This window comes from Musca autumnalis, unplaced genomic scaffold (genome assembly GCF_047663935.1).
Source record: "Musca autumnalis isolate F117 unplaced genomic scaffold, ASM4766393v1 scaffold_5, whole genome shotgun sequence".
Lineage (NCBI taxonomy): Eukaryota > Metazoa > Arthropoda > Insecta > Diptera > Muscidae > Musca > Musca autumnalis.
The window spans coordinates 97938117-98010205 of record NW_027412088.1 but is presented as its reverse complement, the minus strand read 5'-3'; the positions used below and the strand labels follow the sequence as shown (position 1 = coordinate 98010205).

The window sequence follows — 72089 nt, the reverse complement described above, 5'->3', positions numbered from 1 at the left end:
TTTTTATCTTTGCTTTTTAAAGATTAAAAATAAGAAATGTAAACTTGAATGAAAATGCAAAAAGGTCAAACTATGAACTCTTAATGAGGCAACACTACTTACATTCAATACAACAAGTACAAAATTGAGATGTTAATAGTTTCTACCGCTAAATTTATGCATAAAAATTTTGGATCTCAACTTCTAATTGATCCTTCTGTGAAAAATGCAAATATATTTTTTTTCCAGAAATAAAGGGACTTTCTTTCCTCTGAAATTACGCTGATTTCTCTTTCACCACGAACGATATGCGAGAACAGCTGTTTGGCAGGCCACGGATTAACGTGTGGCTGGTTAACTTTAATACTATGTTTACATTTACGAAATCCACTCGATTTCAACTGTCAATTCCTTTGCCTATACGTCAAATGAAAACTAATCTGAAATCGACTGGATTTCATTTGACGTTTGAGCAATGGAATTGACAGTTGAAATCGAGTGGATTTCCTAAATGTAAACATATGGTTTGTTCCCGTACTTTATAAAGTGGTAAAAGTCGTAAACGATTTTCATAAAAATTTTGTGTACGGGAAGTGGTATAAATTGTAAAAACTTTTTAGTTCTGGAACAGATCTAATGTATTCGATTAGTAGTAACATATGCTCTGTTCCAGAACCTGCAAGAAGCTACTATTTTTTACTACGATAAAATGTTTTTCTTTATGTTATCGAAAAAAATAGTAAAAATTAGTAGATTTTTGCAGTACTGGAACAGACCAATAATGACATAGCCATAAGAAACCAATTGGGTTTTAGTTTTCCATGGTTATGGCGTTATGGCTATGTCACGTCTAATTCTACCTTTACTTGACAACTCTGTTCAAATTGGTCCAATAAAAGCTATAGGCCTGTTCGATAACTTCGCAAGTAAAAAATATTTGCAAGTTCTTGCAACTACTTCTCATTTCTCTTTGTACAAACTTTTTGGTTATCGAACAGACCTAATAAAAGAATAAAAAAGAAAAGTGCAACCTAGTTCGAAATTTGCTCGGCCTTCTTTATTATTTAATTTTATGTTCTTTATTCTTTTATTTTATCTTACTTAAGGGCTGTTTACACCATATATCAATGTCACATGAGCTGTCATTTCTTTCGACATTCTCTATGTTTGTCAAAATTGACGTCATCCATACAACTTTCAATTTGTGCGTTCATACCTTCAAGTGTTATTTTCGTATGACATAACCTATAAATATAAAAACAGCTGTTTTTGTCATTGTTTACATTTATTGTTGAGTTGCAAATTTGGGCAAATTTTAATTTTGGTTAAAGTAAAATGAATATCTAGCATGTTTGTTGTGGTAGAATAGGTTTTTGGGGTTATAGACCCATTCATGTTTTTGCCACAAAGCAATCTTTTCCAAGACTGCTTCTTTCGACCAATCGATCTGAAAATAACATTATAACCACCCTTTATTTACTTTTCTAAATATTTAAATATACATAACATTCGATTTTCTTTTTTAAAGATTTTGTTTTTCAAAATTTTTTTTTTGAGAATGCCAGAAAACAGCTGATAAATTTATGTTTACATACGAGAATGCCGTATCAAATAGAGCGCTCCCTAAATGAAAAATTTACATAAGAGTTGCCAAATCATTTTGATAGATGAAAATTTTCATAGTGGTCACACTATGTCTTATGCCAGACTATGAAAATTTTCATTGAAAACTCTTTGTCATTTTCTTTTAAAATTTCATTGACATCCACACACGTATATGAAATCAAATGAAAATGTTGATATTTCCCTTGCTTTACATTGGTTTGAGAGTTACGAATTTAAACACAAAGAATAATTTCAGATTACAGAACCTTGTGTACAGAGTTTCACCCCCTTCACACCTCTTGCCTATAAACTCATTTTCACGTACATGAAAATTTTCATAGTCTGACATAAGACTATGTGTACAACATTCCAGGTAGAAAATTTGACATCTCATACGACATTGATAGGTGGTGTAAAAAACCCTTTACCCCCTGTTCTTGTAACTTATTTTTGTTCGTTCGTCTATATTCGTAATAGTTTAGGCATTCATAGCTCAGCCCCCAGATGACATACACATCTAATTTTTCGTATACCCGTTCCATATATCGTTAGGGATTCCTCATTTAAAAATCTTACTTACTTACTTAGTTGGCCCATTACAGAACATTTGTTCCATAGACCGAACTAAGAAAAGATCTCCATTCCTCTCTGTTTTTCGCTTGACTTTTTGGAATACCGCGCCTTTCCATTTCTTCATCCACTTGTGTGCTCCATCGAAGCTTAGGCCTGCCAATTCTGCGTGCATCACCATGTGGCATGTATTCATACGCCTTTTTAGCGGGTTCATCATCGCTCATTCTCATGATATGGCCTAGCCAACGCAATCGTTGCATCTCGATACGTTTAACTATATGCATGTCTTTGTATAGCTTATATAGCTCGTGGTTCATACGACGTCGATATTCACCGTCAACGCAAATCGGCCCGTAGATCTTTCGAAGAATTTTCCTCTCAAACACACCAAGCACTGCCTTATCTGCTTGCGCAAGTACCCATGCTTCGGAGCCATACATTAGCACGGGTAGTATCAGCGTTTTGTATAGTGTTATTTTTGTTTGACGAGATGTGGCTTTGTTTTTAAATTGCTTACTTAATCCATAGTAGCATCTGTTGGCCAATACAATTCTTCTTCTTATTTCACAACTGATGTTGTTTGTTGTGTTTATGGCAGTGCCGAGGTAGACGAAGTCTTTAACTACCTCAAAATTGTAGGTACCAACTTCTACGGTTGGTCCGAGCTCTATGGACGCTTTGCGCGTCGACACCATCAATTTGGTCTTTTCGCCGTTTACCGCCAGACCCACTTTCGCAGATTCTGCTTCGACCTTCCTAAAGGTATCAGTTACTTCCTTTACTGATCGTCCCATGATGTCTATGTCATCAGCATAGGCAAGTAACATGTGGCTATTGGTGTAAATTGTGCCATTTCTTTTGACATTTGCATCTCGTATTACCTTTTCCAGCAAAATGTTGAATAGGTCACACGAAAGGCTGTCTCCTTGTCTGAAACCTCTTTTGGTACAAAATTCTTCGGAGAGGTTCTTTCCAATTTTAACTGAGGACCTAGTATCAGTTAGAGTCATCTTACAAAGCCGGATGAGCTTTGCGGGAATACCAAATTCAGACATTGCATGGAATACCTTTGATCGGAGGGGACTGTCGAATGCTGCTTTATAATCGACAAAAAGATGAAATGTGTCGATCTTCATCTCTTGGGTCTTCTCTAGGACTTGCCGCAGGGTAAATATCTGGTCAATGGTGGACTTGCCAGGTCTAAAGCCACATTGGTATGGTCCAATTATCTCGTTGACCATAGGCTTTATTCGTTCGCACAGTATCCCTGACACTATCTTATAGGCAATAGGGAGTAGACTTATGCCCCTATAGTTGGAGCATACAGTCTTATCTCCTTTTTTGTGGACGGGACATAGGATGCTCAGGTTCCAATCGTCGGGTACGCGTTCTTCCTGCCAGATGGTGCTAACAAGCTGATGCATACACCTTATCAGCGCGTCGCCTCCGGTTTTAAACAGCTCGGCTGGTAAGCCATCGGCTCCTGCTGCTTTATTATTCTTCAACCGGTTGATTGCTGTTTTTACCTCATCTTGGCCGGGTGGTATACATTCTATACCATCTTCTGGGATTGGATCTGCGGTATCATCGTCTTCGCCACTATTGGACACCAGCAGATTGGAGAAATGTTCCTTCCATATCCTGAGCACGCTACCTGTATCTGTTACCAGATTACCTTGCTGGTCTCTACAGGAGGATGTGCCTGTACCAAAGCCATCTGTTTGATGTTTCACTCTTTGGTAGAATTTTCGGACTTCATTCTGGCTCCTGTACATCTCGATTTTTTCACACTCCCGCTTTTCCATCTCTCTCTCTTTTTCTTGCGGAAAAGACGTTTCTCTTCTCTCCTTTTCTCCCGATATCTCTCTCGTGCGCTACGCGTTGCTACTGATTGTAAAGTAGCTCTATATGCCGCATTTTTCTCTTCGGTAGCAGCACGGCACTCCTGGTCATACCATGAATTCCTTTGTGGAGGTCTCTGGAATCCAAGTATGGATTTTGCAGCTGTTTGCATGGAGTGGGCAATATTTTGCCATTGTGTTGTTATGTTATCGGGACAAGGCGTGCTCGCGTTAAGCAATTGGGCTAGTTGAGTGGAATATGCTGTGGCTATCTGTTGTGTTTGCAGCCTATCGATGTCCAACTTCCGCGTTGTGTCTGTTCGTGCTTTATTTGCAACGTTTAGACGGGTACGTACCTTTGCTGCAACAAGATAGTGGTCCGAATCAATGTTTGCGCCTCGGAACGATCGTACATCCAACACGCTGGATGAATGTCTTCCATCTATCACAACATGATCAATTTGATTACTTGTTCTTTGATCTGGAGACAGCCAGGTGCCCTTATGAATATCGAGATGATTAAATCTGGTACTGCTAACTACCATGTTTTTTGCAGCTGCAAAGTCTATCAGCCTCATACCATTGTCAGATGTTTCACTGTGGAGACTGAATTTCCCGACTGTTGGGCCAAAGATATTCTCCTTTCCAATTTTGGCATTAAAATCGCCTAGAATGATTTTAATGTCATGGGCAGGGCAACGGTCATATGTTTCTTCTAAGCGCTCGTAAAATATATCTTTGGTCTGTTCGTCCTTTTCTTCAGTGGGAGCATGAGCGCAAATAAAGCTGATGTTGAAGAATTTAGCTTTTATTCGAATTGCAGCAAGTCTTTCATTCACTGGGGTGAAGCTGGATACCAGATGTTTTAGTCTCCGACTAACTACGAATCCACAACCAAACTCATGCTTTACGTCATGGCAGCTATAATACAGTGCGTCACCTTTAGGTGTTGTTGTGACGCCTTTCCCAATCCATCGTATTTCCTGTATGGCAGTAATATCGACCTTGTACTTTTCAAGTACGTCTGCCAATGCGAAGACTGCACCTTCTCTATAAAGAGTGCGAACATTCCAGGTGCATATTCGCAGATCATGGTCCTTAAAACGTTTGCGGGTATACGATTAATAAAAATGCTTTTTTATGTTTCAACAATCCAATGTCAAGTTTACACTTGCGCTCCAAAATCAACTGGATTTCACGAAATCCTGAAATACACCCCGGTGTTTACACTTATTTTTTGTTGATTTCAAACATATCACACTGATCAAGGTAGATGCATATGCGCAGCTGATCGGACATGAATTTTCAAAACAAGTTATTGTAAATTGAATTAATTTTCAACAATATACGACAATATAGAACTTTACAACTTTATTTCGAACATTATCGTAAAATTATATATCGTATTAATTAGGTATAGTACTAACAAATGAAAAAATAAAAAATTATTTGATCGTTGAGACATCATAATAATAAATTTTGATAGCTCAGAACCTGCAAAATATTAGTACTTGCAGTAGTTTTCCCGTTTAGTGCTTAAAATGCGTTCCCGTACTCCGAAATCTAGCAAGACTTGCACTTCTCTTTAAACAAAAATAGCGCCGAATAACACCCTCTTCTCATGTTTTCTGCCATACAATTTTGGCCTAGTAGAAACTAGCAGCAAGCATGTTCATATGTTCATTGGTATCTAATATTATAGCTTATACATTGATTTTGACATTTCTGCTTTAGTTTTTGCAATTTCCGTTATTTTCCCGTTCCCGTATTTTTTAAGAAATTTGTATGGGGAAGCAATTTTTGACAATTCGCTCTTTTTTCTAATATTACCATTAAAAAAGTACGGGAACACAATGAAAAATAGCATTGTAACAAAGTAATTTAGTATTTTTTCACTTTGTTTACAAATTTTGATACTAACATTTTTTGTTGCAGCAATTCGCACATCTACCTTGTTTATTGTGATACGTAAAATGTGTTGCAACTTTTGGTACTTTTCTAGACAAAAGCAAGGTTGTATATCATGTGTACTGTGATTTCGATGTTGATTTCGCTGAAATCACGAATTGAGATGATTTCATTTTTGTATGCCAAATCATGAAAAATTTTGCTGGATTTCGCGCGAAATCACGAAAAGCCAGCGAAATCACGAAAAAGTTGCAAATGTAAACTAAGTACAAGACAGAATAATATATTTTTCCAATTTGTCATATTATTATCATTTCTAAGCCTTCCATTCAGAACACGTATATTTTATATGTTTCTATAAACACAGTGCCTACAACTCGGCCACGCTCCTTGCACACGTCCTCGTGGGCATCTTCAATTCCCGTTTCAATTAGACACCAGCTATAATTTAACAACCGTCATCTGCACTGGATTGCTATTATAGCCTACATCCTTTAAATGTCTATAAATATGAAATGAAGTATACATTTAAGTAATAAGTTTAAGAGCAAGAATTCTTTCCAAAATTCTGTTATGCATGTCATTATCAATTCAAGCAACGTTATATTCACTTGCAAATAAAGACTAGTTAATATATTTTTAACTATTATTTATTCCTGACTTCGGAATCGTATATGATTATGTAATTTATGTTTTTATAATATTTTTATACCGTCATTCTTTTTTTACGAAATTATTATGGAAATATATGCCCGAAGGGATAAAGCAAGTATTCGCAAAATTTACTAAAAATTACTAATTACTAAAAATTATATGTAAAACAAACATTATTAACTACTATTTGTTCCGGACATTGCCTGCAAAAATATATACACTTGAATACTAATAAATTTTGAAGGCTATTCTACAAACTCTACATTCTCTAGAAGAAATATATTCGTATAGAATCTGCCGAAAATGAAAATGTGAGCAGCAGTTCTGGTTTAAATATCTTGGTATAGTTGTATCGCTAATGAATGCATTGAACAGAACACTTGTTAAATTTTTTTTTAAAAATTGTGATGACCATTGAGAATAAACTCGTTATAACATGATGTCTCCGTCTTCATCATTTGGTCTGTTCCTTTACTTCTGAAAATGGTAAAACCGGCAAAAGTAGTAAAAGTTGTAAACTGCTCCCATATGAATTTGTATTGTGTCTGAAGTAAAGGAACGCCTTTCGAGTAAAAAGTGGTAAAACTTGAAGATTCTTGAACGTAAAGGAACAGAGCTATTAATATTCACTTGCGCAACTGGACCAGTGAACATTTTTGTCACCTTTATATCTATCAATATCATCTCCCCATCTCGGCATTGGAATAACTTTCCTATTCAGATCTCTGAAATCTATGCCATTCTGTATTCGCAATTCTTCTGTTTAACCAAAAGACTATGGCTCGAATACGAGGATGATGAGTCCTGATAACGTAGGTCAACACTCAAATGTTTTCCACCACTTCCTGTATTCACTTGCTCAGCTGGACTAGTGAAAATCAGTCAAACTTATAATTTCTCACCGAAAAATTGGTATTTTACCTTATCAGAACAACAATATGTCTACTATTCACTTTAATGTTCGGATTGTTTATACTTAATATTTCGGTAAAGACATGCACTTCTAACTGAATAAGGGGAAATATATATAAATGCAATTTTATTAGGAAAGTAGTCATGTTCTATCGAAATTTTATATCATTCAGCTGCGCAACTGTACCAGTGAATGGCAACATTGGAAGAAGTTGTCATTCTCTAGAAGTTGATAATATTCACTTGCGCAGCTGGACCAGTGAACATCTTTAGCCTTTTTTATCTATCAATTTCATCTCCCCATCTCGGCATTGGAATACCTTTCATTTTCAGATCTCTGAAATCTATGCCATTCTGCATTCGCCATCCTTCTTTTAACTAAAAGTGTGTGGCTAGAATGCGAGGATGATGAGTCTTGAATAAGGCCACCATACTTAAACTCATTTACCATTCTGAGAACAACTCTCCTTCCCTCTAAATACATTTTACATAACTTTAAAAACTCTGCTACCTCAAAATAAACATTTTGATTTTCTAATCCCTAAATGTGGGATATCATTACCAAAACTATTATCGTGTAAAAACCAGAAGTTATCAATATATTCGTTTTCTATTCATGCAAATATAAATAGACAACCCTTCTTTTCAAAAATAAGAAACAAAATGCAGCGCATTTCATCAAAATTTAAAATAATTTTCTACACAATAGTTTAACGACATTTCGTTATTTGCAAAAATAGCTTTAATCGTTTGATTGTTCATAAAGCACTCTGGTTTAGACAAAAACATTGTAATCATGGAAGCTCAAGCTTATTTTGACTACAGCTGCAGTCAATTCTACATCTAATTCCAAAGAGACTTTTATACAGCTAATAACAGCTGCAACTGACCTTCCACTTGCTACACATAGCACAACTAACACATCCAATGAACAAAACATGTAGAACATCATGACTTTGAAATGTTATAACACGAGACAATGATGATAAATTTTAAGATTCCCACTAAATTAATTTTTTGTGAAGTACATACCTATTGAATTTACACAGTCTTGGGTTAGATATACCCATCGCAAACATATAACATATATGTACCTTTTTGATCCTTCCATTGTGTTGTAGAACTTCTTCTAGCGTTTATAGAATCCAATTTTCTTTTCTCATTTACCTGTCCTTCGATCATTCATTTAACTTCCTTTGATCTTTCTACATTTGAGTTGATATATAATTTACAATGAGCATGATTTGAATTTATCGCTAAGAAGTTCCAATGCAAAATTGAACTTCCGGGAAGATATTCTGTTCTTTTCACATAGCATTTGTTTTTAGTTATTTTCCAAACGTGTATTCAAATCAGCGTTATATCAAATCTTGCAACCGTCCATTCTTTGAAACAATTCGCCAATTGTTTGATATATACATACATATATATCCTTACTGATCCAAATTAGCCTCAGCCCAAATTTGCTTGTTTCAGGATCACAAATAGAACGAGACTCCAAATCTAAATTTTTGCTTCTTGATATTCAGTATCTGTTCTTTGCGTATATTGGTTTTCGCAGATCCCACCGCTGCTTTATACGATTAATAAAAATGCTTCTTTATGTTTCAACAATCCAAGACAGAATAATATATTTTTCCAATTTGTCATATTATTATCATTTCTAAGCCTTCCATTCAGAACACGTATATTTTATATGTTTCTATAAACACAGTGCCTACACGGGGTTCGTCAACTTTAGAGGGGTTTGTTTTTCTTTTCTTTCGTTTTTTCATAGTAGGCTGTTTTTTCTAGGGGAGGGTTACTAACCCGACCCCAAACCCAAGTCTTTAACGTTCTTATGGGTGAACGCGCGGCACATGTTAGCTCACTACCTTTAACGGGTGTTAAAGGCAGTTCCCCAGGTGACACCACGGGGAGGTCAGTGTCCACTTGAGATGAAAGAGGGACCAAGATAAATCCTGGGCTTTGCCATGTTAAAACCGGTCAGGACCGTTTCTTGGTATCTTCCATCCCCTACGTCAAATCAGCGCTCTACATTTGCGCTAAAGCGAGTAAATCGATCTACAAAATTTGACAATTCGTGTGAGAAGAATAAAAATTTTTACAAAAATTGGGGGATAAACACAAATGATTCTTTGTGTTTAAATTCGTAACTCTCAAACCAATGAAAAGCTACAAAAATATCAAAATTTTCATATGATTTCATATATGTATGTGTGTGGACGTCAATGAAAATTTAAAAGTGAATAACAAAGAAAATATTAATTTTATAAATTCCAATAATTTATAGACATTTCCTTGTTTTGTGACAGTAACGTTACAAACAAAAACAAATTCTTTTGTGGTTGTTGTTGTTCTATTGTTTGTTCTTCCATGGTTTGGCCTTAAAGGCCTGGGTACATAAGCTGCCTCGCCTGCTTACCTTGCTTACTTCTGATAAAAGAATAGAAAAGAAAAGGGCAATCCAGTTCAAAATTTGTTCGGCCTCCTTTATTCTTTTATTTTTATTATGTCAGAAATGAAGCAGGAAAGCAAGGCAATCAGGCGGGGCAGCTTATGTACCCATAAGCAAGGTAAGTCCCAATTTACATTAGGGGAGTTTTCTTGCGGCAATTGTCAGTTTGATGGAGAGAGAGGTGAGGCATATGGTAACCCTTTGCCTCTCAGCCCCCTCTCTCACATACAAACTGACAATTGCCGCAAGTAAACTCGCCTAATGTAAATTGGGACTAAGCAGGCAAGGCAGCTTATGTACCCAGAGCTTTAAAGGCCTGGGTACATAAGCTACCTCGCCTGGATACTTTGCTTTCCTGCTTCATTTCTGACATAATAAAAATAAAAGAATAAAGGAGGCCGAGCAAATTTCGAACCGGATTGCCCTTTTCTTTTTTATTCTTTTATCAGATGCAAACAAGGCAACCAGGCAAGGTAGCATCATGGTTTAATAAGAAAGGTTAGCCAAAGCTTTATGTCAATTTAAATTTTTTCATTCGAGTATTCCTAAAACTTCAAAACAATATACACAAACTGTGTGTGTGTGTGCTGTTTGAATAATATGTCAAACAATTTTAAAAACAATCGAATTCAATGATTATTAAAATTATTTTTGGAACATTTGTATGGAAATAATTCGTCAGGTTATCATTGAAACAAACATTTTATCATATCCACAACTTGATTATGCGGAGAAACATTGGTACTTCATTCATTTTTCGCGATTTTTATAAAATACTCAAAATTGGTGTTGTAAACAAACACACTTGTTGCTTAATTTTGAAGTTTTAGGAATTCAGGAAAAACAAGGGTTCTATAGATTTTTTCATTTAAATCTACCTCTATACTTATACCATGGGTAGCATGGTACAATAAAGTAGAGGTAGGCCAGGTATGAAAATCACTGAGAAATGCCACCCTGCAGCCATGGCTTAAAACGTCAAATGGCATGGTACAATAATAATGGTAGATGTACCTGCATAGCTATCCCGTATTACAAAAACATATGGAACTTAGAGCTTCACTTTTTATATGTTAAAAGTGTCATATAGTGTAAAAACATTTCTTTAGCTAGGCTACAGAATATTCTTGTTGGAAAAGTGTTCCAAAAATTGCAAAAGTTCTTCCCAAACTTATGACAGTGAAAAAATGTCATTCACTTATTTTCTACTTGACAAGTTTGGCTAATCTGACATCGTGATTGCTGGCATCCGATTTGCAGATAACTGTCAGCAGAATTTTTACAAAAATTGTAATTTTTACATTCCCGTACTTTTGGAACCAAGTTAAATTAATATCAATATTTGATAAAACGTCCATTCGTAAGTTTTGCTAAAAAAATCAACAATTTTTTTTGCCACGCGAATATACATTTTTTGTCCTTGTTTTCAATTTAAGATATAGTGTTACAGTAAAAGTTTTTTGTTGGAACAGTTCAGCGATACATCTACCTTTATGATTGCATAATGTCAAAAACAGTACAAGATGTCAACCCTGCTTTTGACAGATTAGGCCATAAAAAGAAAAAAATTGTAACCTCTGTTAGCTGTGGCCTACCTTCACTTTATTCTACCATGCAAGCTAGCTTATGTACGTATTATATGTATGTATTATAAGCTACCTTGCGTGGTTGCCTTGCTTGCTTCTGATAAAAGAATAAAAAAGAAAAGGGCAACACAGTTCGAAATTTGCTCGGCCTCCTTTATTCTTTTATTTTTATTATGTCAGAAATGAAGCAGGGAAGCAAGGCAATAAAGGCCTGCGTACATAAGCTGCCTTGCCTGCTTACCTTGCTTACTTCTGATAAAAGAATAAAAAAGAAAAAGGCAACCCAGTTCGAAATTTCCTCGGCCTTCTTTATTCTTTTATATTTATTATGTCAAAAATGAAGAAGGAAAGCAAGGCAATCAGGCAGAGCAGCTTATGTACGCAGGCCTCGGCACATAAGCCGCTCGGCTTTCTTACTTAATTCATTTCTGGTAAAGGAATAAAGAAATGTCATAACCACATTTCAATTAGGTCGAACTTGGTCTTTGGTCTTTTACCAGAAATGAATTAAGCAAGAAAGCCGAGCGGCTTATGTACCCAGGCCTTAAAGGCCTGCGTACATAAGCTGCTCTGCCTGATTGCCTTGCTTTCCTGCTTCATTTTTGACATAATAAAAATAAAAGAATAAAGAAGGCCGAGGAAATTTCGAACTGGGTTGCCCTTTTCTTTTTTATTCTTTTATCAGAAGTAAGCAAGATAAGCAGGCAAGGCAGCTTATGTACGCAGGCTTTAGGCGGGGCAGCTTATGTACCCAGGCCTTTAAGGCCAAACCATGGTAGAACAAACAATAGAACAACAACAACCACAAAGGAATTTGTTTTTGTTTGTAACGTTACTGTCACCGGTATATGTAAACAAAATAAACAAAACACGGAAATGTCTATAAATTATTGGAATTTATAAAATTAATATTTTTTCACATTTGATTGAATATTTTGAAAAGCATGAATGAAAACTCGTGACATTTTCAATTTGAAAGCATCCATATCATTCTATTAAATGGATAATTTCACGCAAAAAGTAGAATTCTTGCAAAGATGTTTGGCGTCGCTAAAAATTCATTGAAAAAGGAGAAGCTGTTTCAAACTTTTGTTTTTAAAATCAAAGAAGCACATGTTTATTAGGGCTTTTTTTTATCAAATTTAAGAAAATATCACACATATTAAAAAATATTGTACGCTTATATGAGAGGTGTTAATGTAGGAACACAATGAAATACGCCGCTTTTTCACGCTCAGTTTCATGTAAAAGAGTAAAGGCCAAGTACTACCTAATTGAAATGAATTAGGTAGCACTTGGCCTTTAATCTTATACATGAAACTGAGCGTGAAAAAAGCGGCGTATTTCATTCTGTTCACACCTTTAAGGTAGAAACACAATGACTTTTGTTGCTTGCTTCACGCTCAATTTCATGTAAATGAACAAATGCCAGGTACTACCTAATACAAATGCGATCTTGGATTTCTTTATTCTTTTACAGAAATTCATGCTTATCCAAGCCTGAGTTTCTGTAAATGAATAATGAAATGTGGCTAGCAACCATGCATTCAAAAAATTCAAACTGATTAATAATATAACGCACGTCATAATTGACAACATCACCCCATCTGGACATGCAACTCTGTAAAATTCTACGGTGTAATCAAGGCCGTTCTTGCAGTCTATTACAATAAACTGCTTGAATGGTGCTAGAATTTTTAGCATGCATAATGGCGACGATTTCTTTTTGACAGTTGACTCTACTTTTGGCGCACGTGTTTTCTCACGCACCGTCCTCAAAAAATTAATTAAAATGTAATAAAATCTGTGAAATATTTGAAAAAAATGTGCAATTTTTAATAATTTTGTTATTGTGTTGCAGATGAATGCCGAAAAATTGAAGAAATTGCAAGCGCAAGTGCGTATCGGTGGTAAGGGTACTCCTCGTCGCAAGAAGAAGATTGTTCACTCCACCCCCGCTACAGATGACAAGAAATTGCAATCTTCATTGAAGAAATTATCGGTCAACACCATACCCGGCATTGAGGAAGTCAACATCATTAAAAACGATGGTACTGTCATCCACTTCAACAATCCCAAGGCACAGGCTTCATTGCCCACCAACACTTTTGCCATTACCGGCCATGGTGAAAACAAATCTATTTCGGAAATGTTGCCAGGTATTTTAACACAATTGGGTCCCCAAGATATTACACAGTTGAAAAAGATTGCCAGTGAATTGGCCAACAAGAGTGGTGCTGCTGCGGGAGCTGCTGCCGCTGGTGCTGCTGCGGCAGCCAATACTGCTGATGATGATGTACCCGATTTGGTAGAAAACTTTGAAGAAGTCGCCATTGGTGGTGCCGCTGCTGCCAAGCCTGCTGAAACTTCAGAAGCTGCCAAAAAGCCCGAGGAAGTACCAGTAGCTTAAGAAAACAAACAACCACACCACAACACATAATAACAAAAATAACCGGCGCAGAGGTTACCTTTTGTACTAGAAGGGTAGTTTAAAAGGGATGATAAACAATACCATTATTTTTACAATAATTATTAAAGAAACACACATTTTTTTATTAACTTTCATCCGTTTACTTGGAAATCATACAAGAAGGAAGCATACGACACAATTATTAGTGTTTTTGGAAGTTGTATAGAAAAAGAAAGAAAACAAATATTGGATAAACGGGGGATTTGTTCACAGCAGCAGTGTGTGTTGGGATTCTCTTCTTGACTACTCCGTCTGCTGATGTGAAAACTCAACAAAATCAATTTTCGGGCAACGTAGTAAGCAAGTTTTACTATAATTTTATTTTAATCTTAACTATATATGCTTATAAATAGTAAGAAATATTTGTTAAAACAAAACAAGTGTAGTACACAATGATAATAATACAAAATTGTTTACTATTAAAGTACGGACATCTTTTGAAAAGTATGTCTTGGAAAAACAAAACAACAAAACCCCAAACATGTTTTAACAAATTCCCAAAGTAATCATAACAAAGCATCATCATTACACCTCTGAAAAAACATACAACATCCATCCATTAGAATCCCACATAAAAGAAGGAGCACTTTTCAGGGTGAAGTTATTTTCACTTGCATGATTTTCAATTGAAAGATTCCATTAATTTTTTTTACTACAATATGTTGATATTTATAGGCAAAACTATAATACAATACTATGGCACTCCATTTAAAAAACATTGCCAGTTTGAGGAGATGGTTTCTATTATTTTTTATAAACATTAAAAATTGTTTTCGAGTAATATAAGATAACAAGTAGCAGTGAGTGGTGTATGTATAGTCTTAACCTTTGGATAGAAAATAAAAAGCTTGCTTATGTAATGGAAACGCAAGATTCCCCATTGCCCATCATCACCACTAGTAATTCTTAATTGAAACCTATCCAACAGTTCCTCATGACAAAAATTCTAACTTGTTTTGGTCCTTTTTGAATCTTATTCTTCTTCTGCCCTGAACCCGTAATTTGTTCTTTTTTATTAAACAAAAGTCATTTTCCTAAAAATCACCCAACATTTTTTTCTGAAAAAAATCTTTACCAAAACTGTTGAAACAACGTAATGTTCAAAAGTTTTTTAATTTAAACTATAAATTTAGCAAACATTACAAAATAATTAAAAATAAAGATAAACCTATGAAAAACAAAAAACACAAACCTCAAGTGATTAGACTACTTAAAGGTGGTCTCATTTTCTTATCAGAATTAAGGCAAAGTTCATGTGGGAAATAAAAATGGCATAATTTATCATGACCAATATCTAACCAAAAAATTGTTTGCTGGACTAGCACATTTTTTCTATCACTAATCACATGGATACATTTTGGAAAAAAATCTATATTTAGACCGTCGTCAGGCAGCATATTGAGTATTCAATACGCGACCTCCCCTCTTTTGCTTTGCCGGTTAGGCATAATAATTTTGTCTGTTATTCTTTTCGTGTTATCAATGCCGGTTGGGGGCATTGATCGATATGAATGTTTTACTAAGAGAATGCGTTTTTTATGAGTGGCAGTTTTCCGAAAAATAAAAATAACCTTGAACCCATGCACATTGCTTCAATTTAGAAGTGTCCCCCCGCTATCATAACGATGAGTGAGTTTTATTTTCAAAATGACTCATCAGCAATGAAGTGTATCTCTGAAAAAAATTCGGTGTTTGATGTTTATAATCACATCAGTGTGTAGATGTGTATATTTTTGTTGGTTGGTCGGTGTATGGTAGAGATGTTTAGTTCGCCAAAGAACAGGTTCATCTGGACGATTCATTAAAAAGCTTGCATGAACTAGGTCAATTGATATATTTAGGTCATTTGAAACAAGTCAGGGGCCTAATTATGTAATTCGATATCGAGTTTTTTCGAACCGAGTAGTCAATGTTGGGATGACAACATTCGTTATCGAGTAAAATTATCGGGCTGTAGAAAATAAATTTGCGAATAATTTCTCGTAGCTAAATTGTCTGGCATATCTTTCCTTTACCGATAGTGTTCGAAAAAATATGAAATTATTACCACAGATTGTGCTTTTTATGCTGATTCCAAGGCTGTATAACTTTTGTTGGGGAAATGTATACTTCCCGAGATATGGGGCTCTGATGTTCCGAAAATTCCCTTGTTGAAAGGCCTGCTACTTAGAGACAATTTTTAATTTAAAAGAAAATGTTCTTCCCGTTCCCGAGATTGGCTCCTGACCATAAGAGAAAGTCTTAAAATTGCCTATCGTAAACAAACCAAATCATGGTATAAGTAAAGAGGTAGATTTAAATGAAAAAAATCTATAGAACCCTTGTTTTTCCAGAATTCCTAAAACTTCAAAATTAAGCAACAAGTGGGTTTGTTTACAGCACCAATTTTGAGCATTTTATAAAAATCGCGAAAAATGAATGAAGGACCAATGTTTCTCCGCATAATCAAGTTGTGGGTATGTTAAAATGGTTGTTTCAATGATAAACTGGCGAATTATTTCCATACAAATGTTCCAAAAATAATTTTAAAAATCATTGAATTCGATTGTTTTTTAAAATTGTTTGACATATTATTCAAACACCACACACACATACACAGTTTGTGTATATTGTTTTGAAGTTTTAGGAATACTCGAATAAAAAAAATTTAAATTGACATAAAGCTTTGGCTAACCTTTCTTATTAAACCATGAACCAAATGAAAGATTTCTTATTATGGCTATATTACACCATATGTTTTTCACATGAATGACATCAGCTGGTCTGTATATTACTCAAAGTGACAATATGCATGTGAAAAAGCATATGGTGTAATATAGCCATGAGAGAAGTCTCCCTTGTCCCGTATGGGATGTTGTGGAACAATGTAATATAGCCATTATTTGGTATGTTCTTTTACTTTTAAAAATGGTAACAGTGGCAAAAAATGATAAAAGTGGTGAACTGTTCTCATATAAATTGCATGCTTTTTAAAGTAAGGGAACACTTTTGGTCTGTTCCTTTACTTCTGAAAATGGTAAAACCGGCAAAAGTAGTAAAAGTTGTAAAATGCTCCCATATGAATTGTATTGTGTCTGAAGTAAAGGAACGCTTTTCGAGTAAAAAGTGGTACAACTTGAAGATTCTTGAACGTAAAAGAACAGAGCTTTTGCGGGTAAAAAGTAGTAAAAACTGGTAACCTCAGGCAGGTAAAGGAACACGACTATGGTCTTTTTATTTAAAATGTAAATATTGTTGTTTGTTGTCGGTTTATAGAAGTATTATAATACGTTTATATATAACCGGAATTAACAAACCCACTGGTTTTCAAATGCCAATTCCTTTGCGTATACGTCAAATAAATCCTCATTAAGAAGGTTAACCCGGCAAAAGGCTATAATATAAACATGGCCTTAGTCAAGGTAAATTTATGGAAGGTATGTGCATGAATTGCAACAACTAACAAATTTACAAAAACAACATTGTTGGTATTGAAAATTAATTGTCAAAGAAAATATTGAATAATAGGGTCGTTCCAAAAATTTTCTCAGGAAAAACATAAATACATTTTGAAAATCCTTCAAAATAGAACAAATTTGAATGACAATGCAAATATAAAGCATTCAGAACTGTCGTAGGTCATTTTTATTACACGTTTAGGAAGAAAAACAGTATTTTATGGTAGCAAATTTCGAAGCTGGAGATGAGTAGACCCTATTACATTTTGAAAACTAAATTTACAAAAAAAGTAAGAATACAGCTGATTGTCACTTCTACCTTGGTATTAGTAAATAGGTGTTAGCATTTTTTTACACAAAATAAGAAGAGAAATTGGGAAAATTCCTTTCTAGTCGTTTGAGAAATAATGGCTAACTTCCGAAACGTCAGTTGCTTTGTAGTCATCTGCGATGGATTGGGGATGTTCTCCGAGTACCGCATTCAAACTGTAGCTGCTGTAGCGGCCGTATGAATGCTATTCAAACGTGCTTCACATGCTTGTTGATCTAGAGGTTCTCTCTTGTAACGCTGACCTCTTCTTCTGGATTATGAAGATTCTCCTTGATCTGCCTGAAAGGGCGGGGCCTATCCACCATATGGTGATTGGGATGGCTTTCACAGTAACATCCGAGCAGATACTGCAGCGAAAGCATTGAGTCGCTGCACTGGAAGAATATTTGCTTCCTCATGTAGATGTTCCATTGGAGTCAGGAGGAGGCACCCAGTTATTATCTCAGGGCGGCATTAGGAAGTGAACATATGTTAGTACATATCCGTATACCAGTTAAGATTTCGATATGTCCTCCAACAGCACTCCAATAAAAAAATTGTCTTCTCATAAATTACCGCAAAAATGTTCGTAAATTATTTTATTTTGTTTTTCAAAATAGTCAGGCTTAATCCCATAGTCGTTATTTTAATATTTTATTAAAACAACTTTAATTTATTAGTGGGAAAAAATTGGCGATGTTTACCAAGGGGTAAGGCAGGGAATACTATAGTTTCAGATCTCGCCACAGATCTTCATCAGAAGATCTTCATCAGAAGATCTGTGGCGAGATCTGAAACTATAGTATTCCCTGCCTTACCCCTTGGTAAACATCGCCAATTTTTTCCCACTAATAAATTAAAGTTGTTTTAATAAAATATTAAAATAACGACTACCCAGCAAAATTAAATGGAAGTGATTCCATGTGAAATCATGATTTCACTGGTTGTTTTGCATGAGTGCGAAAGGAGTCGTGAAAGATCCGATCTTTTTCATCGAATTTTCATGAGTGCAATTGAAGTCGTGAATGATCCGATCTTTTTCATCGAATTTTCATGAGTGCAATTGAAGTCGTGAAAGATCCGATCTTTTTCATAGAATTTTCATGAGTGAATTTGAAGTGGTGAAAGATCCGATCTTTGTCATAATATTGTCATGAGTTTAAATAAATTGATATTTACCAGCACAATAAATTATCAAATACTGATGTACCCGAATAATTGTGTACTTGCTGAAGTAATTGTTAAAATGTGATCGATAGTGCCAAAAATGTATATGTTTTATTTAAAAATACAATGTAAATTGATATAAAACAAAAAAAAAAACAAGTAAGAACAGACTATAGTCGGACGGGGCCGACCATGTGATACCCTATACCACTATCCCTGTGCACTAGCTTTCCGGGCTAGCTGTTATAAGATGTGCATTAGAAATTTTACCAATTTTCACACAAAAGTTTTGATCAATTTAACCCGCTAAATATTATCCGATCATACCGTTGACTTGCACGCTACTTCTTCATCTCAAACCAAAACTACGTTTAAAATTTCGCGCCGATCGGACTATTATTGCGACCTACAGAGCGGCTACAAAATCGAGCAAAAATTTTGTTTTTGGTCCATTTCATCCCTTTAACATTTCACGATCATCGCCAAAAACTAATCAGTTCTATTCTGGTCCAAACCCGACCTCCATACTAAATTTCGTGACAATCGGTCCATAATTGCGGCCTCTAGCTTGATTACAATTTTTAATGGACGGACAGACGGACGGACGGACGGACACACATCGCTAAATCGCTTTATCTCGTCGAGATATGAAGTTTGGTATACCACATGAGGGGTCTACGACGAATATTTCGCGGCGTTACATGAATTTTTGGGAAAACAAACTTATTATACCCTTTTCCACATTGTGGTATAGGGTATAAATATATATATTTTGTGTTTGGAAACCTGCTTCGTTTTGTGGATATTAAAAAGAAGTATGGAAAAGACCCGGTCTATAAACCACGAGCTCCACCAGCCGACCAACACCGATATAGTAAAACATATCGAGCTGCAATTATTGGGTTGGTTGGGCCATGTTAACAGGATGGATAAAGATGCCACCGGCATATGAATACGAGCTATTTGACGTTATGCGACCCGAGGGAAGAAAAAAATCCAATGTAAAGGCCAAATTGAATGTGATATCACAAAACATGGCATCCAAAATTAGAGAAGCAAAGTAAAAGATCGGTAAAATAAGTATAAAAGAGACCATAACATGGTAACTATAACAGGCTAAGTTTTTTCTTTTGAAATAACATAACAGAATTCAAATTTATACTAGATTTCCCAAATGATGAGCTTGGTTCAGAGATTGACACATAATTTATCGAATATTGGAAAAAAGGAACCCCAATTTGAAAGAAATATCTTGCAGCCATGGAAGAGATAAATATGATATTGCAGATTAATATAATATATAGTTTTGAAAATTTTATACAAAATAAAGAAAAATAACATCTGTTCATTGTATTCTTATTAATTCAACAAATTACATAATTGTATTGCAAATTTTATTTCTGATTGGCGAAAAACCGGATCCAAAGCATTGGTGCAAGAAGCCATGACAATGAACTGGTGCAAGAAGCCATGACAATGAACTGGTGCATGATGCTATGACAATGAACTGGTGCAAAATGCCATGGCAATGAACTGGTGCAAGGTGCTATGTTGATGAACTGGTGCAAGATGCTATGACAAGGAACTGGTGCAAAATGCTATGACAATGAATTGGTGAAAGTGTGTGTCACTCCCTTGTAAATTTCATTGGTGATTCACCTAAATTTTCACCTATGACATGTCACTTGCACCCATGATTCAACTCATGATTTGACATCGAACATTTTGCTGGGTATGGGATTAAGCCTGACTATTTTGAAAAACAAAATAGAAGTCGTCATCCCAAACAAAAAACGCCAACTCTCGTAAATTATTTTATACAAAATTTTTGGAAAAGTTAACGCGTTTTTCTGTTTTTACTAATAAAATGTAAAGCTGGGTACACATTGTCAGTTTTGAATGACAGCTTTGTTGCTGCTTGCTAGTGTGGCCGTTCATTTTTGTCATTCATCATGCAACCACAAAATGTTTTGTGGTTGCTGGACGGTTTGACAGTTATCGATAATTGCGAAATATCGACATTCAAAACTGACAATGTGTACCACCTGTAACGAACGGAGTGCATTTTTCACAACTCTGATTGAACTGCATCCGGATGGAGTTAAAATGTGAGAAATAGAGATCATTCGTTGGATCGCATCCGAATGCGCATAAAATGTGAGGAATGGAGTGCCTTTTTAACCACTCCGTTAGAACAGCATCAAAACATGTCGTGAAAGAACAAGTCTACATTGCACTACTTCCAATTAATTTTGCTGGGAAACTTTAATTACATACGTTAAGTTTGTAATGTAACGTTCAATACATGTATAATTGGTAATTAGTTGGTTTCTTTGTATTGATTGAATAAATAAATAGCCGGCCTTCTGACCGGGATTAAAGACTTGCATGGCTACGAGATTTTTTGGAATTTCGAAGGCCTATACAGTGCGGCTGTACGACTTGGTTTTCACTCAAGCGCCGACTTGGAAACTTATTGTATCCCTGTCGAAATAGAAATCCGCAGAAGAAAATGGATCTGGTTAGGCAACATCTTGCTCGGACCGCAGAGTGACATTGCAAGAACCGTTCTAGGCTGAAATTCACAAGGGCAACGCAAAAGAAGGGGTCGAAAATTGGGTACACAAAATTTTTTGTAGGAATGTTTGCTATCGCCTATTTGTAGAAGCTAGTAAAAGCTAAAACGGCGTAAGAAAGCTAAATCGGGAAAAGAATCAGGGTGGACAATTGTGTTAGAAAACGCAACATTCATTCAATGAAGACGAAAATCCCAATTGCATCTTGAGTAGTAATTTTATTTAGTTATTTTTGTTTATATGTTGCGAAGAAGCCATTTGGTCACAACATGCAAAAAACTACAAATGTATTCTTCGAATCAGGAAATGTATCTTAAAATATTACAATTCAAATCTTATTACATATAAGTATTTTATGAAATGTACATACATTTGTGTGTGCGTAAAACAACTACAAGGTAAAAATAAGGCTCCCCAGCCAAAATGAAGAAAGAGTTATCATATGCCTATTGCTGGGGCTCAATTCTGTTTCTATGAAAATGTGAAATGAAGGGGGTTATCATGAACGGCAATTCCTCGTGAATTTTTTCACTTTTTCCCTTACGTTGCAACGGCGGAAAGACGAAACTCACGGGGAAATTTCATTCATGATAACCCCAGAAAACTTTTATAAAGGAAAAAACTGTCAAATAAAAAAAAATTACAAAGGAAATATTTTACATTTCAAATTTTCAAAGAACAAGAATCCAGCCCCTGGTAATATACAAAATGAATCAATGCATCAGTAATTCCAATACAGTAGAATCTACAAAAACAAAAAAAAAAAAAAAAATGAAAAGATATATACGTGTGGAAAACGTGGAAAAATTAATTGTGTGTTTCTAGTAGATCTAAAGAAAGCAAGCCGATCTCGCTGGAAACCGGGTAGTTCAAAAATTACCGATTTATAAAGAAATTAAATAACTCGTTGCTGAACAAAAATATTAAACGGCACTCCTAGGAAAATAATTGCCTGTTCCGAAATATGTTCAGATCGGTGCATGTTATAAACATATCTTACAATCATGTTGACCAGTTTTTCTACTTTTACAAAATGTTCATGCGTTGTACCCGATATCACTTCTATGCCATAAGAAATGATCGATATTAACATAGAATAAGCAAGCTTTTTCTTGACAAAGAGCTGCAAATAGAATTCAGTAGAATACAATTTCCGAAGCATATTAAATACTCTGGGGTATAACGCATCTATATGCGCTGAAAAATCATGTTTTGTGTCGAGTATAACTCCTAAACATTTTAAACGATCAACGAACTCAATCAACAGTCCATTAAGTTGTATATTAATACAGAATTATTGCTTTGGTTTTAGAAACATTCACTATAAGGTTATTGTTACCTAACCAAGGTAGTATTTATATCATGCTCTAACTGAGCGCTGGATTTACCTTTAAAAAGTAAATGTATGTATGTCAACAGCATACAAAAATGGACGACAACTGCTATTATATAACAAACTTTCAATGTCATTGACGCATAAAACGAAAAGAAGAGGGCCTAAAATGGAACCTTGAGGTACCCCACTATATATTTTTTTTATTTAACAACCGAACATTAATTCAAATCCATCGGGCCAAAAAAGATGAATTAAATTATAACAATTCATTGTATGTTATCACTACTCACAAAAAATAATTTGACAATTGTATGATTAAAATTCAGAATAATAATACAATGAGGAACATAATAAATTTATCTATCTCTTGTGCCAGACACTGAAAATAACACATGAAAATTGTTTAGCTTTTGGGAGAGAGCGGCGCTGAATGAGCTCCCTTGCTCCCTTCTTACCCATAAGCTCAAACAATTTTCATGAAAATTTTCATAGTCTGGCACAAGAGTATGTATATAAATGTGAGATCTGTAGTGGGATTCTGTAACTCATTTTTGCTGTTACCAACAAAATCGGTAAAATTAAATCGCAAAATTATGACTAAGAACATAAAGAAAAGTTGGCATCACTGTTTGTGTCGGTAGAGGCTAGCGACTACTTTTTATTCATCGTTAACTTACCGAAAATTTTCGTTAATTATCGAAATTATAAGCATTTTAATTTTACCGACTATTATCGATAACAGCAAAAATGAGTTACAGAATCCCACTACTGGGGTAAAAATGACAAAACCTTTTAACGATCACATAAAAACTCATTAACCCCCATTATTATAAGTCTTCTTTTGTTATAGTTTGGATTTACCGAACAGATTTATAGCGTTCCGGTTAACTAAAAGTTGAAAGTGATGATTGAATTTCAAGGAGGAGCTTCTTGGCATTAACTATCAATGTAAAAATGATATTTTTAATGTCTACAAATTAGTTTGTTTTGCGTTTTCAAATCCATCAGATAGTTAAAGAACACATATAATAATGGCCCTAAAAGTAGTAGAAAAAAAATTAAGTTAAGTGGCATATAAGACGTTTTGCATAAGTTGTCGGGTAAACATTGAAAACTTTCATATCGTTGTGCAAGATATTAAAAATTCGAGCTACTCTTACTTCAAATGACGTATCCATAAGATGAACAGCATTCAAAATGTTTAATTGATTACGCCTTGTAAAGATAGAAAAATTAAAGGAAGTCACCAAGAATCGGGGACATTGGTTCCTAACCAATTTGTAAAAAAAAATAAAAGCAGACGTACTTTTATAAAATGGGAGAAGTCTCCCTTGTCCCGTTTGGGATGGTTGTGGAACAATTATATATATATATATATATATATATATATATATATATATATACTAGCGGACCCGGCGAACTTTGTCTCGCTATTAAGGAATACAATTTCATACAAAAACTCAATTTTCGATTTTTCCAATTTTCCGACTTTTCCAGAGAGATTTTCCAAAATTTTCTTCCGTAAAGACCTTCTCCTCGAAAATACGAATAACTGACATACAATTTTACAGAAATCGGCCTAGCCGTTCTCATTTTATGAATTACTATACATTTTTTACACCATTTTTATATATATAAGATATATTACTTTTATAAAATATGGAAATGTTGAACCTAATGTTGGACCTAAAAACTTTATATTACATCTGCTGGAAATAACACCGTTAAGGGAAACGTACTGAGAACGTCCCGACAAATAGGAACAAATTAACTTACAAGAAGAGCTATCAAACGCGTATTTACAGCGTAGCTTCTCTATTAACCTCGAATGGTCTACACAATCAAACGCCTTGGACAAATCCAGGGCAACAAGAACACTACTCTTACCTCCATCAACAGTCTCCCTAATCAGATCCGTTCAATCTACTAATTTTAATTTTATTAAATGATAAAATTGTTAAGGATCAAATTACCAAAGCTGTCTCGATGGGCCACAGTAAACGGCCTTGGACGTAATCCAACGTCTATTGCCATAAAGTACATTTTCGGGCGACCGCAAATTAGCATCCGCCGTACATGTTTGGTGACGTAGGGGATGGAAGATACCAAGCAACGGTCCTGACAGGCTTTAACATGGCAAAGCCCAGGATTTATTTTGGTCCCTCTTTCATCTCAAGTGGACACTGACCTCCCCGTGGTGTCACCTGGGGAACTGCCTTTAACACCCGTTAAAGGTAGTGAGCTAACAAGTGCCGCGCGTTCACCAATAAGAACGTTAAAAACTTGGGTTTGGGCGTCGGGTTAGTAACCCTCCCCTAGAAAAACAGCCTACTATGAAAAAACGTAAAAACGTGCATGTTTACAAGTTATTATAAACGAGAAATTTTCATTTATTTTAAGTGAATTTGTTTAATATTATATGCGTTTTTGGTGTTTCAGTACTCATAATGGTAAAAATTAAAAAAGGAGTTTGAAATGCTGGTTGAATAAAGGCCTTTAAGGCTTTATGTTATACAAATATGAATAAATAAATAAATAAAAAAACTGGAAGCCTAGTCAGTTTTACCATTTTTAAGTCGGCAACATGGTACAAATACACAGGTAGCCGCATCGGCAAGTGTTGTTAACATAAGATGTCAAAATTTGACATCAATTCAATGCAATTGACATATTATGTTACCATCAGCTGGCTTGATAATGCTACCTGTATTATTGTACCATGGTCGGCAAGAGTTCCTTATAGCCCGTTTCCACGGTACGTCGTTCGTTCTCTATTCGTTGTTCGACCCATAACTACGAATAAATTACTTATTTCCCCACACAAAATTCTATGAACGAACGACGATTTTTCTACGTTGTTCGATTAGAAATACTCTCTGAACGACGAATAAGTATGTCCCATCCCTAACAAATGAGAACATTTATCGAAAAAATTAATTATGACATGTCTAAATTCAAAATTGAAAAATTTGTTGAAAACACAAAAAATTTTAGAAAAAAGGAAAAAGATGAATGATAATTAATGTACTAAACTTTTTATACAGATTCAGAAGGAAGATGGTTGTGTTTCCTTCTGAATTCCACACACATTTCTTGCCCATTTGTTCAAAATCGCGTAAAAAATCAGAAACAAAAAGGAAACAAATAACTGAAAGTCTGTATACACAAACATTGTTTTGACATGTCTCTCTCTCTTTAATTTTGAAAATAGAAATACATAAAAATATGTTGGAAATACAAAATTATTCAGAAATTATGGAAAAAATTATGAAATGTGTGTAGTTAAATATAGAAGATACATTTGAAGGAAAGTCTATTGCTTTTCCTATTCATTTAATGTATATTTTATGTGTTTTCGGTTCAAATTTTCGTGAAAACAAGGAAACAAAGATGAAGGAAATTTTGTTTATGTTTCTGTTAATTACGAATGATGTCGTGGAAACGGGTTAATTCGTGTACTTCGTTCGACAGGCGAACAACGTTATTGAAACGCTCGTGTGAACATGACATTAACCCCAAAAAGTAGTAAAACTTGAAGCAAAACTTAAGAGAGGGCACACCAAAATGGCTTTCTCTTTTACTACTTTCTGCTCGACAAATTTCGTGGTGTAAGAAATAGAAAATCTGTCAAACTGCAGATTTGACATTTAAGGCAAAAGAAAAAAAGAAATAAAATATAAATAATAAAAGATTTAAACAAGCGAAATAAAAATAAAAAACAGTGAAATTTATTTTGTCTGTTGTTATTTTTTTTAAGCAGCCATGTTTTTTTTTTGACATTGCTGCCAGATCTACTATTTTTCCGTTCCTTTACTTTTGTGCAAAACTTGTTACCTGAGAGCAATTTTGACAGTTCTCTTTTGCTACTTTTACTATTAAAAAAGTAAAGGAACAAAGCATATATCCTTGGGTGATCACATTGAACCGAAGGTCTCCGAGCAGTTGCACAAGTGGCTACACATCCCCTAACCTCAGTGACAGAAAAATCCGATATACTACTCAAATATTAGATAACATGGACAGTTCTATGAATTTTACAAAATAGCAAAATTTTTAGATCCTTGCAGGTTCTGGAACCGAGCAAGTGTTGTTATTGTGCAATACTTAGTTGTTGTAATTTATGCAAACACCATACCTCTCACACCATGGTATGACTTAATTGGTCCGTTCCAGAACTGCAAGTATTCGCAGTGGAATTGACAGTTTTTTATCATGGTAGAACAAATACAAGGTAAAGTTAATACTACAACAAATACAACTCGAACAACAACCACAAAGGAATTTGTTTTTGTTTGTAACGTTACTGCCAGTTGTATTTGTAAACAAAACAAGGAAATGTCTATAAATTATTGGAATTTAAAAAACTAATAATTTTTCACATTTGGTTGAATATTTTGGAAAACATGAATGAAAATTCGTTACATTTTCAATTTTTATGGTTCCACATCATTCCACTAAATGCATAAATTCTCGCAGAAAGTAGAATTCTTGCAGAAAAGTTTGGGGTCGCTGGAAATTCATAGAAAAAGGAGAAGCTGTTTCAATGTTTTGTTTTAGAAATCAAAGAAGCACATGTTTATTAGGGCTTTATTTTTTTAAATTTTAACAAAATACCTCACATATTAACAAACTTTGTATCGCCTCTACAAGCGGTGATTTACTGCGCGGCTTATCGTTCGAACTTGGAGGAGGTTACATATCACTGATATGCAGAAGTCTTTCTGAGAAATGGTTTCTTCCGAATGATATATTTTTTTCTCAAAAAATATATGTCCCTAATGTACATCGAAATAGAAATGAATGTATAAAATGTCATATGAAATTTGACACTAACACTACAACCCAGTTCAGTCAGCTGGGTATTGCTGCTACCTTTTCTTGTTCTACCATGGTTTTTTATTTTAATTCTCGTATTTTTTTTTTTTTTTGATTTGATTTTACCGTTATTACTAATTTAATGGTAAGCAAAAATCGGTCTAAAGATCCCTAAGTAATCGATATTTGTAATTAAAGACACATATATCGATTGTTTTATACGATAGTCAACTTTAGAATCCCTATTTGGCGACGTCAAACAAAAATAATTTTGTCTCTTTAAAAAAGAAAGAAAATAATATAGAAAAATCCGTGGATATATATCTTTTGTTGTTCTTCCATCAAAATTTTCCCGGGAACGATCTTTGTCGTAATCCGTGTCGAATCCAACATAAAAAGTAAAATTCTTGCAACTTCTAAAAAGGTAATTTTGTGTGCAGTCAGAGACAGTTGCAACGTTTATACCCTAAAATGTGCATTCCCCTCTCCTTTCGTAAACAGGTCATAACATAACATTTAACAACATTCCCCCTTTCACTTTCTTCGTATTGCGCGTTGTCATTGTGTTTTTGCTTTGTATGTTGTGTAGTTTATATACGTAACAAAACAACGTCGTATACCCCACGTACTACCCAAGTGGAAAAATTGTCGTCAGCCAATCGTTTTATGTTGGTACAAATCTTGCTTTCCTGCTTCATTTCTGAAAATAAAAATTCTTTTATCATAAGTCCCGGGCTACTCTACAGTAATTTCACTGAAATTTTGATATGAAATTATGCGTCTTTAGATCGACGTCCATAGTAGAGTAAAATCATAAAATTGCTGTAGTGGGGAATTCGATTTAAGAACACCTTATTTCATGAAATTTTTTAATGAAACTCACGCTAGTGTTGACCGGGACTAAGCAAGCAGGCGAGGCAACTTATGTACCCAGGCCTTATGGGTTACAGGTGCCAATGGGTTACATTTTTGAAATTATACCGAGATCGATAAACGCGTGTCTTGTAGATAACACAATGCGTCATGTCGATGTCACCTGTTGCATTTGGATGAAAACAAGGAAATTCGCGCTAGCAGCGAAAATTCCAATTGTTGCAGTTTAATTAGTCCAGAAGTATATACTTCTAAGCGGTACTGGTAAAAGTATGACACCCCCATGTTAAAGTTTACAGTTGACTGCACTGTGAGGGGACTAAAATATAGTACTCCCTACTCTTTCTCTAATTGTTTTATCAAAACTCTTTGAATGGCGCGACCCCACCTAAATTTATTAACTTATATACGACAACATGGCCTACTGGGTCATTGCTTAAAAATATGTATGTGTATGCTCACTGGCTTTTTTGCGCTTCTGTTTTCCTACACAAAATTTTAGGGAAACAATAACTTTTTTGTTGTTTGCAATCTTTCTTTCTTCCTATCATTATTCGCGTTTTCTTCTAATTTTTTGTTTTTATATTCTTCGCGTCAATATTGGAATTAATAATTTGTTTATATCTGGATTTCATAACATTGCCAATCTATTATTGTTTGTATGGGAGAGGATTGGACGCAGTCACAACAACAACAAATATGCGCTATATTTTATCAAACAAAAATCAACCAAGAATTGTTTAGAAGGTATTTTTTGGAATATAGAAAGAACAACATTAAAAAACTTGAAGATGTACCACCTATGCACGAATGGTACAAACATAAGTACATATATATTTATCAAACAATATACGGTAAATACATATGTACGAGTACATCCATTATGAATGACTAGACGTGGCATTAAATGTGAGTGCAATGCATGTCTGTAATTGACTATCTGGCAAGTAAAAACGCCAGTCACTGACTCCAGTTTGTAGTTGAAAAGTAAAAGGTGTAAACGGGTTAAAAGTGAATACATTATAGCAGAATAGGGAAGTAATAAAAAACATTGTGCGTTAGTAAACCAAGATAACGACAGAACGTCTAAAGTTTATGTGCTCTATCGAAGCGATTGACTTGTTGACGACAAAATGGATGTTAGTTTCCAGCCCTAGATCCAGACATCCAAATATACATAATGTCATATGGATGTCAAATTGATTATGTTGCGGTAGATGGATTGTTGCAGAAAAGGTGCGCACCTCAGGGAAAATAGCGATTGTTGCTGTTGTAGCAGCATAGGTTTGATACAGGGTTGGTTTTGGTTTCGGGTCAATCCGGTACAAAAAACCCCGCTGCCGTGACTAGTTTAACTTGGATGTTCAAGCTTGCACCTTTCTTATGAAGATTGGGAAGGGAAGCCTATCCACAGACAGGCTCTTCACGATACCAATGTTGAAAAACATTGAGCTACTTCTGATCTTATCGCAAATAGCAGTTGTTGTTGTTGTAGCAGCTTCTACAAGTACATGTAAATCTTTATTTATTGATTCGGCTCTGCCTCCAGCTCCAAGCCCAGAAAAGACGCCACCTGAATTGGATTAGTCCAAAGAGAGAGAGAGGAGTTAAGTCAGTCGGGTTGGCTGGGCAGTAAAACAGGTGCTGCGTAGTATGCGGACCGGTGCCACATGCTGGGCAGACATTCCGCGTGCCATCAATCCTGGCCCAGTAAGAATTAAGGCGGCTGCACCAACCAGATCTAAGTTGCGCCAACACGACTCTCGTTTGTCTTGGCAGCTTCTGTTCTTCCGCTACCACGGGTGGTGGATGATCTCCGAAGACTATATTCACACTGTAGGCTGCGAGAGCCTCTGCAACCGCATCAGTATGAATGTCTCTTAAACCTGCCTGGTATGCAGGTTCTCTTTTATATCTTTGGACCTCTCTCTCTAGATCTCTATAATCCTCCCTAACTCGCCTGGAGGTTCAGGCATATCCACCAGATGGTGATTTGGGTGGTCTTGCCTATAGTATCCAAGCAAGTACTGCATCGTCAACATCCTGTTGTGACGACTCACAGGAAGGATCTTTGTCTCCTCATGTAAATGGTCCACTGCAGACATGAGGTGACACCCTGTAGCTGTTCTCAGGGCAGCATTCTGACAGATTTGTAGTTTATCCCATTGCGTATCACTTACGTTAGCAAACCAGGCTGGCGCCGCATAGCTTACCACAGACCGGCCTATCGCGTTGTATGTGGTTAACAAGGTTTCTTTATCCGAACCCCAAGTGCTGCCGGCTAGGGACTTGAGGACCTTTTTCCTGTTTCTCAGCTTATCGCAGATAACTGTAGTATGCTGGGACGACTTATAAATGCTATCGAATGTGACCCCTAGGACTTTGGGGTAGTTTGTGGTCGGAATAGTTGCACCGTCGACCTGCACATTCAGTGGGAGCTTCATTTGCGCCGTCCATGTGGTGAACAGTGTGGCTGTTGACTTAGTGGTGGATATTTTCATATTCCTCGCGTGGAAAAACTCTACAAGATCAATGAGATAGGCATTTAGCTTTTCACAAACGTTACCCATATTGGGACCTGACGCCATGAGTGTACAATCATCCGCGTACGTGATTAACTCAATGCCGTCGGGAGGGCGTGGAATTGCAGAGAGGTAGAGGTTAAACAGTTCCGTAGATATCACCCCTCCTTGGGGAACTCCCTGCTTCACTCTACGGGGTTTGGACTTCCTGTCTCTGAATTCCACGTATGACTGGCGGCCACACAAATAGTTGATGACCCAGCGTTTCAGACAAGGCCGGAGGGTAGTATTCTCGATATCCTCAAACAGCCTAGCATGACTGACCGTATCAAACGCTTTGGTCAGAACCAATGCTACCATCACTGTTCTGTGACATGGTTTGTCCTGGTTGAGCCCTCGTCCAATATATGTGGAAATGGCGTGCAGTGCTGTTGTGGTACTGTGCTGCTTTCGGAACCCGTGTTGATGATCTGCAACTGGATAACACGTTCTGATGCTGGGGAGGAGTAATGCCTCGAGTATCTTTGCTACTGGTGATAGAAGTGAAATCGGCCTGTGTGACTCACCTTTACTGGCATTTTTGCCAGGTTTCAGCAGCGGGACCACCCTGCCCATCTTCCAGGCATCGGGAACTATTAGGGTGTCTAGCGATAAGTTGAGGACCTTACTTAAATACTCGACTCCTGGGCCATCCAGCTGTTTTAGCATCACCATAGAAATTCCGTCAGGTCCAAGCGCTTTGGATGACTTTGCGCCTCGGATAACATCTGCAACATCATCCATCGTAAATTGATGCGGTTCTTCTTCGGCTGGAAGAGATCGCAAACGACGCAAAACACTTCTCTTCGCCCGGTCGCTATCTGGGTGCTCGATAAATAGCAGTGGCTTGGGTAGATGGTCATGAAAATCAGAACAGCATCATTGGCCAATATGTTATTTTTATATTCCTCAGATAGAAGAACTATACTTCACCAAGTATGTAGACTTATAACCTATCAACTATACGACACCATGATCGTACAATCACCCGGAGAATTTGAAATGTCAGAAAGGTAGATTTTAAACTGTTCCAGAGATAACCCCGATAACTCCCGATTCTTTTAAAATATTTACGACAGATAGGCTGACTTTCAAAACGTCATAAAAATATGTTATTTCAGTTATTGCTCGGGCATTATAAATTGCACACCGTTGCGACATCTTCCTTATGCATCAGTTATCTACCTGATGCTTATTTTGTATGTATTTTGCGTTTCAACACCCGCTTTCAAGAAATTAGATTTATTATATCCTAAACCAGGGTAAAAGGACCTGACGGTGGAGTCCAAGCCATCAAAGGCTTTCATATTAAAACATGCACTGTAAGGTATATAATGGTCAACTTGGGGTAATCAAAAAGCATCCAACCAAATTTGGGTTCCTTACTAAAATTATATACTTAGTTGAAAAGTAGTGCAGGTTCCTTATGCGATCTACGGCTAATCTTTCAATAAGTTTCTATCGGTAATGCAAACTAATTCCATGAAAGTTATAAAGAAGATAAAAATGGCATACGCAATAATAATTTCCAGTTAGGAATACAGCACATGTCATGGGAAACCCTACACTTATCACAAAATACACTTTATCAGCTAAACTAAAATCCCACCAATTTATTTAAAAAATGTTATGCTATACAAACAGTCCTTCTACATTTTACATTTTACTTGCTTGCTATTGCATCATGCTTGCAGAACGTCGTATTTCATCACATTGCACCAAGTTGCTGTAAACACAAAAACCCGCACACACAATGGGTATAAAAGACAGCTTATACCTCAAAAACATTTTCAGTTCAACAATGACTAACAAAACAGCAAAAACCACAAAGCGCATCTCAAAATATCTTTGCAAAATAAAATTGAAAAATAATCGTTAATTTTTGTAATTTTTAGTTTGGAAAAAATGCGCTAAGAAGCTGTTTGTGTTATAGATATTGCACCGACAAAGTTCTTGGACTAGAGGAAATGTTTGACAGTGCACACCAAGATCAAAAGTTTTTTCGGCGAAAGTAAATCTTTAAAGAGTACTGCAGTAAGAAACCTCTGGATAAATTCTAAAGAAATTTTTCAAAAATAATACGACAGATAGACCAGCAAGAAGAAGCGTCATGAAACCGGCAATAGGAAACAATTCCGGTGGAGGTGGTGGGGGTGGAATTGGTGGAAGTTCTCTTAATTCCCCCATCTCGCCAACTGATTGTTTTCCCAATATTGAAAAACCTCGCATCGATTATTCCAGCATAAGTGGAAAAAAGGTTTTGGTATCACCCACCGAAGAACAATTTGAATTGCTTAAAAAGCGTTTAGAGGAACGTACCGAAGACAGTCGTGGTGAAACTATTTATGAAATTGGTGTTGGAGAAGGTTTGTTTCTCTCTCTCTTTTGTTTTTGGGATAAATGAAATGCAAGTCCTTGAATATTATTCCATGTAAATAAATAGATGGTGGCGATAGTGGTTTGGACGAGGAAGAATATCAAGCTGCTGTTGCTACTCTGCAATCTTTGGCCACAACCATAGATGCCGATATGGTATTACTAAGGCAACGTAAAGTTGAGAAAGGTCTTACGGGCCAATATCTTATACGCAAGCGTGTGGATACCTCTGATTTTATGGAAATAAGGTAAGTTCCAGTTTGGTGGGGAAAATATATTTTTTTTATTGAATTTATCAATATTTGTATGTATTTTTAGAGTGGCCGTTGTGGGTAATGTAGATGCAGGCAAATCTACCTTATTAGGAGTTTTAACACATGGAGATTTGGATAATGGTCGTGGTCATGCTCGTCAACGTTTGTTCAGACATAAACATGAAATGGAAAGTGGTCGCACCAGTTCCGTGGGAAATGATATTTTAGGTAAGTTTTGTTGTTTATCAATTTACTTCTTGCCATAATGGATGAAAGTGTAGATGACAGATTAGGCACAGAGATAATACGCGGAACTATAAAGAAGAAACGAAAAACATATGTGAAGAATATTTTAAAGGAAAACATCAGAATGGAGCTGTTGTTTTAGAAGAGTTTAACATGACAGACGTCTGCATCAGCAAATCGCCCACATTCAACAACCCTGAATATCACATTTCCTTGTCCTAATTTTAAAATGGCGAACGAGCAAAGCATCAAAATACTGTGACTGGGAGGAATCCTGGACCAGGGGCCGTCACCTCAGCAACCATCTGGACCACCTGAAGCAATGCAACATTGGTACAGGATTATGTAAATTGTGGGCAACGGTCACTCTCGAAGCCGGGAAAGAAGGATAATAGAACGGCTGTTACTTTCAAAGGCGTGACAGTGACATTTCCGAAGAGTTGAGTGTATTATTTTAACCGGCAGTTTATAAAGCACCCCGAGAGTGATAGGGCGAAGAGGAGTGTGCTACACCCACCGTATACGCTTAGCCGAGGAGGGAGGTACCACTACAATTTAAGATGAGCGATTCTGCAGACATCATCAGAAAGCCAAAATCATCCAAATCATTTGGACCACACTGGTAATGCTAAGCAGCTGTATGAATCCGGAGTAGAGTATTTAACAAGTGTCCTCAATCTATCATTAGCCACCCATATTGTCACTCTGGATCTCTGGGATACGACTTCGGTCTTATTCGAAGGTAGTACCACAGTTCACGACGGATAAAGTTGGCATTCCGATAGCTAAACCATTCAAACGTTGTGCCCGAACGGAATCTCGATACTAACGTTGAAAAAGTGAAAGTCAAATACCTCACTGACTCCTTAACCTGTCGATAACCACCAGGGACGTACGAAGGTTATTAGTAGGAGACATATCAAGAACAGACCGTGTCGCAATATGCATGGCCTTTGGCCTCTCTTGTAGAGGAATTGTATATGGCTGAAATACTCATGAAAATGTGATGTTGTCTGTTAAGGTAATCGAACTCGGGCATTCACTGTGAAGAGCGGTGTACATGCCATTGCACCACGTTGTCACCCACACCTATTTAACCGGCCTTAACTTTTAGTTCCGTATTGTACACCAGTGCGGATATTTTTTTATCAACTCTAACCACTAACTACCCCAAGATCCCTGTTGGACATGGACCATATTGAGATTGAAATTGACCACAACCAAATTAAACAGAAAAAGATTTGATAATATACACCTTCAACAAACGGAAAATTTATAATTATTCCAATCTCTCCCTCTCTCTTTGTTGCAGGTTTCGATAGCGTTGGAAACGTTGTAAACAAACCCGATCATGGAACATTGGATTGGGTAAAGATATGTGAGAAATCTGCCAAGGTAATAACTTTTATTGATTTGGCTGGTCATGAACGTTACCTGAAAACAACTGTATTTGGAATGACTGGTCACGCTCCCGATTTTGGAATGTTAATGGTAAGACAGTGTGTAATTAACCTAAAACTATGATCAGAATTAACATAACTCCTTCCTTGTAGATTGGAGCCAATGCTGGCATTGTTGGTATGACTAAAGAACACTTGGGTTTGGCTTTGGCTCTGTCTGTGCCGGTATTTGTGGTGGTTACCAAAATCGATATGTGTCCTCCGAATGTACTGCAAGACAATCTTAAATTACTTTTTAAAATTCTGAAATCTCAAGGTTGTCGAAAAGTCCCCGTCATGGTTAAGACAGCCGATGAGGTTGTTTTAAGTGCGACAAATTTTGTTTCCGAAAGGTTGTGTCCGATATTTCAAGTGTCCAATGTAACTGGAGAGAATTTGGATTTGTTGAAAATGTTTTTAAATTTATTAACAACTCGAATGTCCGGCCAGGACAATTCTCCGGCTGAATTTCAAATTGATGACACCTATTCGGTACCGGGTAAGTCAGGAAAATGACAAGAAGGCTGCAGAAAAGGTAACATTATTTCTTTCCCTCTCTAGGTGTGGGTACTGTTGTTTCTGGCACCTGTCTACAGGGCTTGATAAAATTAAATGATGTCCTAATGCTAGGTCCTGATCCTTTGGGTAACTTCATGCCCATTGCTGTGAAAAGTATTCATCGTAAACGCATGAATGTCAAAGAGGTGAGGGGAGGCCAAACTGCAAGTTTTGCCCTCAAGAAAATCAAACGATCTCAAATACGCAAAGGCATGGTTATGGTTAGTCCTGAGCTAAAGCCCCAAGCCTGCTGGGAATTCGAAGGTGAAATCCTTGTTTTACACCATCCAACCACCATATCATCACGTTATCAGGCCATGGTCCATTGTGGTAGCATACGTCAGACAGCCTCTATTGTAAATATGTCTAAGGAATGTTTGAGAACGGGTGATAAGGCTCATGTTAAATTCAGATTCATTAAACACCCCGAATACATAAGGCCCGGCCAGAGAATGGTATTCCGTGAGGGACGTACCAAGGCTGTGGGGAATGTTCTTAAGCCCATCACAAATTCACAGGCGGCCCAAAATCGACCGAAACCAAATAAAATGCAGTCACGATCACAGGGCCAGGGTAGTTCGCAACACAATAATACCGCTCCACAAAATCAAAACCAAAATCCCAATGCCCAGGCGGCAGCGACGGCCACTACAGCAAAGCAATCAGATTTGGATTTGAAAAATCACAAAACTGATGGTGTCCTGGAGGTTACAACGGACAAACGGGATAACACAAGGATGACCAATAAACGTAATAACAAGAGGTCAATAACAGCTGGTACAAACAGTACGGCGGCGGCCACCTCCAACGAAACATCGTCACAAACACCGCAACATATTGCCGGAAAAGTCCAGTAAATTATAAAAATTAACGACGCTAACTTTTGAGGCAACAAAATTATTTAAAATTACTAAAATATACACACTTATGATGGGTATTGAGGAAAACAGAAGAATTGCTAAATACGAATGTACAAACAAAAAATTTTAAATTTTAGCTCTCGAGAAGTTTAGAAAACAAAACTATTTTATTAATATTTTTCTCGTATATCATCATTGTCATTTGACGCGTGACTCCTCCGGTACATTTTGTACAATTCTTGGTACATCACTAAACTCATTTCAAGCGTTAGAATATTTGAATTAGGATTTTGTTCATTTGATAATATTTTTTTTAAGACACAAGTATTCATTTTCAAGTCTTTTTCTCGACACACAGCCATATCAAAACGAAACTGAATTTTTTTGGGCTTATCTTTTTTTCTCTCTTTTTGTTTAATGTTGACTTATTATTTTATAAAAAAAAGTTTAAAAAACATTTACCTATTTTTTCGGAAAAATGTGAAGTGAAAATTTGTTTAAAAAGTTTTTTTTTTTTGGAAATGAAAAAAGTAAAAAAAATAAACAATTTATTTTAAAACAAAGTGTTTTTTTTAAATTTTTATTAGTGTATTTATATTTCAAATATGCAGGCCCAGTAGTGGAATTCTGTAACTTATTTTTCGAGTCACCTACAAAAATCGGTAAAATAAAAATCCTCATAATTTCGGTAATCCACAACAACCAAAATAAAGTTGTACTACCGATAGCTACAGAGCTGTCAATTTTTAATTTTTCGTTTTCATTTTACCTATATTTGTCGGTAACTCTGAAAATGTGTTACAGAATTCCACAACAGGAGTGAGTTTACCTAAAATCCTTTAAAAATCCAGGTTGGTCCATTACTGACTGAAAAATTTCCTTTGGGTTCACCTGAAATCCTTAAAAAAAATTGATAATCCTAAAATCCTTTCAAAAATCGTTTCGTTGAACGTATCTTTGGAAGTTTAAATCCAATTAAAGTCCAAGAGTCCTAAAACAGTTCGGCTTGGGTTCATTAAAATCCTTATTTCAAGATTGGTTTCAATTAAAATCCTCGTTTTGTGTCAAATTAAAGTCCTTAAAAATCCATGTTTTGGGTCAAATTAAAATCCTCTATAAGTACACGGTTTGGGTCCAACTAAAATCCTTGTTTGGGTTTAATTAATATCCTTAAAAACTCCACGTTAGGTTGAATTAGAATCCCTGAAGAATCCACTTTTTGGTGAAATTAAAATCCTTAAAATATCCCCGTTTGGGTCCAACAAAAATTCACGTTTGGGTCCAAATAAAATCCTGGGTCCTTGGATGCAATAAAAAATTTGGGTGAAATTTAAATCCTTAAAAAATCTCGGTTTTGCAAAGCACTGTTTCAGGCATTAGGCTAGACGGATTTTCAAAATCTTAAAAATAATGGAATGGCGGTATTTTGTGAAGCTATGCATGTCGGGCTCAACAAAATGTTGGATTTCTTTACAGTGAGTTGAGTTGTCGTCTTGGTCCGCCTGAATACATATGGAGGAGCCCAGGTGGTAATGCAAGGAGAGCTTGAAACTGTAGTATCATCGATAAAATTGGTGTTGATTCGTCTATGTGGTTCAATTTATTTATTATTTTTGAGTTGTGTATGTTGCAGACAATAACTTACCATAAAGTTTTGTGACTACTGACGGTGGTGAGATAAGACCAGAGCACCTGAGCATCGTACTCATTGTAATTATATACGTTTGACTCTGTGATTATCGACAAAGTCATCTACATATTGGTCCATATACATTTAACGAACTACCTCGCTTACTTTCGTTCTATAAAACAAAACGTTTAGGATCATTGTACATACAGAGGCATGATTTTCAGGTGACTTGTTTCTTGTTTTTGAACTGCGTTCTGCTTTTAGAGAAACACCTATTGATCGTTTTGATCTGTTTACCACGAATTGATATTATTTGTTAATTACTGTTCCGAGATAGTTCTGCCTATCTCACAATTCCAAAGTTTTAACTTACAACGTTTCTGACTGCGACTGGTTTCAAGACATACTTTCGACAGCAATAGAGTTTGAAACACGTTTACCTCTTCATTGCTTCTAGATCAGAATAAACAGCTTGATTATGGATAGCATATATGTATGTATATACTAATTTATAAATATTTGCAAGTAGAACTTAATTTAACACAAGTCTTTAAACAAAAAAATCATTACATTTCTTTTAACTAAAATTTCTTCTTTTTAATTTCATCTTTGACACCTTCGAGTTCTTTTTTGACATTATCCTTGAAAAGATTCATAAATGATCTGAAATGACAAATAAGGACAAGGGATATATTTTAAAACATTACATTTGAGGCCACAAATTCCTATAACTTACTTGAAACGATCCGGTGACATTTCATGTAATTTAGTCTCATGCGCCAAATCCTTAGCTCTGTACATTAGTGAGACAACAATTTGTGCGGCACGGCGCATTGGGTAGCTTTCTGCCATTCGATTTATAAGTTGTTCATTATTGGCTAAATAACGCATTAGAATACGAAAAACCATTTTGTCGAGAGTTTGGGTAACTTTATTGTATGTGGAATGGAACTAATTGAGAGTGGACTGTGTTGTCGCTTCTATACTTAAAATTGTATATCCTTATATTTTCGTATTAATTGCTGTTTTAATTTCAATTGATTCCGTAATAATTCCAATTGTTGCAACTGTTCTTCTTTGTTGTAGTCAATTCCAGGCAAAAGTCTTACTTGAGCACGAGCAGCTTCAAAACGTTTCTGCAATTCTAAAATCTGTAAAAGGCAAAGGGATGTGTTTGTTAATAAGGTAATGCTTCATACTTTTTTATAAATACTGTTGTTATTTGACAATCATTATAGAAATATAGAATCCGCACATGATTTAAAAGACATGGGCTTGTTTTGTTGGTGCTAATGAAATTTTATTATATGTGATATATTGGGCTGTATCTTTTTCCTCACATTACAACTACATATTGAAGATGCGGAAAGGGTATACTGTAGCCTACACATTGGAATGAAAGGGTATGTCATGGGAAGAAGTATGAACAAGTCCAAATAATCCATATTGCAGTAGATTGATATGTCCATAGTACTCTCTACATTCGATAGTTCCTTATAAAACAATCTTAGGGATTAGAACAAGTGCATGGACTTATTTAAAGCACCCTTCAATTCGTAAAACTTTGGAATTCAGCAATACATAAGCGTGATGTATAAAGAGGGCTCCCACGCCCTACATACGTCTCGATTGGTACTTTTAGATAGTATTGCTAGGTAGTTATGGGAAAAAGTCTTACGTCATCGAGGATGTTGAGGATATTCCGTGAGTATGATTTTGAGCTACATTCGTGCATCGCTCTATTTCGGACCAACAGCTTTTGATAATCAGTCGAAGTCTTGAATGTTCCGGCAAAAGTGTCTGTCTTCCACATATGTCTTGGAGGAGGATTTTGCATCACGATATGAGGTCTGGAATGGCTTGCTAATGGTACTGCAGTCTTTTTTAGCTAACGACGATGAAACAACACTCAAATTTTTTACCAAATCGGAAACACATTCAAAGAACACTGTTTTGAATTGTCATTACACGTAAAGCATCTCCACGTAATCAAATTATTATAATAAATATACACACATACAAATACTTACCTTATGACTGCACTCTTGGGATTCACGTTGTTTTGCCGTATTATCCTTGGGGTCCTTTTCGACACTGTAAACAAACCATAGAATATGCAAATTATATAATCTATTTTATATTTTTCTATGTTATCGGCTCGACGAATATAAAACAACGCAAATTCTTTTGTTTAAAAGACGCAAACTCGATTCTTTGTTTTGTGTTTAGATGGATGTTACACATTGATGTGATTTTCCATTCAATTAAACATAAACAGCTATTTTTGTTTGTTTTTGTTAAGAACTATCACCAAAAAACATTCACTCACCAACGTATAATGTCGTAAATTGCGGGCAATATTTCAATGTCAAGACGAGTAGCTGTCAATGTTTCGTTTCCAGTTGTTTGTGTATTTGAATTTGTAGCACTTTGGATGAGACCATCGGCTGTTAAAATGGGTTTTTTATCAACTGGTTCACAATTTGGAGATAAATCCATAATAAATAAACCTAAATTTGTGAGGAATTGGCAAATAATTTCTTCAAGTTCCGAACTAGTTCAATAGAACGGTTCTCCAAAAAATAGCGGAACTTGTACACAAATGAACTCGCTGAATTGAACTATTCACTGATGTGAACGACTGAACTAGGCAACTCAACGTTGGGTTTTTAAGTAGAGTTGTATAGTTCATGAACGAACTAGTTCAATTGAACGATTCATTGAAAAGAGCGTATGAACTAGATCAGTAGATATAGTTCATTATAGTTCAATAGCTCACTGAGCGCAGACCGAAAGATCCACAAAGAACGATCAACGAACGAACGATTCACAATCTAGTTCAACATGTCATTCACATATGAATAAAGTGACGCCGTTTTCTGTGCTAAGTGATGCCTTGGTAATGTTATGAGTTTTGTTTATGTTTTTGATCAATGTGAAGTGCCAACCCCCATTGTAATAAAAGTAATTTCTACATAAAGAACATTGTTGACATAACACATCCCAATATATCGAATCCATTATCATTCAATTTGCCTTGTTTTGGTTAGAAAAAAGGAAAAAAAAAGAAACATATATAAAGTTTTTTGGAGTTATAATTTCTGCAAACACACAACATAAGATTTTTTGCCAGCCACTTAAATTCTAATTACAATTTTTTCCGAAGAACTTTTTTTTCTAAACTTAATACAAGCTTAATCTTTCTTTATGAATGGTATAAAATAATCTAAATGTAATATTTTTGTAGTTTAATTATACTATTCTAATGTTTGTTCCTATTTGGTGTATGTGTGTGTGTTTTCATCAAGCGAATGATAAGAGCCCGTGAACGATTCTGACCCGAATGATTGAACTAGATTGTGAACTATGAACTATATTACTGAACTAGTTCAGTTAAAAGAGCTGAGCTATTGAACTAGATCTCTCAAATGAACTAGATTGTACAACTCTATTTTTTACTACAAAAAGTAGCAAAGCATGGCAGAACTACCAGGTAGTGGTATCACACCAGCTGATCGAACATGAAAAGTCAAATCCCTTTATAAAAAAATTATTTTTGTTGTAATTTCCCCAACAACATAAAGAAAGTTTTGACATAACATATTCAAAATTTTACGATGCCACTACCTTGGTAATTGTGCCATGTAGCAAAGGAACTACTGGCACTCGCTATGTTTACATCAAACAAGTTGAACTAAAATGTCAAATATTAGCTTCGTTTAGGGATAGTTTACACTATATGTAAATGTCATATGACATGAAATTTTCCATTGCTAAATATTCACTAATATGTGGAATATTGGAGATTTTCCTTACGCCATTTATTCTGTGCATCCACCCCAACAAAAAAATAATAAAATTACGTCTCCACATTGACTCCGTGGGTAGATATGGAATGTTTTTATTTCGTGTCATATGACATTGATAAATAGTGTAAACTACCTCTTAAGAACTAAAGGGGTGTTTACACTACCTATGAATGTCATATGATATGTCAAATTTGCTAACTGCGAATGTTGTACACGTAGCAGAGAAGTGCGCAAGTAGCTGATTTTGACACTCATAAGCCACATGCTAAAAAACAAGCGTATGTGCGGCTTGCTACTCTAAAAAATAAATGCAAGTGTTGCTTGCCATTCTCAAAATATGTACGAGTGTGTCTAGCCACTCAAAAAATAAGTTATTTAAAAATGGATATTTTTTGACACTTGCGTATGCTTTGCTAAGTAGTTTTAAATACGCAATAACATTTTCTGTCTTATGTTTGGTTTACATTCGGCGTCTTTTCGTGATTTCGAAGGCGTTTCGTGATTTCGCGCGGAATCAAGCAAAAATTATCATGATTTCGCATACAAAAATGAAATCATCTCATTTCGTGATTTCAGCGAAATCAACATCGAAATCACAGTACACATGATATACAACCCTGTTTGTGACTGAAAAAGTACCAAAAGTTGCAACACTTTTCACGTCTCACAATAAACAAGGTAGATGGTCAATTGCTGCAACAAAAAATTTTAGTTTCAAAATTTTTAAACAATGTGAAAAAAATATTAGATTACTTTGTTACAATGCTATTTTTCATTGCGTTCTCGTACTTTTTTTAATGGTAATGTTAGAAAAAAGAGCGAAATGTCTAAAATTGCTTCCCCATACAAATTTCTTAAAAAATACGGGAACGAAAAAATGACGGAAATTGCAAAAACTGCAGCAAATCAACGTATCAGCTATCGTATTTAGATGATAATGAACATGTTGCTACTATGCCAAAATTGTATGGCAGAAAACAGGAGAAAAAAAAACATTGTTCCACAACATCCCATACGGGACAAGGGAGACTTCTCTCATATCAATGAGTGCACCCCGATTCATATTTAGCTCAGTGATATGGGACCTACTGTTTATCGCCGAGTCCGAACGGCGTGTCTTAAGACACCACTTTTGGAGAAGTTTTTCAAGGCTGAAATACTCAGGAAATGTCGCCAACATTACTGAGCGGAATTTTGCCACCGTTGAAAAATGTTTGATGTTGCCTGGCCGGGGAATCGAACCCCCGACCTTCTGCGTGCATACCATTGCACCACGGTGGCACCCAAACAGGAGAATAGGGTGTTATTCGGCGCTATTTTTGTTTAAAGAGAAGTGTAAGTCTTGCTAGACTTCGGAGTACGGGAACGGGTTCTATACACAATTAATACGATATATTGATAGTTTTACGATAATTTTCGAAATAAAGTTGTAAAGTTCTATATTGTCGTATATTTTTGATGTCTAATTCAATTTGCAACAACTTGTTTTGAAAATTCATGTTCGATCAGCTGCGCGTATGCATCTACCTTGATCATTGTGATATGTATGAAGTCAACAAAAAAATAAGTGTAAACACCGGGATGTATTTCAGGATTTCGTGAAATCCAGTGGATTTTAGAGCGCAAGTGTAAACTTGGCATTACTTTTTTGCTCATTGCACATCAAGTATTGTTTTCAACCCTTGTAATTCAACCGATTGTCTTATGTTCTCCGAGAGAGTGAGAGCAAAAATAATTTTCTGACACTGATTTTCAAACGTTAAAAGAACATGCAAAAGAACACATAACATTCCCAGCAAATAAAGAAAAGCATACACAAACGAAACAACAACAAATAAAATTACAATTGTTAATTTTTTGTAGTGTTGTGTGTGTGATTCTACTTGATAAGCCAATTGCAAACTATCTACGATTGCGAGTTTTGTATACAGTGCAAAATACGATGGACACTTGTTTTACTTATTACGCACAAACAACGGTCTTGATGCGTCGTAAGTATTTTTTGTGGTGGTGGAAAAAATACCGAGTGCAAGAAAACACACGCATTAAAAAAACAAAAGGCCCAAAAAACTTGTGCGTGCTTAATTGGCTTACGGGGGCAAGTAACTCATTGATGATCTCTGACACGTAGTGTGACCACTATGAAAATTTTCATCTATCAAAATGATGTGGCAACTTATATGTACCTTAGGGTTATGACTTTTTGACATTTTTCCTCAAAAATGATTTCCTGTAGCAGAGATGAATGAACTTTTGCCTATTAATCACTATGCTATCGTTTATTCCATTGAAATATAAAAAAAGTTCACGCACAAATCGATTTTAAAAAAATAATTTTTTGAAAAAATATAAGAAATGAAAAAATTTTTTTTTTTCAAAAAATTATTTTTTTTGCTCGAATGAATAAATAAAAGCCTACTAATAACTATAATAACGTTTATTTCATTGAAATATTAAAAAAGTCGTGAAAAAGGTCACTTTGAAAAAATTTTAAATTTTTTGTTTTTTGTTAAAAAATTATATTTTTGAATAAAAGCGTTTACGACATTTTTTAAATTCTCAGAATTGAAGAAAAATAGTGAGAAATAAATTTTATGTCATTTTAATTATCTCATGTGGCTCTAAAGTTTATTTTCAATTATATATCTGTTTTCAGTGACTTCAAAAAATAGTCCATAATTTTGATAACTTCAAATTTTAAAATCATTTTGTGCGTGAGGTTTTTTCACCGAATCACCTTATAATTAAAATTTTATGTAATCTTATGGCAAAACTCATCACGGATATGAGGTTGTAAAAAAGTCATAACCATAATGTACATTTTTCACTTAGGGAGCGCTCTACTCGGCCATGTATTTTCGTATGCAGTTGAGAAATTAATTGTTAGAAGAAAACGATTTTACCAAAAAATGAAGGAAATAGTTAAAGAAAACGAAAATGTGAGTGCGATTAAAGTTTTTAACAATATAAATTGTGTTATTTGCGCGATTTATATTTTGTGGTCATATGAAATTGTATGCTAGTGTGAACGCAAAAACTAAAAGTGGAATGGACTTTGACAAACATAATGGGTACTTTACACGATATGTTTTTTACATATGAGTTGTCACTTTGCATATACATTTTGTATGGGAGAAGTGACAACTCATATGTAAAAAACATATCGTGTAAAGTACCCATAAAGGATGTCGAATGGATAAAAGAAGTGACAGCTCATATGACATTGATAGATAGTGTAAACACCCTTTAAAAAGTTTTTACACATTTAACACATTTTGCACATTTTTGCCCAAAATGGGTTCCCGTAAACCAAAAAAGTTTCAAAAGTTTCACTTCTCTTTGAATCAAAATGGCGCTGAGCCGGTGAACGCTAGAACGAAAAGACAGCTGTAGTGCGATTCTCTAACTCATGTTTTGAGTTACCGACAAAAATCGGTAACATTAAAACGCAAAATTATGAATGAAAAGTTCAAATAAAAGTTGACAACACTGTTGATGTCGGTAGAACTTTAGTCGGTGGTCAGACTAGCACGATTTCAATATGGCGACGTCAAGTTTATAGGCGAGGGGTATGAAGTAGTGAAACCCATGTACACGGTTTACTGTGTTTGTGGTGTTGCCTCTTCTTGTTTTTCGTATCGATAAAACTGAAGTTGGCTGCAAGTTTTTTTCTCCCATTTTCTTTCATTTCATTTTCTCATTTTAGCAAACGTTTGAAGTGAAAATAAATCGTTTAAAGGTTGAAATAAATGAAAAAGGGAAAATTTTACGAGCAACGTTAAAAAAACACAAAAATATAAATTAAATTAAATAAATTAACAAAAATATAAATTGAACAAAAACATTGGATACCAGAAACAAAACCAGAGTGAAAAACTAAAATATAAGCATATGTAATGTAAAGAAAATAAGGATGACTTCTAAATGGAGAAAAGAAATGGTTGAACAACTTATAGTTTCTGTTCAGCAGTACCCCTGTTTATACAATGCTCGGTCACCGGACTATATCGATCGGATAAAAAAAATTCAGTGTTTGGCGAATGATTCTAGAGGACCTGCGAGTATCGGATCCTTTGCTAAATGTGGAGGAAGTTAAAAGCAAATGGAGGAACCTGCGGATTCAATTTATGAAAGAACAGCGGAGATTATCGAGCTCGAAGAAAAGTGGAGCTGGGGTCTCAGACATTTATATTCCTAAGATATAGTATTACGACCAATTGCAATTTCTGGTGCCTCACATTGCTATGAGGTCTAGCAAAGACAACATAGAGGTAGGTAATCCGGTAATAAGTTATTCTATATTTTCATATTGTTTCTATGTTTTACATTTTTAGGATATGAATGCAGAAAATGAATCTGTGTGTTCCGTGGAAGAGAGTGACATTAGCCAAATACAATGTTCAAATAATACGTCCTGTGATGACATAGATGATAACAATGGCCAGGGTCCTTCCAGAAAAAGGTCACGAAATGACAATGATGCCGAAAAACATGACGCACTAAGGGAAAGTCAGGTAAGACATTCATATCTCATCACCCTTTATAAACATATTAACATGTTCTCGCATTTTAGAAATTCAACGCCCTGCGGAATGAAGTCTACAACAACAATAATGAAAATTATTCAAAAAAGAAACAAATTGTAAGTTTTGCTCTGTTTTGTATATTAAGTTATAACAGCATTCTTTTTTCTTTTTTATACTACAGAAAGATTTCAGAAACGACTTAAAGGATGTGAAAAACATGATCACCGGAAGAAAAGAACTTAAGTTTGCCTGGTTAGGAAACCTAGTAGCAGCGCAAATGGAAAATATAGATCCCGAAAATCAAAACGATGCCGCTTGGCAAATCCAATGTCTAATGCGGAAACTAACAAGACCATCTAAACGAGCATGCTCTTCATCATCCAAAAATATTTTGGATCTTTCTATGCAAGGTATATTTGAGGAGGAAGGCAGCATTGAATATGAGAACATCATTGAAGAGGTAGAAATCCTTGGAGAAGAAGACATCATTGAAGATGAAGACATGCCTTATTTTAATTAGGTAACATACATATATTTTTTAAAAATTATTCATATGCTAATAACTTTTATTTTCTACCATTTCAGAATAAAGGCCAATTTTTAAAGAAGAAGTCAAGCTTAAATTAGTTATTAATGATTTTTTCCAACGGAAACTGCAAAGTGACTCGACGTTGTCTTGATAGATATAATGCCCGAAGACATATGTCGATGTTTGGCTATACTAATATCAATATTAAAGTTTTGAAATAGATATCTTATGGTACGTTTACATTTACAAATCCATTGGATAATAATTGCCAATTCCATTTTACTAATGTTTGGTTTACATTTATGAAATCCACTTGATTTCAACTGACAATTCCATTGCGCAAATGAAATCGAATGGAGTTTTCATTTGACGTATAGCCAAAGGTATTGACAGTTGAAATCCACATGATTTCGTAAATGTAAACCAGCTATAAAACTTATTTAAAATTCAGTGAATTTCATTTGACGTATACATAATTTAATTGACAATTAAAATCCACTGGATTTGTAAATGTAAACATAATTTTAGAAAGCTTCGAGAAAAACATTCAACGGTGTCAACGACAATGCCAAAAAGATGTAGTTTCCGTAAAGTCCATTGATATATTATTCCGTGAAGTACCTATGTTGTGTTCCTAATTGGTATAAAATGCCAAATTATTATTTTTTGTATTGTTCGCCTCTTTATATTATTGTTACGAATGTAACTGATAGGTTTAAGTTAGTTTAGTCATGGTTTAATAAGAAAGGTTAGCCAAAGCTTTATGTCAATTTAAATTTTTTCATTCGAGTATTCCTAAAACTTCAAAACGATATACACAAACTGTGTATGTGTGTGTGGTGTTTGAATAATATGCCAAACAATTTTAAAAACAATCGAATTCAATGATTTTTAAAATTATTTTTGGAACATTTGTATGGAAATAATTCGTAAGGTTATCATTGAAACAAACATTTTATCATATCCACAACTTTGTTATGCGGAGAAACATTGGTCCTTCATTCATTTTTCGCGATTTTTATAAAATGCTCAAAATTGGTGTTGTAAACAAACTCACTTGTTGCTTAATTTTGAAGTTTTATGAATTCATGAAAAACAAGGGTTCTATAGATTTTTTTCATTTAAATCTACCTCTTTACTTATACCATGAGTTTAGTTTAATTTCCGTTAATTTAAAAATTTGAATTGTAACGTAAAGTTTTATTACGCAGTTACTTTATTTAAGCAACAACAATTATCATGTAGAATTATCTTCATTATTCTAGATGTTCTTTACCTTTCATTAATGTGCTTTTATTTTGTTTGCCATAGTCATGTAATTATTGTTTAGTTTGTCACTTCTTTTCTTACATTTATTTGTTGTTGTAGTTACGTCATTGATCATCCCCCATGTATGTATGTGAGTATGGTTGTTCGCTTAGTGCGAATGTGCGTCTGTGTGTTCGTTGTACAGATTCGAGGTGTTGCCATATGCTCTAGATATTTCTCGAACAGGGAGACTTTGGGATATAAATTCGGGGGAACTGGCAATGACGAGTAGTTGTGTTTTAAGCGTTGAACTGAACAGATCGGTTAAAGAATAGCTGCGTGCTAACTAGAGACTTGCTGTGTGCTTAGTAATTAAAGCCGGTTACGAATAAGTGTAATAAAGTAAATAAAGCATTGTAGAAACGTAATCTAAAACGAACCCTGTTTTATTTGGTACAAATCGTATCGGGGAATAAAACAACGTCTACACGGAGATTAGTTAAATCTAATTCCGTAACAATTGGTGTCAGCAGTGAGATTACGATCATCCTACAATGAAGTTTAAGGATCTACGAGTGGAAGACTTGAAGAAGGAGCTAAGTAAGTTGGAGTTGTGTTCTACTGGCAACAAGGCCGAACTACAAAAACGCTTGTTGGAAGAGTTCGAGCGCCGTGGAATGAACATCGATGAATATGAGTTCGACGGTAAAGCCTTCGGCACATACGGTCCGTTGTGCGACGTGTTGTGCGTTGAAAACAACAACCACATGAAAAATGTGTAAGTGATGCCAAGTTTGTTATTGAAGTTTTCATGTGGTTGTTGTAACGCAACGCTGAACGCGCCGTATGTGCCGAGGGCTTAAGGAGGAAGTCGAGTTATCGGCAAAGGGCGAATCCAGCGTTGAGGAAGTTTCGTCGGTAGCTGCCAGGGGTGACGATTTGAAATCAATGCTGGCTATGATGATGCTGGAAATGAATAAGAAAAATGAAGAAACTTCCAGACTTATGGCGGAAATGAAATCTGACAACTGTAAGATGTTAGAAGAGATGTCTAGAAAGAATGAAGAAACTTCTAGACTTATGATGGAAATGAAAGCAGAAAATTGCAGAATGGTTGAAGAAAATTCCAGAAAGAGTGAAGAATATTCCAGAAAATTGGAGGAAAGATTTGCCAAATTCGACGACAAATTAGAGGAAAAGTTAGAAGAGAACTCTAGAAAAATCACCGAAAACTTAATGGCAGAGAATTCTAGGATGTTTGAAGAAAATTCAAGAAACTTAAAAGAGGAGTTAGAAGTAAATTCGAGAACAATTAACGAGAAACTCGAGAACATCACTATGGTGATTGAAAAGAGAGTAGAGAACGTGGAGGTACAAATTAAAGAGTTAGATAAAAAGATTCTGTCTGTTGACGAGAAATTTCTGGCCCATGATGAGAAATTTGTGAACCTTGAGAAGAAAATGTCGGAACTGGAAATTAAAGGCGGTCCAGTGAGAGCTATCCATAACGCGTTAAAAATTAAGCCTCCAGTGTTCGACGGCTCTACCTCTTTCAATGTGTTCAAATTACAGTTCGAGACAGTGGCTGCTAGAGATTCTTGGAACGACAACGAAAAGGCGGTATCACTCCTTATGGCATTGAAGGGTGATGCTGCTGACGTATTACAGAGTATTCCCGCCGCTTCTAGAAACAGCTATGGAGATATAATGGCTGCTCTTGAACGTAAGTACGGTAGTGAACACAAGCAAGAGATCTACCGAATGGAACTGAGGGGAAGTGTCCAGAAGCCATTTGCAAGTGGTATTCGTGATCCAGAGATAAAATTTGCGACGTATGCGACACCAATGGGAACATTTGCAGAAACCGTGTCACTTGCCCTGGCCCAAGAAACCGCGAAGATGCTGGTGAAACCTAAAGCTTACAACGTGCGGAGGCTGCAAGTTGAGGACAACAATTCCCAGACCGTTGTCGACCTGCTGAAAGATGCACTGATGCGTGTGAAACGAGGGGCTGCTAGAACGAAAAAGACTTGTTATAACTGTCGTAAAGCTGGACACATTGCACGAGAATGCATATTGGAACGACCAAGGTCCAGATCCACCTCACCGCCTTCAAAAAGCGACGACCAACCGGTGGCCAAGAATCTGGAAAGAGAGATATCAGGTGAATCAAATAAAATGAATTCCGTCGATCACGAGGCGCCGCTGGCAGAGGATGAAAACGATGGTCCCACAATTTATATAGCCATAGTCCAGCAGAAGAACCACAACTTAACGGTGAAAGGCTTCGTCAATGGTGTATTGCGTACCTTGACATTGGACACCGGTGCAACAAAGTCCATTATTAGACCGGATTTGGTAAAAGGGAAGGTATTGCCGTTAAATGGAGTCAAATTGCGGACGGCCACAGGCGAGACTACAACGGTGCATGGAAAGGCCTACCAAAGGCTGAGCATGGGTAGAAAATCTGTAAATTTCGATTTTGTAGTGGCCGATATTATGGACGAAGTTATACTTGGCGTAGACTTCATGATTGCCTTCGATATAAACCTGGACATAAAGCACCGTGTGATGACTTGGTCCAATGTGGAAATACCGATTAATGTGGGCTACAAAGAGAAGAAAAGCATGTGTCGCCCTAGCGCAGAATCTGACGAAATCGCTGTAGATGTCCGTACGCTGAAGGTGGAAGCCGCCGAAAAATGGCCCGTAGGAAAGTGGAAAAATCTCGCAACGAGGAGGAAAAAGCGAAGATGTACGTCGAGGAAAGGTCCATGGGAAAGCGGCCGTACAGCAAGGAAGGACAAGTCTGATAAAGACCAGGTGGCACTTAGGAAGGTGACGACAAAGAAAGAAGGTATAACGTCACGATTCCTGGAGAGAAGGCAACGTCGTCCAGAAGAGCAAAAGACCAAAGCTGACGCAGTAAAGGGGACATCTAAATCGGTTGCCACCACTACGGAACGAGAATTGCGTCTAGTCAAGAGGAACAGGCTTAAGCGGGAGGCAGTGTTATCAATGCCCATACCACCGAGAGGGAACTGTGCCTATTCGGGACGAACAGGCTTAAGCGGGAGGCAATGTTACGAATGTAACTGATAGGTTTAAGTTAGTTTAGTTTAATTTCCGTTAATTTAAAAATTTGAATTGTAACGTAAAGTTTTATTACGCAGTTACTTTATTTAAGCAACAACAATTATCATGTAGAATTATCTTCATTATTCTAGATGTTCTTTACCTTTCATTAATGTGCTTTTATTTTGTTTGCCATAGTCATGTAATTATTGTTTAGTTTGTCACTTCTTTTCTTACATTTATTTGTTGTGTAGTTACGTCATTGATCATCCCCCATGTATGTATGTGAGTATGGTTGTTCGCTTAGTGCGAATGTGCGTCTGTGTGTTCGTTGTACAGATTCGAGGTGTTGCCATATGCTCTAGATATTTCTCGAACAGGGAGACTTTGGGATATAAATGCAGGGGAACTGGCAATGACGAGTAGTTGTGTTTTAAGCGTTGAACTGAACAGATCGGTTAAAGAATAGCTGCGTGCTAACTAGAGACTTGCTGTGTGCTTAGTAATTAAAGTCGGTTACGAATAAGTGTAATAAAGTAAATAAAGCATTGTAGAAACGTAATCTAAAACGAACCCTGTTTTATTTGGTACAAATCGTATCGGGGAATAAAACAACGTCTACACGGAGATTAGTTAAATCTAATTCCGTAACATTATTTTTTAAGTCATATATGAATATAATAATTTAACTAGAGGAGCTATGAATGTATGTATATAAAAATATAGATATATACTAAATGTGTGATCGATCACCTGGAATGAAATTAAAATTAACAGGGAGTATTTTTTAATTTAAACAGGAATTTTTGTCCAAATTACTTAAAGAAGTATTGAAATAAAACAAATGCTTGTAATAAATTTACATATATGTGTGTCATTATTTTTAAGGAGTAAATTGTTGCCATTGTTAGACAGTTTGTAAAACGCTTTTCCGCTTGGTTTACATTTCCATACGTCAAATGAAATCTTCATTCGATTTCATTTGAGATTTAAGCAATGGAATTGGCAGTTGAAATCGAGTGGATTTCGGAAATGTAAACTAATACTATGTTTACATTTACGAAATCCACTCGATTTCAACTGTCAATTTCTTTGCGTATACGTCAAATGAAAACTCATCTGAAATCCATTGGATTTCATTTGACGTTTGAGCTATGGAATTGACAGTTGAAATCGAGTGGATTTCGTAAATGTAAACCAAGCATAAGCTTTAGAGCAATTTTACTCTTGCACTTAAAACAGGTGTTTTGGGAATTTACGTCATTTATTTGACAGATAATCTAGATAATCTATGGAATTCTGTAGTTAGGATAAGGTATTGGTTGCTTATTTTGTATGTGAAAATACCTGAGAAGGAAACCAATTTCATCAAAAAAATTAGGAAATATTTTCATGTTTTTTTCAGCATAATTGCTACTGATATTTTCATGCTATTAAACGTAGACATTTCATTTCTTTGGTGACCCATAGTGAAATTTGACGAAGAATATTTTTGTCTCTGACATCATCTATCTAATGCTAAGTTTACATTTACGAAATCCTCTCGATTTCAACTGTCAATTCCATAGCTCAAACGTCAAATGAAATCTCATCTGGATTTCATTTGACGTTTAGCCTATGAATTTGACAGTTGAAATCGAGTGGATTTCGTAAATGTAAACCAAGCATAAAATTATGTTTTGTGGGACAATTTTGAATAAACTCAGATGAAGTCCGACATTAACCCTAAAACTTCCTGTACCAATATAATGCACTTACCATTCCAACTAAATTACCACAAAATATTTCTATATTCTGTATGCATGCACAGCATGTCTTTTTATTTTAATCATAGTTATTCATGTTAAACGCATAGTGATAATCCTATATTATTGATAATAATTAATACAAATAATTAAGTATTCAGAACGTTGTTTCAGCTGTACATGTATATTCAATATTGGACATCTTCAAGCAAAATTTCATCCACAGATCTGTAAAAAATGTAATATAATATATATTTCTCGATGTAGGCAATTAAAATAATAATTATAAATTATAGCTTACCATTGCAACCAATCAAGCTTGCCTTCATTGTTGAAATATTCCATAAATGTTTGCCGTACAGATTCGGCTTCACCTCTCCGTGGATTGTAGTATGTACTTTCCACGTTTTCTGAGTTATTCGGAATATTCGATGATTGGGTTAAATTTGATATTTATCCTTCATCGTGTTGTAGTAAAAAATTGTGGAGTGCAACACATGCGAGGGTTATTTTTTCAACCTTCCCTACACTTAGCTGAATTGGCGCCAAAAATACTCGAAATTTGTTGGACAACATTCCAAAAGAGTGTTCCACAACATGACGAGCTCTGGATATCCTTGCATTGAATACCTGTTTTTCCCTTGTATTCGAATGGAAAGGATATGGATTCGTCAGGTGCATCTGCAGCGGGAAGGCATTATCCCCAACCACAACATACGGAAGAATGTGACCGTTGCCAACTACTGAATCATGCGGCAGACCTCTTTCATCCATTAGAACTGTGCTTAAGTGGCTTTGGAGATACACTCCCGCATCGTTGTTGCGACCATTGCAGCCAACATCCACAAAAATAAATTTGCAATTAGCATCGACTAATGCCAATACCACTATGTTATTCGTCCCCTTATAATTATGAAAAAAGGCTCCATCCTTCCGCAATGGACGAAAAGTTATGTGTTTGCCATCCAAAGCCCCAATACAATTGGGGAATTGCTATTTGACAGCAAATTCTTTGGATATAGCATCCCATTCTGAGGGACAATTGGGGAACTAGAACAAAAAATATAAACTGTTACTCATGCTGCCACCTTACTTTTTCCAACATGTTTAAATTTATACATTACCTTTAAATATGTGCCCTTCAGTCGTTTCCAAAGTGCTTCGCAAACTTGTGGAACGATTGTACATATAGATGCCTTTGACACTCTGCTTTGGTAGTCAATGCTTCGAAAGCTCTCTCCTGCAAAATATAGACATTTAATGACAATATAATTAATTGTTCATTGAAATCTTAATTTACAACATACTAGTGGCAAGAAATCTCAATGTTATAGCTAAATTCTGGGCTGGATCAATGGCTTCCCTCATTATAGTGTTGCAGCCGGAAATATCATTATGTATGAGGTTCAAAAGGCAATCAAATTGACTTTTTGACATCCTCAAATAATTACAAAATGACCTTTCATCATGTACTAACAGCTCTTTGGTCACAAACGCAAAAGATCCACGTTGTGATCTGCCTTCTCTCCATGGTTTTATCCAATACTTTCTTCTTTTAACAGTAGTAGGCAGATACGTGGCATTATGGCATAAATCAATTAGGCCTATATAACAAATGATCAAATAGAAGACCTGTTAGTTAATTATAATGAACTATAATTTCCTACAAAACAACCACGGTGGTCCAGTTGTCGCAAAAGATCTACACAACAACCTACACCTCATTATACGAGCTCCTAAATCTACTGAACTTATTGCAGAAGCTTAATGTACTGTTACATATTCCTCATGGTAAAATAATTAAAGGTAGTCGCATCTCAAAAATGTATGTAAATGCAACTCTGTATATCTGTACTTTACCGTGTCAAATACAAATCAAAACAAAGATTATATGACATTTAATAACAAAAACAAAATATTGTTTATTTGTTTTTGAAATACCGACAATAAAAATTGTTAATCCAAACATTTAAAAAAAGAGAACAAAATATATTTGTGCACCATTTGGAGAAAGCTTGTACATGCGTGTGACCCTTTAAATACATTTGTGATTTAATTTTGGAATATCCTTTACGATGTTTAATAGGCCTGTGTATGTATGTTGATGTCTGTTTCGAATATGAAATCATTAAAAACCGTGTTTCTCGTTCATAGGACCAATTTGCAGAACATTTGGAATAATCCAGAGCAGAAGAAAAAGATCCAGTTTTGCGGTTTAAACCGGAATTTAAGACTGGTCAGAACATGTACACAAGGTCTTGCAATGTTTGTTATGACTTGCAGCTGGTCACAAGATTCCATTTATTTTCATGATAGCTCCGCCGTTTTATATTGACCAATAATTTAAAAATATATGAAGATTAAATGAAAAATCTAAATCAATAGTTTTTTTTAATGTTTTATTGAAACAAAACAAAGTTGAGTTTCTATAAAGATAAACCTTTAGACAATAATCTAACCCATGGTACAATGAATCTACCATGAATCTAACCAAGAACTTTGCATGTATCTTATGTGCAGAATGCATATATAATGTTGAAAAGATTCATATCCATCAAATTTTTTTTCTAGCTACTGCGGCTACTGTGAGATTCTAGTGAATAGAATATTGTTTGTCCATAATCAGCTCAAAGACAATAATGTTGCGAGGTTCATATTTCTTCCGAATAGAGGCTTGATGAGCAACAGCAACGATTCGTAATATGAATTTGTAAATCCAAATAATAGGCACAAAGCGAGGACCGAGCACGAACGTTCTTCATATTGGCGTTATCCAAAAAGCTGATTTTCAAATCAAATTTTCATTTCAGTTTAAATAACTGATGTATTTACATTTGTATATATGTATGTGTGTATGTGTACTACAAATATTTGTCAGAATACGTTTGACAATGAACGTACTTCAAATTCAAAATATGAAAAAAATTTGTATCAGCTGTTAGCACGGGGTTACCTTTTATCATTCTACCATGCATATTCCTATATCAAGATTAATAGGGTCATATGAATCAGAAGACCGAACATGCTATACATTTACAAATAGATTATATCAAACAAAACAATCCAATATTACTCACCAATTAAAATTCTCTCGTCTGCGTCCGCAGCAACAGCTTCCTGGAATAACTCCATAAGTTCATTAATTATTATTAATTTCGCCCTTTCGTCCATTTTTATACAATAATGTTTGCTTTTTTCAATTAATTTTTCAGTTTTTGTTTATTTTGGTTGGTTTTTGGTAATTTTGTTTCTATTTTCGTCTTCATAAACGCGAATGGTAAAATAAAGAGGACATGCAAAAATATTAAATTTTACGTTAACGTGTGTGGACACTAACGAAATTTAAAAAGAAATTTTAACGAAATTTGTTTCAAGAGACCTTGCTAGTCTGACCATCGACTTACAGCTTCGTTCCATGGTACAATAATACAGGTAAAAGCAAGTCCCAGCGGATTAAATTCACCCGTAGTACTAGTGTCAAAATGTATATGACGCTTTGTCATTGTTTGTCATTGTGTATTCTTTTTTTTTTGTTTTCAAATAAAAATAAATCATCCACATACAGTTTGAAATTAAAAATAAAAAAGGAATAGAAACGAAGGACAAAGGTGCTTATTTCAACATTTTATTAGATCCACATCGCAGACGTGACTGGGAAGGAAAGGATTTCAAGAAGATTGATTGTATATGTTGGGATCACTTTTTACAAGAGGATACGAGAAGAGTAGGAAAAAAATGGAAGCTGGTGCCACATGCAGAACCATTTGTTGTGCATTATCCGAATGTTGTGACAATGGAATGGTAATTAATTACATGTATTTAAGAATTGAAAATGTATGTAATATGTATTTTGTTCAGTTCCACAGATATACAGTAATTTCTGGTTACCTGCATTATTCATAGCTGCATTTTGACGTTACCTGACCAAAAATCTGTTTATTGGCAACTATTCTCTACATTCCGTTCAATAAATTATGTTTTAGTGCACATTCAATAGCTGCATTTTCGGCATAGCTGCATCAACATTTTGGTGATTTTACTTCAATTTGGTTGTAAAATTTACATATATCTGCACAAGAAAAAATTTTAAATTTTTTTGCGAACTCAAAACAAGGATAAAATTCAACCACTCTGATTTTGCACTGATAAGAAGTGTGCAAAACATATACAACACAAGAAAAGATAATAAATTGTAAAAAATTTTAACGTTTTCTCTGCCGAACTTGAAATGTCTCTCACTTTATTATTTCAACATTGCTTATAGCTGCACATCATATGCACGTAAGTAATATTGAAGATATCGGCCTTGTTGGGCAGGTAAGAGAATTTAAGCTTCCTGCATTTTGGGGATTGCTGCACAAGAAGTCGTGCAATTTTTATTGTGCAGGTAAGCAAAAAATACTGTAAATATTGCATTCCATTCCACATCCGTTCAAGAACTTTGTGAGGAAAAGGAAATAGATATACAACAGGAGAAAGTCAGTCATACATAAATACTTCATATTATGTATTCACCTCAGCCCTAAATTAACAAATAAAAAAATCATTATAATGAAATGTTATGGTAACAAATGGTTTTCATGGGACTCCCGTGTCCAACATATATACATACATACATGGTATAAGTAAAGAGGTAGATTTAAATGAAAAAAATCTATAGAACCCTTGTTTTTCATGAATTCATAAAACTTCAAAATTAAGCAACAAGTGAGTTTGTTTACAACACCAATTTTGAGCATTTTATAAAAATCGCGAAAAATGAATGAAGGACCAATGTTTCTCCGCATAACAAAGTTGTGGATATGATAAAATGTTTGTTTCAATGATAACCTTACGAATTATTTCCATACAAATGTTCCAAAAATAATTTTAAAAATCATTGAATTCGATTGTTTTTAAAATTGTTTGGCATATTATTCAAACACCACACACACATACACAGTTTGTGTATATCGTTTTGAAGTTTTAGGAATACTCGAATGAAAAAATTTAAATTGACATAAAGCTTTGGCTAACCTTTCTTATTAAACCATGCATACATATATTTGTTCTCAGAACATCCCAAAAGGAAAAGGGAGACTTTTCTCATATCACTGAATGTAAGCCAATTTATATTTGGGGGTTATCATGAATGAAATTTCCCCGTGAGTTTTGTTTTTCCGCCGTTGCAACTTAAGGGAGAAAGTGAAAAAATTCACGGGGAATTGCCGTTCATGATAACCTCCATTAGCTCAATGACATGGAAACTATTTTTTTATCGTCGCTCCTGTAGAGAAGTTTTTCATGGCTGAAATAATCTGGAAATGAAAACCAAAATCACTCTGAGGAGATTTGCCGCTGGCAAAATTCAGATGTTCTGGTTAGGAATTGAGCCGAAGACCTCCTGAGTCCAAGGCGGGACTGCTTACAACTGCACCACGGTAGCTCCCATGGCTAGTACACAATAAACGAACACAAACATCTAATTTCACAGTTTTACTACAGCTTTGCACGTCATATTCACTCGACAGACATAATAGCCACACGGACAGCTAAAATAAAGCTCACTCTGAATGTATTGGTGGATGGAGCCCTGGATCTCATTACCAATTGGGTGCAAGCGTTGATAGTAAGGTGCAGAAAAGACCGCCGTACTCTTTCAAAGCAATTGGTTTTGATGACCTCATTCTAAGATCCAACAACAACACAGGGCAGTAACATGAAGTGCACTTTATTTCTTTTTGATACAAGTTTTCATTTAGTATTTGGAATTAAATCAATTAGAATACTCAAAATTCAACCACGAAAATCTTGTCCGTTGCGATATAAATAACCCCTTCTTGGCTTTGTTTTGTCATCCTTCGTCGCTCTTTCTTCATAATTCCATCTGAAAAATAATCAGTTATTATTGATTTTAAATATTTTATTAAGACAAATACATACCGCTAAAACTTTTTGTTAAGATGAAATGTAGTTGAAACGTTAAAATTGAAAATCTAACGTTTTTTCTTCAACTCTTTTTAATTAAAAACCCATGACATTTTTTCAAAACAATATTTATGAACCTTCAAAATGTGTTTATATATTTTTATATTTGTTTACATTTTTGCCAATATGGCTCTGACACTAGTACTACGTACAACAACAAATTTCTATGTGGTTGTTGTATCAATTGTTGTACTCGAATTATACTCGAATATCAAATTCTTCGGAATCTTTAAAACTTTCTTTTAATTGGTACTGAGAGTCATTAATAGATGATCTCCTTTCTAAATTGTTGCTTGTAATTTTGTTTTTTTTTTTTGGCATAAAAACACAATGTACTAGCCGGTATATTATTATCGTGTGAAAGCTTTCTAAAGCTGTCCCCCGTTATTTCTCTTATTTTAATGAGTTTTAAAATTTTTTGCTTATCTTGTTTTTTATATGTGGTGTGTGGGAGGTTGTGCCTTTTGATTATAGATTGGATTAAGGAGCGTGGCATGTTGAACCGTTTTGCAAGTCCTCTTTGCGAATATTTGGTCGTTTTAATGATTTCTATTACAGCTTGTACTGCTGCCTCCTTTTGCCCTTCTATTCTATAATTAGGGTCTGTGGTGCCTGAAAATGAAAATATATAACATAAAAAAAAATAAAATAAAATAAAAAATAAATAAAATAATAAAAAAAAACAAGTAAGAACGGCATTAAGTTCGGCCGGGCCGAACTTGTTATACCCTCCACCACAAATTGTATTGAAGTAAAATGGAATAATTAGTTTCCTTTCGTGTATGAAGAAGACAATACTAAATTTCAGCAATTTCGGTAAAACAATGTGAGGCACCGTTCTATGGGGGCTATTTCAAAACCTCGATCTATACCGACAAATTTCTGACGGAAAGTTTTTAGACTCAAAGAAGACTAAATACCAAATTTCCGATATTTCAGTAAGATAATGTGGCTAAAACTTAAAAAATACCGAAAATCAAGAAGTACGCTTCTATGGGGATATAGGTCCACGTCCTATACTGATAATACTCTTCTGGAATATTTTATAACTCTTGGAAGACGAAATAACGAATTTCAGCCATTTCGGTTGAATATTGATCTTTAGTATTACTAAAATCGGGAGGTACCGTTCTATGGGGGCTATATCGAAACGTGGACCTATACCGACGAATTTTAGTCAGAAATGGGGCAATATGAAAGCGTGGAGCTGTACAGACATATTTCTGGCGAACAGTTTTGAAGACTAAATACTAAATTTCAGCCATTTTGGTGGAATATTGAAGACACAACCTTCAAAATACGAAAAATCGGGAAGTACCTTTCCATGGGGGCTATATAAAGGCGTGAACCTATACCGACACAACGAAGTCTAAATACCAAATTTCAGCCATTTCGGTGGAAAAAATACCGAAATTCATGAGATACCGTTCTATGGGGGCTATATGAAGATATGGACCGATACCGACAAAATTCTGGGAGAAAGTTTTATACCCCCAAAAAAGACTACGTATACCGACAAATTTAAGAGGGAAGTTTGAGTACCCCCAACAAAGTCTAAATACCAAATTTCAGCCATTTCGGTGGAATATTAGGCCACAACGTTCAAAATGCCGAAAATCGGGAGGTACGGTTCTATGGGGGCTATATCAAAACGTGGACCGATATATCCCATTTTCAATACCAACCATCCTGCAAGTAATAAAAACTTCTGTACCAAATTTTGACTCTCTATCTTTAAAATTGCGAGCTGTATCTTGATTTCAACAGACAGACAGACGGACGGACTGACAGACGGACATGGTCAAATCGACATAGAATTTTATGCTGATCAATAATATATATACTTTATAGGGTCTCCGACGAATATTTCGATGTGTTACAAACGGAATGACAAATTTAATTATACCCTCCATATGGTGGAGGGTATAATAACAAAAATGAAATTAAACAAGTAAGCATAGACTATAGTCGGACGGGCTGACCATGTAACCTACCGTCTTGGACATTGAATGTCCAGGTTCGATTCCCAGGCCTGACCACATCAAATTTTCAACGGTGGAAAAATACCACTTTGTAATGTTGGCGATATTTCCTGAGTATTTCAGCCATGAAAAACGTCTCTACGCCGTTCGGACTCGGCGATAAAAACTAGGTAACATATCAATAACTTAATATGAATCCATTGATATAAGAGAAGCCTCCCTTGTCCCTCCCTTGGACCATTATTTCAGGAAGTATAGACTTACCCCGGAGAAATTGTAACAGATCCGAAAAAATTCAAATGGATCCGATACGAGTCCTCAAACTGCGCTTTTTACAAATTTTATGTGGGAGGATATAGTCCATATTCCAACCTGATACATAACTGGATGAAATAATACGATGTGCAAAGTTTGGACCAATCATAGTTGAGAGTTATCTTGCGGATTTTCCATTTTATTTACGTTTCTTGTTTGTTTTTTAGGGTTTATTGGAGCTTTTTTGTCATAATTTCAGGAAGTATGGACTTGCTATTGCAATTGTACCAACGTAAATGGGACAATCGGCTGAAAAAATATTCGAAACGATTCGAGAGGATTCTGAAATTTCACTTTTCCGAATTTTGTGTGGGACGTACCCGAAGGTGTGGACCGATGCAGCCTTACCCGATCTATCGATCGATTGCTCACTTCGCCAGTTATCGTGCGTACAAATTTTCCGAACCTTTTCGAACTTTTGTGGGGGAGGTACCGGAAGGAGTGGACCGATATAGCCCATCTTCGAACTTAAACTAAGTTTGGGTAAAATATTACTAAGGCCAAATGTTGGACCGATTTCCAGATCCGTTCTAGAGTTATCTTGCGCTCCAACCACCTCACACAGTGTCATAGGGGATTTTTGCAGCTTTCATGCTATTTTCTCAGGAAGTATGGACTTGCCCCTTATGAAACTTGTACCGTCGTATGGGGGGCAATGAATACAAGTTGCTAAATCGACTCCAAATTGTCTGAAACACGTTTCGTTCAAACATACGTGGGGTCTAAAACCATTATTTCGATGAGACACATCTTTGGTGGGATTTTTAAATCCTGAGGTATAAAATAGTTGGCGAGGGGACCCCATGCTGCAATATTTGTATAAAAATCCAAATTGACAACTGAACTGAAAATTTCTCTGTGATGATAGAGACAATTTGTAGCATGGGAGCAAATTGTGGTTCTCTACACAAAACACATTTGCTCTGTTCCAGAACCTGCAAGAAGCTACTATTTTTTACTACGATAACATTTTTTCCTTTATGTTATCGGAAAAAATAGTAAAAATTAGTAGATTCTTGCAGTTCTGGAACAGACCAATTATATATCAGACAGTAGGTGCGTTATCTAGCAGACACATTATTGCAATTTGCATCAGGGGAAAGGTCAGTAGTTATTATTCCATATGTAGGCTATTTTGCCGGTATATGCCCTCCAGGAATTAAAAATATGGACCAAAATTAAAATTTGTATATTTTACATACAAAATTAATGGTGTATGTCAACCGCTAAATAATATCAGATCATCATGCAAAATTATAGGAATTTTCTTCAACCTAAACTCTTACCTCGTGCAAAATTTCGTGACTATTGAGCTATAATTGCGACCTTTGGCGGGTTTATGATTACACTACGAACAAAAAAGTGGATATATTAGGCTGTAACTCTGTTATCTGATCACGTACATCAACATAATTGACATCAATTAAATGGTCAAGAGATCGTCTTCCAAACATAACTAACGAGGGAGAAATGTGTCTTTCGGGAACAAACATATAAGCTGTATATTAAAAATTTTCATAATTTTCACACAAAAGTTGTGGTCCATTTAACCCTCTAAATATTATCTTATCGCCATCTGAAATTGCAAGCATCTTCATTGTCATATACTCTTACCCTATTTAAAATTTCGCGTTGATCGGACTATTATTGCGACCTACAGAGCCGCTACAAAATTGAATAAATAATATATTTTTGGTCCATTTCAGCCGCTACATATTGCACGATCATCACCAATTAAAATAGCGATCTATTCTGATGTGAAACCGACCTCCATACCAAATTTCGTGACGATCGGTCCATAATTGCGGCCACACATCTCAAAATCGCTTTATCTCGCCGAGATATGAAGATTGGTATACCACATTGGGGGTCTCCGACGAATATTTCGCGGCGTTACATGAATTTTTACCAAAACAAACTTATAATACCCTTTCCACATAGTGGTGTAGGGTATAAAAAATGAAAAAAAAAATACGGCTAAATATTGACTTTTTAAAACAAATCGTGGCAATATCTCTGAAACCAATTCGAATCTTGTTTGTACCTCTGAATCAAACTTGAAGATAAGAACATGAAGAAAATATTTGGAGATATAATCCTCTCGAAAAACTGCACTTATTGCCTCTAAGTGCATAGCATATCAAAAATTTCCGTAATTTTGTATATTTCGCACCATATCTCGACAACTTTTGAATTTTTCTTTGGCTTTTCTTTGGAAAAAAAAAATCGGCGGGAATGTAATGTACAAATCTTCAGAACATTACATTACAATGAAGATATACAAAAAAATGATAATGTATAACTTCGTTTTCTTAAAAAAACAACCTAACAACAAAGAACTTAAATTTTTTTTATTCTTATGGCATTTTCTAGTGGAATAAACCAGACATGACCAAAAAGAGAACGGAGAAAATTCAAAATATTGGCAACTTATAACAGTGTGTTAGTAAGTTTAGTAAGTTTGTATTCACGCAAGCTATAAAACAATAACAAATCAAAACATTTGTTCTCTTTTGTACGCTCTTTCTGTGCATTCGGGTCGTGTGTGTGTAAATTGCCGAAAATCATCGACACCGCCGCGCCAAAGAAGAACACATTTGGAATAAACAGTAGTAAACTTCGTTCGGTATAATAAGTTCGTTCGGTATAATTTTTTGAAAAAGTTTTAAAATTTGAATTCGTTGTTGTTTGTATAGTACTTAAAAAATGAATGTCGGAGTAAAATATTTATTTTTTCTTTTATATTGTTCTGTAAAATTTAAGTTTGTGGTAATTTTGTGTGATTTAAAAAAAACCCTGGCCGAAAATCATTATGAAAAATCAAGGCCAGGTTTTTCGGAAAATCTAGACTGTGCAATGTCGACGACTATAATTACAAAATATTTATATTTATAAATTTTTAGGAAGATGTCATCATAGAAGCATGGGAACGAAAGCAGATGGATTACTGTGATGTGGCAAGAGGAATTGCTGTTGTTGATTCGTACACTGTGCCCCAAAGGAAAGTAGTAATGACAAAATTACTACTATCTATGAGGGGTTATGATCTAGATATGGTAATTTTGGAAACTAAAACACCGCCAGTACCGGTGGTTCTTAGTTGGTATCCGAGAAGATTAATGGGATTCGCGGAGTCGACAACTAGGAAATTGTCTTCATACTTCGCTTACAATGGCAACATTCACACAGACATAAAAAAATGTGTCCTTATATCTATATTAATAAAAGAGTAAAGTGATTGACTGACTGACTGACTGACTGATTGATTCATCAACGCCCAAACGAAACGGCTGAAGCTAGAATCCTGAAATTTTGGGTGTGGATCACTCTTGGTCCGAAGGGGTCAGATAAGGCTGGGTTTTTGGAAATTCGAACCGGAAGGGTACGAAAAGTACTAAAAGGTACTAAATATGGTACCGTTTGTATTTGGCGAACCGGTATAGCTAGAACTTTGAAATTTGGAATGAAGGTTACTGATGGAGTGTAGGAAAGATGCACTAAAGGGTTTTTAGAAATTCGAACTATAAGTGTACGAAAAGTACTAAAGTGTACTAAATTTGGTGCCAATTCGTTCTTTGTGAACGGATAAAGGTTATAGGTTGAAATTTGGTGTGAGAATCAAGGTTAAAAGGTACAGTTGACATAAGGAGGTGGTTTAGGAAAAGTGTACACATGTGTACGAAAAGTACTAAATGGTACTAAATTTGGTACAATAATGATTTGTGCGAACGGATAGAGCTGGAATCCTGCATTTTTGAATTAAGGCTACTGTTGGAGAGTAGAATGGACGTAGTTTTGAAAATTCGTATATATGGGTACAAAAAGTACTAAATGGTACTAAATTTGGTACACTTATGATTTGGGTGAACGGATAGAGTTGGAATCCTGAAATTTTGAACTAAGGCTACTGTTGGAGAGTAAAATGGACGTAGTTTTGAAAATTCGTACTTATGGGCAAGAAAAGTACTAAATGGTACTAAATTTGGTACAATTTGGATATAGGTTGAACGGATAGACCTGGAATCCTGACATTTTTGAATTAAGGCTACAGTTGGAGGGTAGCATGGAAGTAGTTTTGAAAATTCGTACTTATGGGTACGAAAAGTACTAAATTGTACTAAATTTGGTACAATTACGATTTGGGCGAACGGATGGAACTGGAATCCTGAAATTTTGAATTAAGGCTACTGTTGGAAAGTATAATGGACGTAGTTTTGAAAATTCGTACTTGTGGGTAGGAAAAGTACTAAATGGTACTAAATTTGGTACACTTATGATTTGGGCGAACGGATAGAGTTGAAATCCTGAAATTTTGAACGAAGGCTACTGTTGGAGAGTTATATGGAAGTAGTTGTGAAAAATCGTACTTATGGGTACGAAAAGTACTAAATGGTACCAAATTTGGATATAGGTTGAACGGATAGAGCTGGAATCCTGAAATTTTTCGAATTAAGGCTACAGTTGGAGGGTAGCATGGAAGTAGTTTTGAAAATTCGTACATATGGGTACGAAAAGTACTAAATGGTACTAAATTTGGTACAATTACGATTTGGGCGAACGGTTAGAGCTGGAATCCTGAAATTTGAATTAAGGCTGCTGTTAGAGAGTAGAATGGAAGCAGTTTTGAAAATGCGTACTTATGCGTACGACAAGTACTAAATGGTACTATATTTGGTGCAATTATAATTTAAGCGAACGGATAGTGCTGGAATCCTAAAATTTTGAACTTAGTCTACTGTTGGAGAGTAGAACGAAAGTAGTTTTGAAAATTCGTACTTATGGGTACGAAAATTACTAAATAGTACTAAATTTGGTACAATTACGATTTGGGAGAACAGATAGAGTTGGAATCTCGAAATTTGGAGTTGAGACAACTGGTGGAGTGTAGGATTGAGGAAGCTTTGGAAATTCGTACTTATGTGTACGAACAGTACTAAGTGGTAGTAAATTTAGTACAATTTGTATTTGGGTGAACGGATAGAGCTTGATTCCGCAAACTTGGACTGAGGGTCACTGATGAAGTGACCAAAGTACTAAATGGTACGAAATTTGGTTCGATGGGGATTTGAGAGAACGAATCCTGAATTCGTAATTGCGATTACTGTTGAAGTATAGGATTGAGGTTGTCTTGGAAATTCGTACTTATGTGTACGAACAGTGTTAAATGTGTTAAATATAGTACAAATTGGATTTGGGTGAACGGATAAAGCTGGAATCCTGAAATTCGGAATTGGCATTACTGTTGGAGTGTAGAACTAAGGAGTTTTGGAAATTCGTACTTAGAGTACAAAAAGTACTAAATGGTACAAAATTTTGTTCAATGGGGATTTGGGTGAATGGATAAAACTGGAATCCTGAAATGTGGAATTGAGATTTTTGTTGGAGTGTAGGATTGTGGTAGTTTTGGAAATTCGTACTTATGGGAACGAAAAGTACAAAATTTCGTACAATTGGGATTTGGAATCTGGAATCCTGAAATTTGGAATTGAGATTATTGTTGAAGAGTAGGATTGAGGTAGTTTTGGAAATTATACTTATTATGAATGGATAAAACTGGAATCCTGAAATGTGGAATTGAGATTTTTTTTGGAGTGTAGGATTGTGGTAGTTTTGGAAATTCGTACTTATGGGAACGAATAGTACTAAATTTCGTACAATTGGCATTTGGAATTTGGAATCCTGAAATTTGGAATTGAGATTATTGTTGAAGAGTTGGATTGAGGTAGTTTTTGAAATTCGTACTTATGGTTAAGAAAACTACAAAATGGTATTAAATTTTTTACAATTTGGATTTGAGTGAACGAATAGACCTGAAATCCTTAAATTTGAAATTGAGATTACTGTTGGAGTATAGGATTAAGGTAGTTTTGCAAATTCGTACTTATGGGTACGAAAAGTACTAAATGGTACTAAATTTGGCACAGTGGGTATTTGAGGGAGCGTACAGAGCTGGAATCCTGGAATTTGGTATCACTACGGTGGGAGTGTAGGATTGAGACGTGGAGGTAGTTTTTGAAATTCGTACTTATGGGCACGAAATATACCAAATGGTACAATTTGGATTTGAGTGCATGGATTGCGCTGGAATCCTGTTTTTTGGAATTAAGGTTACTGTTGAAGTGAAGGATAGAGGTAGTTTTGGTAAATCGTACTTATGGGTACGAAGACTACTTAATGGCACTAAATTTGTTGTTGTGTGTAGAGACAGTGCTTAAATCTGTATTCTTTGGATTTAGGGTGAGTATTGGTGTGTAAAGTTGGTCTCGCTGTTAATATGTAAGGGTGAGATACTGCTGATCTTTTTGCAAATCGAACTAAAGAGGATTCTAACAGTACTAAAATAACAATATTGATTAAAATTGGTATTAGTGCAATAAAATTTTCAGTGTTCGCCATTTTCATATTTTATACTGTTTATTTGTTTTTTATATCCTTTCCGCATACGAAGTAGCGGGCACTTTGCTAGTATATATATATATATATATATATACATCTATATAATATAAATAATATATTGGAGTCCAGATCGTGGCGTATGTTTGCGATGCAGCCGCAAACCACCAAGCATTGGTGCCCGGTTATAATTCTATAAACATACATTATCGCGGAAAAGTGTTCATGTATGATGCCGCTCATATTCTTTTACACCTAACTGAAGCATTTGTGACAAGACAAGTAAAGTACAAAACATATGGCAGTAGAAATACATATGACATTAGAGCTGACTATTTGGTGAACTTCAACCCCAACTTAGACTTACATTATTTTATAAGATCATACGCTTATGAGTCTTTTGATTTCGATAAATACAATGCCATTTTTAATTCTGAGGTTGTGCAATATCTAAGAACGGAGTTTGCATCGCACCCACAAGATAAACATCTCGAGAGTACTCTAAAATTTGTGGTTATGATGACCCGATTTGTACTCATGTTACAACATGGAGATAGTCCGCAAAATAAGATGAACCTTTGCAACGAATTCCGAACATTTTTGCAAAGTGTCATATACACTAACAAGCGTTTTGTGTATTGTATGCTTACTGCGTGGCGGCAATTGTTGACTGACCATTCGGACGTATTTTTGCAACATTTAACAACGCATTACACCATAGAGCACTTCTTCAGCGAAATAAGAGCGCGAGCAAGTGAAACACCATCGTACCAAACAATGGTGTATGTGAAGGCGCGTTTCGACGCATGCTTGGAATGCACAGAAACACTTCTACATTCATATTCCTTATTTTTATTTGAATTCGAATTCCCATTGCAATTCGTATGAAAAAATTATTCTAAAAATTGTAAATCATATATAAAAATTATACATATATACTTCTATACATATACCTATATACAAAAAATATTGTAAAAATACAAAAACATAATTAAAAATTATATATATATATACTTAAAAATTTCCAATGATAAATTTTTTACTTTTTGGGTAAAACGGTATTCGATCTGTCCATTATAATTTTACATCACCAGATTAACGTGGAATATCAAAAATGTATATAGCCTATGTTACTTTTAGGCGATGCTGTAATATACTCTCAAAATTTCAGGAAAAACGGTTATGGAATATTCTCGCCTAATCAACAAAAATATTTAATTTTTGGACAAAAATATGGAAATAAAAAATTGTGAAATTGGGGAAAGGGAACAAATTGTGCACGGAATTTTTATTCAGGATTGCCCTGAAAATGTTTTACAAAAATGTTCACTTCATCCAGAAAAAACAACGGTTTGGTGTACTTCGGGAGCGAAGATATTATCTTTATAAAATAAATGCATATTCTATACTTAAAATTGAAAAAACACCCTAAACAATTTTAAGTAGTTTTCAAGAACAACTTCGATTAAATGCGAAAATTCTACTTATTTTCAAATTTATGATCTTTTCAGAGTATTCGGCTTGCGGCAAGGTCTACCGATTGTTTTTAAATGTTTATAAAATCATTCCTTACTTTAATTTCTCATTAGCATCAATGCTGTTTTCTTAACAAATTAAATGTAATTTAACATTTGCGTCCCTTGTATACGATTGGCACAATTCTCAAAATCAATACAGAATTTCCAATGCCTTCTTCCCTTGGTGCAAACTTCTTAGCTTCCATTTTAGAAATAATTAACAGGCGGACAGACATACAGCGGAGGAGATAAGACCAGCGACGACCGTCACTTACACAATCTGGTAGGGTGGGTAGGTGGAAAGGAAAGAGGTAGCAAATTATAAATCACCAACATAAACAGTCCACAGAGATGGGGAGCAACCCGCAAAAGAAGATTTCATTTCTGCCAAGGTGATGCGTCGTTTTTTGGTGATGATGATTTTCTTGTTTTCTTTTTTTACCAAAAATCCAAGAAAGATTGTGTGTGAGAAATGGAATATGAAAACAAGGTCATGTGTGCCCATAAAGATAATCAATCCATAATAGTTGTCTAAGGATGTCACATTAACAACAGTGGTAAACTTTTGAAAAGGACATTGTGGATGTTGCCGCCAAAAACTGCAATCGGGTTTAAATGAAGAAGCTACACTATGATTGTTTTATAAGGAATTCAATCAGTGTCATCTCAGCCTCCATTCAATGTCTGGCAAAAATTTCTTTTTATGAATGGATTCGGTTACCAATTTACACCGTTATTAGCATCACTACATAAATCACAGATATTTGTGACTCTGGTGACTTGAACGTTTCGTTTCATTTTTTGGAACGAAACGAAACAAAAAACCCAAAGTCTTGAAGTCTTGAACGATTTGTCAGGTGCTTGTAATATATTGCGGGATAACAGTAGAAATATCGCACTGTTAAACAAGAGTCATTCATAAATATGTATAGCCGTTAAATTTTTTTTACACTGCGAGAGAGGTAAGCGGCAAAGTTTTCAAGAGAAAACTAGATTATAAAGTTCACGAGGTGAAAGGAAAGGATGAGCTGAAAGGAGTCATTATAAACTGAAGAGATGGATGGCCTAATGTGATGCTTTAAAGGCGAACTGTAGGGAGTATCTTTCGACGAGTCTCATTTGTACGACATGGCGGAAGACGACCTATAGGGAGCCTTTACAGGCGACTCAAAGGAGATTTTATAGATGATCTGAAGACAGTTTTTATAGACGTCTTGAAGGAAGTTTTTATAGGCGACTTGAAATGAGTTTTTATAGTCTTTTAGACAAGCTGAAGATAGTCTTTAAGACGAGATGAAGAAAGTCTTTTAGACGAGCTGAAGAGAGTCTTTTAGACGAGCTAAAGAGAATATTTAAGGCGAGATAAAGGGAGTCTTATAGACGAGGTGAAGGACGTCTTTATGGAAAGAGTTATATGAATTGCCCTAGCACCCCTTCCTCTGGAGAGTGTCTTATGAAGCAAAGCTTCCTCATAATAGGGTTTTATGAAGAAGTCTTTCCTCTGGAAAGGGTCTGAAAAATCATTTTATGGATTCGTCTCGGTTCGTACTTACCACTATCGCATTCTAAATCCGAGCCGATGTTATGTTCGGGATCGAAGATAATGGTATCATCGGCATCTATGTTATCCCCGGCGTCGAAGTTATGTTCGGGATCGAAGATAATGGTATCATCGGCATCTATGTTATCCCCGGCGTCGAAGTTATCTTCGGGATCGCCGGTGATCTTCGGAGTTGAGGTTGATGACATCTCCGGGTCGCCGGTGATCTTCGGAGTTGAGGTTGATGACATCTCCGGGTCGCCGGTGATCTTCGGAGTTGAGGTTGATGACATCTCCGGGACGCCGGTGATCTTCGGAGTTGAGGTTGATGACATCTCCGGGACGCCGGTGATCATCGGAGTTGAGGTTGATGACATCTCCGGGACGCCAGTGATCTTCGGAGTTGAGGTTGATAACATCTCCGGGTCGCCGGTAATCTTCGGAGTTGAGGTAAGGCAAGTTGAGGTTGAGGCAAGGCGACGATTGAAAAGTTTGTCATATTCGTCATATTTAAAAACTTTTCAACCGTTTCAGCTTGCCTGTTAAACAATTTTTCAAATAAATTGTTCTGACTTTCAATCATTCCACTTATAATATTATTCATTTTTTTATTTTTTTTATTTAAAAGATTTTGCTGTTGAATTTTTAAGCAGGGATGATTTGCGGATTTATCGATTGTTGGCCATCTTGAACGATTGTTGGCCATTGAACGATTGTTGGCCATTGGCAGGAAAAAGAGAAAAATGGAAAATCCGAAGTGTAAAAAAATCGAGGTGTACAGGAGCCAGAATGAAGTCCGAAAATTCTACCAAAGAGTGAAACATCAAACCGATGGCTTTGGTACAGGCACATCCACATGTAGAGACCAGCAAGGTAATCTGGTAACAGATACAGATCGCGTGCTCAGGATATGGAAGGAACATTTCTCCAATCTGCTGGTATCCAATAGTAGCGAAGACGATGATACCACAGATCCAATCCCAGAAGATGGTATAGAATGTATACCGCCGGGCCAAGAT

The 72089-nt window shown here is 35.6% G+C and overlaps 6 protein-coding genes across 10 annotated transcripts in view; 3 read left to right on the top strand and 3 right to left on the bottom strand.

Annotated features, from left to right (window-relative positions):
* Nucleotides 1–475, bottom strand: part of zda (peptidyl-prolyl cis-trans isomerase zonda) — a 4327-nt gene extending 3852 nt beyond the window's left edge. The window contains exons 1-2 of one of the 3 annotated variants that reach the window (XM_073991102.1): nucleotides 103–475; nucleotides 1–43 (exon numbers count right to left, since the gene is read on the bottom strand). The exon at nucleotides 1–43 is cut by the window's left edge and continues 399 nt beyond it. The gene's annotated coding sequence lies outside the window, so the exon portion shown is untranslated. The remainder of the gene's footprint in view (nucleotides 44–102) is intronic. The other 2 variants (XM_073991103.1, XM_073991104.1) reach the window with 2 other exon arrangements.
* Nucleotides 476–13170: 12695 nt separating this feature from the next.
* bic (bicaudal) lies at nucleotides 13171–15171 on the top strand. Its single transcript, XM_073988848.1, has 2 exons — nucleotides 13171–13310; nucleotides 13378–15171. Exon 2 carries the CDS (start codon nucleotides 13378–13380, stop codon nucleotides 13924–13926), a length of 549 nt encoding a protein of 182 aa, XP_073844949.1. The 5' UTR covers nucleotides 13171–13310; the 3' UTR covers nucleotides 13927–15171.
* Nucleotides 15172–27827: 12656 nt separating this feature from the next.
* Nucleotides 27828–37357, top strand: GTPBP1 (GTP-binding protein 1). 3 transcript variants are annotated; one of them, XM_073991096.1, is made up of 7 exons: nucleotides 27828–28051; nucleotides 32957–33427; nucleotides 33505–33685; nucleotides 33756–33919; nucleotides 35250–35428; nucleotides 35491–35875; nucleotides 35938–37357. In XM_073991096.1, the coding sequence occupies exons 2-7, from the start codon at nucleotides 33172–33174 to the stop codon at nucleotides 36789–36791; spliced, it is 2019 nt and encodes a 672-aa protein (XP_073847197.1). In that variant the 5' UTR covers nucleotides 27828–28051; nucleotides 32957–33171; the 3' UTR covers nucleotides 36792–37357. The 3 variants fall into 3 exon arrangements, with proteins under 3 accessions (XP_073847197.1, XP_073847199.1, XP_073847198.1); XM_073991098.1 differs by lacking the exon at nucleotides 27828–28051 and adding an exon at nucleotides 28967–29247; XM_073991097.1 differs by lacking the exon at nucleotides 27828–28051 and adding an exon at nucleotides 29471–29969 and having other exon boundaries at nucleotides 31905–33427.
* A 1543-nt stretch (nucleotides 37358–38900) lies between these two features.
* LOC141406073 (protein NCBP2AS2 homolog) lies at nucleotides 38901–39333 on the bottom strand. The gene is made up of 2 exons (XM_073991101.1): nucleotides 39161–39333; nucleotides 38901–39087 (listed from the first exon to the last, which is right to left on the bottom strand). Exons 1-2 carry the CDS (start codon nucleotides 39331–39333, stop codon nucleotides 39006–39008), a joined length of 255 nt encoding a protein of 84 aa, XP_073847202.1. The 3' UTR covers nucleotides 38901–39005.
* A 77-nt stretch (nucleotides 39334–39410) lies between these two features.
* Nucleotides 39411–63869, bottom strand: MED9 (mediator complex subunit 9). The gene is made up of 4 exons (XM_073991100.1): nucleotides 63866–63869; nucleotides 40754–40958; nucleotides 40455–40518; nucleotides 39411–39575 (listed from the first exon to the last, which is right to left on the bottom strand). Exons 2-4 carry the CDS (start codon nucleotides 40921–40923, stop codon nucleotides 39411–39413), a joined length of 399 nt encoding a protein of 132 aa, XP_073847201.1. The 5' UTR covers nucleotides 40924–40958; nucleotides 63866–63869.
* Nucleotides 43955–48971, top strand: LOC141404968 (uncharacterized). Its single transcript, XM_073988844.1, has 6 exons — nucleotides 43955–44224; nucleotides 45940–46504; nucleotides 46568–46747; nucleotides 46807–46875; nucleotides 46941–47279; nucleotides 47345–48971. The coding sequence occupies exons 2-5, from the start codon at nucleotides 46478–46480 to the stop codon at nucleotides 47277–47279; spliced, it is 615 nt and encodes a 204-aa protein (XP_073844945.1). The 5' UTR covers nucleotides 43955–44224; nucleotides 45940–46477; the 3' UTR covers nucleotides 47345–48971.
* Nucleotides 63870–72089: the final 8220 nt, after the last annotated feature.

Excerpts from the sequence above, each read along its gene's own strand:
- bic (XM_073988848.1), top strand. The coding sequence starts at position 13,378 with ATGAATGCCGAAAAATTGAAGAAATTGCAAGCGCAAGTGCGTATCGGT.
- GTPBP1 (XM_073991096.1), top strand. The coding sequence starts at position 33,172 with ATGAAACCGGCAATAGGAAACAATTCCGGTGGAGGTGGTGGGGGTGGA. Across the intron at positions 33,686-33,755 it reads TCTGATTTTATGGAAATAAG|AGTGGCCGTTGTGGGTAATG; the intron begins GTAAGTTCCAGT and ends ATGTATTTTTAG. Across the intron at positions 33,920-35,249 it reads CGTGGGAAATGATATTTTAG|GTTTCGATAGCGTTGGAAAC; the intron begins GTAAGTTTTGTT and ends TCTTTGTTGCAG.
- LOC141406073 (XM_073991101.1), bottom strand. The coding sequence starts at position 39,333 with ATGGTTTTTCGTATTCTAATGCGTTATTTAGCCAATAATGAACAACTT. Across the intron at positions 39,088-39,160 it reads ATGTCACCGGATCGTTTCAA|ATCATTTATGAATCTTTTCA; the intron begins GTAAGTTATAGG and ends TTGTCATTTCAG.
- MED9 (XM_073991100.1), bottom strand. The coding sequence starts at position 40,923 with ATGGATTTATCTCCAAATTGTGAACCAGTTGATAAAAAACCCATTTTA. Across the intron at positions 40,519-40,753 it reads ATTTACGACATTATACGTTG|TGTCGAAAAGGACCCCAAGG; the intron begins GTGAGTGAATGT and ends GTTTGTTTACAG. Across the intron at positions 39,576-40,454 it reads CCCAAGAGTGCAGTCATAAG|ATTTTAGAATTGCAGAAACG; the intron begins GTAAGTATTTGT and ends TGCCTTTTACAG.
- LOC141404968 (XM_073988844.1), top strand. The coding sequence starts at position 46,478 with ATGAGGTCTAGCAAAGACAACATAGAG. Across the intron at positions 46,748-46,806 it reads ACGCACTAAGGGAAAGTCAG|AAATTCAACGCCCTGCGGAA; the intron begins GTAAGACATTCA and ends CTCGCATTTTAG. Across the intron at positions 46,876-46,940 it reads ATTCAAAAAAGAAACAAATT|AAAGATTTCAGAAACGACTT; the intron begins GTAAGTTTTGCT and ends TTTATACTACAG.